This window comes from Neoarius graeffei, chromosome 10, assembly GCF_027579695.1.
Source record: "Neoarius graeffei isolate fNeoGra1 chromosome 10, fNeoGra1.pri, whole genome shotgun sequence".
NCBI classification, from domain to species: domain Eukaryota; kingdom Metazoa; phylum Chordata; class Actinopteri; order Siluriformes; family Ariidae; genus Neoarius; species Neoarius graeffei.
Window position 1 is genome coordinate 90,450,869 of NC_083578.1, and position 60,948 is coordinate 90,511,816.

At 43.8% G+C, this 60,948-nt stretch overlaps 3 protein-coding genes across 4 annotated transcripts in view; all 3 read right to left on the bottom strand.

Annotated features, from left to right (window-relative positions):
- The window catches only part of LOC132893451 (histone-lysine N-methyltransferase PRDM7-like), an 18,300-nt gene extending 18,127 nt beyond the window's left edge, over positions 1–173 (bottom strand). For both annotated transcript variants that reach the window (XM_060932606.1, XM_060932605.1), the window contains exon 1: positions 1–173. This exon is cut by the window's left edge and continues 1 nt beyond it. In XM_060932606.1, coding sequence (XP_060788589.1) covers positions 1–62 — 62 coding nt within the window. In that variant the 5' untranslated portion in view covers positions 63–173.
- The window catches only part of LOC132893453 (zinc finger protein 420-like), a 34,045-nt gene extending 21,783 nt beyond the window's left edge, over positions 1–12,262 (bottom strand). Inside the window, exons 1-6 of the mRNA XM_060932608.1 lie at positions 12,094–12,262; positions 11,338–11,473; positions 10,573–10,844; positions 9,266–9,333; positions 8,994–9,142; positions 5,379–6,625 (exon numbers count right to left, since the gene is read on the bottom strand). Of these exons, the coding sequence (XP_060788591.1) occupies positions 5,379–6,625; positions 8,994–9,142; positions 9,266–9,333; positions 10,573–10,844; positions 11,338–11,473; positions 12,094–12,144 (1,923 nt within the window). The 5' untranslated portion in view covers positions 12,145–12,262. The remainder of the gene's footprint in view (positions 1–5,378; positions 6,626–8,993; positions 9,143–9,265; positions 9,334–10,572; positions 10,845–11,337; positions 11,474–12,093) is intronic.
- Positions 12,263–18,950: 6,688 nt separating this feature from the next.
- On the bottom strand, positions 18,951–47,445 carry LOC132893448 (histone-lysine N-methyltransferase PRDM9-like). The gene is made up of 6 exons (XM_060932596.1): positions 47,279–47,445; positions 43,349–43,484; positions 42,717–42,988; positions 33,378–33,445; positions 33,046–33,194; positions 18,951–29,121 (listed from the first exon to the last, which is right to left on the bottom strand). The coding sequence occupies exons 1-6, from the start codon at positions 47,327–47,329 to the stop codon at positions 27,968–27,970; spliced, it is 1,830 nt and encodes a 609-aa protein (XP_060788579.1). The 5' UTR covers positions 47,330–47,445; the 3' UTR covers positions 18,951–27,967.
- Positions 47,446–60,948: the final 13,503 nt, after the last annotated feature.

Genomic DNA, 60,948 nt, shown 5'->3' on the forward strand with positions numbered 1-60,948 from the left:
TGTGAGTGTCCAGGAGCAGGTGTGCAGGCAGGGCTTCTGGTTCCTCCTGCTTCTGGGTCCATTAGGAAAAGTCCTTACTGAATCGGTCTAAACCAGCGCACAGCTTGCAGAGTGCACACGTGACGCTCAAACTGAAACCCCTGCCGCAAAGCCACAAGCCGCTCCACCCACACAGCCGCTTCTTTTTCTTCTGTAGTGTTTTTCTGCTGCTGGCGAAGCCGCTATTGCGCTCGGCAGCGCCACCACCTGGTCTGGAGTAAGTGGCCAGGTTTCAGAATACCTCATCTCATCTCATCTCATCTCATTATCTGTAGCCGCTTTATCCTGTTCTACAGGGTCGCAGGCGAGCTGGAGCCTATCCCAGCTGACTACGGGTGAAAGGCGGGGTTCACCCTGGACAAGTCGCCAGGTCATCACAGGGCTGACACATAGACACAGACAACCATTCACACTCACATTCACACCTACGCTCAATTTAGAGTCACCAGTTAACCTAACCTGCATGTCTTTGGACTGTGGGGGAAACCGGAGCACCCGGAGGAAACCCACGCGGACACGGGGAGAACATGCAAACTCCACACAGAAAGGCCCTCGCCGGCCACGGGGCTCGAACCCGGACCTTCTTGCTGTGAGGCGACAGTGCTGACCACTACAACTTGACTTTAAAGTATTGCTGCTGGTGTACAAATCTCTAAATGGTACAGGGCCCAATTACCTCTCTGATATGTTGCAGCGGCCTAACCCAATCAGATCTACCAGATCAAAACAGAAAAATTTACTATTAAAACCAGTTGTTAAAACAAAGTGTGGTGAAGCAGCTTTTAGCTACTATGCAGTGCAGCTATGGAACCAACTGCCAGAGGACATTAAAAATGCTCCTGCTGTTGGCAGCTTCAAATCTAGGTTAAAGACCAAGCTGTTTTCAGATGCTTTCTGTTAAATTTTAATATTGTCTTCTTTACATTCTTTATAATCTTTACTTCTCTGCATGTTTTAAATTTACTTTAACTTTATCCTATTTTATTCTTTATTCTATTCTGCTGGGGGTTTTTTTCTTTCTCATCTATTTGAACTACTACTTCATTTTATTATTTTATTTTTACTATTGTTTAATTCTTATTATTTTCTTTTAATTTCTTTTAATTCTTTAATTGTTTTAGAATAAAAATAAAATTATTTTATGTAATTTTATTTCTCTATTGTTTACTGTTTTTGTTTTTACTTCTGTAAAGCACATTGAACTGCCATTGTGTATGAAATGTGCTATATAAATAAACTTGCCTTGCCTTGCCTTACACCACCGTGCTGCCCTTTCAGAATACCTATTTTAACAATTTATAACTGCACTTAACACAATATGTAATCTAAAACATTCAGAACATAATATTAGCAGGGCCGCGTTAACCCTTGCCAAGGCCCTGGGCAGACACACGCCGAAGGCCCTGGGCAGACACCCCGAGGCCCTGGGCAGACACCCCCCCGAGGCCCCATCCCCACCTGTTGTCAACTGCGCTCAGCAAATTCACCCCCTCAGACGTGCCTGTCTAACTAGACACAGAAACTTAAATAATGACAGTGGCACAATTAGAAACACTATTGAACGATAAAACTTTATATCCATCAACACCTATTTAATCGAGAAAAAGCAATGGTGAAATAGGCAATTGCATGGTGAAAAAATCCATCAGACATCACGGTTAACAAGTCTGGTTACCTAAAGTTTAGCCTCAAGAAGCCTTTGAATGAGTGAGTCAATGAACAACATGTCAAGAACATAACCGAGGCCTACAACAGTTTCTTTAGTATTCAGAACAAGAACATTCATTTGGTATATAACCGTTTGTTTTCATTTTGGAATCCAGGCGACTTTTAACTTGTGAAAACAAAGAGCGATAACAAAGAAAGAAAAATATCTTGCTTCTCAGAAATAAATCTCAAAATGTTAGGCTGTGTGAAACATTTCATCCTTTCACACACGTAATGTCCCAAACAGCAGCGGCACACAGCTTAGCGCATTCAGTTTGACAGCCATGGGTCAACTTACAAGGGCACTTTCCTACTTTTCTGGAAAGCGAAGTCATTAATTAAATCATTGAACTCAAGCTGGCGTAGTGTGTGAAGACATGGTGGACAGTGATCATATTGACAATGACGGGTGATTTATGCGTCGGGACAAGGTGAGCTTCCTTACGGGTGACGAAATGCATCAAAAATGTTATCAATATGATCAAAACTTCTGAAAATATCGTTTCATATTTTCCGATCTCGCTACCTCTGAGGCCCCCTAGTGGCCAAGGCCCTGGGCAGCTGCCCATGAAGCCCATTAGGATAACGCGTCCTTGGATATTAGATCTTAACCATTTACTGATTTTTATGCACTACATCTTGACCAGGCCAGATAACCAACAGACATTTGGATTTTGGTAAAGGTTGTTTCAAGTTTTTTAGTTCTTGGGTAGTTAAAGGGGCGACTCTCCCTTCCCAGAATCCACTTCGTTGTTTTAGTTTTGAAAGCATGCAACCACAAGGCAGCACGGTGGTGTAGTGGTCAGCACTGTTGCCTCACAGCAAGAAGGTTCTGGGTTCGAGCCCAGTGGCCGAAGGGGAGCCTTTCTGCGTTGAGTTTGCATGTTCTCCCCATGTCCATGTGGGTTTCCTCCAGGTGAAAAGACATGTGGTTAGGTTAACTGTGAGTATCTGAGCACTAGTAGTATGGCAGCTGCCAGCGGCGCCTTTATATGCCTTCAACTCAGCCATGTTGAGCTGTGTCCTTCACTATTCAGCTGTAAGAAAGGATGAGTCCAGTGCTATTGAACTCACGGAAATAGCTCTATATAAGTCCAGTATTAGTACCTGCTAGCTCTCTGTGCAGAAAAACTCCACAAATTCACTGTTAGTGATCCCTTTGAAACCCATCTCAAATTATCTTCTTGATCTACATGTCAAATGTGGAAGCTTTGAACAAAACACATTTTATCTTTTCTTTCCTTCAGATCCATTACAAAGGAATAACCATACGAAAACAGCACAAATCGTTCAAAAAATTTAAAATATAGATACATTGGCAAAACATCTTCAATGTCATGTCACAATTTAAGACGTATGGCCTAGGATGTTGCAGAATTGTTATTGCGAGCATTGAAAATGGCGACTCGCTACTTGGTGGAGAAGATTCTGGGAAGAGTGAGCCAGCCTCTTTAAGAATACACGCATCACTGCTTCCTGAACTTCATGCAGAATACATCTCTTTCATGGGTGGATTTAATGCTGTGTTGTTAACAAACCTCTTGGATGGGGGACCAGAGTCTGTGTGTTCCAATGATGGGGAAATCACACTCCTAAGCCTCCCAGGAAATGTCTCTGTCAGGGTTCTGCTGAGGAGACTCATCCTGTAGCTGAACCCAGGATTTAAAGGGAACAGTGCAAGTTCCATCCAAGCTATGGAACAGTGAACCAGTTCTTTACTCTTTGAGGGTTTACATTAATCCTGTCTACCTGTTCATACTGTAACACATAGCATGACTATGCTACAGTACTTATTTCTGGTACTTACCTGTAAATAATACTGTATTTTGGACTTCTGGTTAGATGTTAACTGCATTTCATTGGCTTTGTACCTGTACTCTGCATAATGACAATAAAATTGAATCTAATCTACCTTTTTTTTTTTTTTACAAATTTGACAAAAGCCTGTGATTGTGTGTGTCGACATTTATTGTGGGAGGTACTGCAGGAGTAAGGGGTGCCTGGGACACTATTACACGTGATCTAGTCTCTGTATGGAATGCAGTGAGAGTTGTCTCCAAATTTTAAGGTGTGTGTTGGATGCAGTCAAGGGTGTGTCTTGTCTCCACTCTTGTTTATGGTTTTCATGAGCAGAATCTGGGCGGCACGGTGGAGTAGTGGTTAGCGCTGTTGCCTCACAGCAAGAAGGTCCGGGTTCGAGCCCCGTGGCTGGCGAGGGCCTTTCTGTGCGGAGTTTGCATGTTCTCCCCGTGTCCGCGTGGGTTTCCTCCGGGTGCTCCGGTTTCCCCCACAGTCCAAAGACATGCAGGTTAGGTTAACTGGTGACTCTAAATTGACCGTAGGTGTGAATGTGAGTGTGAATGGTTGTCTGTGTCTATGTGTCAGCCCTGTGATGACCTGGCAACTTGTCCAGGGTGTACCCCGCCTTTCGCCCGTAGTCAGCTGGGATAGGCTCCAGCTTGCCTGCGACCCTGTAGAAGGATAAAGCGGCTAGAGATAATGAGATGAGATGAGCAGACTCTATCAAGACATCTGTCTTTGCTTTAAAACATCCCCATTGTTTTTGTCTTCCACACTCTCTGGACAGCTAAAGGCAAATTTATGCAGATAGTTCCAGGCCCTTCAGTTCCAGTGAAGGGAACTCAAAATGGTAAGTGATACAATGGCATAATAGAGAATTATGTGCCTTTGACTTTCAGCATTAGTTTGTTTTAGCCTGATTATCATGATTCAGCAATGATAATGTTGCCCTGCACAAAGTGAGGTCCATGAAGAAACCGTGTGCCATGTTTGGTGTGGCAGAACTTGACTGGCCTGCAAGAACCCAACTGGCCTGCAAGAACCCAACTGGCTGAAACCGTATGAAATAACTGTGGGATGAATTGCAAATTAAAGCCAGGCCTTTTCACCAAGCATCACTGTCTGATCTGCAACTTGCTGAAGTCATGATATGAAATCTAACGGAAACCATTCCCAATAGAGACCATTACAGTAAACAAACTGAGGTTCAAGTTCATATAGATGTGATATTCATGTGCTCATATATTTTTGGCTATCTAGCATATCACATGAATGAAAGTGTACTGCTTTTAATTTCATTTAAGAGAGCCCAATACAATGTGTGAGGTAAAACATTTCAGTCAAGTTTATATGTTTAAAACATCAAAAGATTATGAAAATGTAATAATACAGTATATTCATCGCCACAAAAAATAAGTCTTCAAATACATACATATTTTCTTCTGAGAGAATTAGCTTTATACCCAAGAAAATACAGAAAACAATTAAATAAAAATGTGAAATCAGAAACAATTATTTAATTAACATTTTGGTTCTTAAAGCATCATCATTTTAAATCATTTAAAACCACCAAGATTATAAAGTTTATGCAAAAGTGCAGTGTTTCTTGATTTGATCACGTCACAATGTCTTTGTGTGAGTGCACGTGTGTGTTTTTAATGTTCTAGCATAAGTAAATATCTGTAGACATACTGAGCACTGGTTTTATTCTAACACGGTTTCTCTCCTGTGTTAATGCACTGGTGTGCTTTGAGACTACCTCTCTTATTAACTCTCTTCCCACACTGGGCGCAGTGGGATGACTTCTCGCTGGTGTGAATGAGCTTGTGTACTTGGAGATTACCGGAGTGAGTAAAACGCTTCCCGCACTGTGAGCAGTGATATGGTTTCTCTCCAGTGTGAACGCGCTGGTGTTGCTGGAGAGTACTCGCTTGAGTAAAATTCTTGCCACACTCTGTGCAGTAATATGGTTTCTCTCCAGTGTGAATGCGCTGGTGTTGCTGGAGATGACTCGGTTGAGTAAAACGCTTCCCGCACTGTGGGCACTGATGCGGTTTCTCTCCTGTGTGAACGTGTTGGTGTAACTGGAGAGTATTCGCTTGAGTAAAACTCTTCCCACACTCTGTGCAGTGATGTGGTTTCTCTCCGGAGTGAATGCGCTGGTGCCGTAGGAGAGAACCCTGTTGATTAAAACTCTTTGCACACTCTGAGCAGTGATACGGCTTCTGGCCTGTGTGAATACGTTGGTGCCGTTGGAGAGTACTGTCTCGATTAAAACTCTTTCCACACTGTGAGCACTGATGGGGCTTCTCTCCTGTATGAATGTGCTGGTGAATTTGGAGGACACTGTAGTGAGTAAAACTTTTCTCACACTGTGAGCAGGGATATGGCTTCTCTCCTGTGTGAATCCGTTGGTGTAGTTGGAAAGTACTACTGTGAGTAAAACTCTCCCCGCACTGTGAGCAGTGATACGGCTTCTCTCCCGTGTGAACGTGCTGGTGTGCTTGAAGATGACGCTCTCGAGTAAAGCTCTTTCCACACTGTGAGCACTGACAGGGCTTTCCGCCTGTGTGAATGCGCTGGTGTTGTTGGAGAGAATTGCTGTAAGTAAAACTTTTGCCACAATGTGAGCACTGATACGGCTTATCTCCTGTATGAATCCGCTGGTGGCGTTGGAGAGAACTGCGGTGAGTAAAACTCTTCCCGCACTGTGTGCAGTGATGCGGTTTCTCTCCTGTGTGAGTACGACTGTGTCGTCGCAGAGTGCTGCGTTTAGTAAAATTCTTCCCACACTGTGAGCAGTGATAGGGCTTCTCTCCTGTGCGAATGTGCTGGTGTTCTTTGAGATGACGTAGATGAGTAAAACTCTTTTCACAGTCTGAGCACTGGTGAATGAGAGTGCTACAAGATGATTGCTGACTATCAGGGCTTCTTGTGAGCATTGGATTCTCTGTATATTTTATCTCTCTGGATTTCTGTGGTTGCTCATATTTGCCATACTGGCATCTCCTAATACAAGATTTATACCAAAGTGGACGCAGGGAGCAAGAGATAACTTGCAGCAGAGTGACGTTCATTTCTGAAGCAAAGCAAAACAAAAAATGTTAAATTTTAAATATGTGAAATGCCAACAAGATTATTAAACAACGTTAGGAATAACACAGTGTTGATAAACGTGTACTTATTGTGGTCTCCTTTAAAAAGGACTGGTATGCACTTTGTTGAGTCAGTGGAATGAGGCAGAACGAGAGAACTGATTTGGTTTAGTTCTAGTGGACTAAGTAACAGAATATCTCAAAGAAATCTGTGTTCGATCTCCACAAGCAGTGTGGCCAAGCCACTATTTCATGTTCCCTACCCGTGAAATAAGTTTCTTAACCTGCCAATTCACTTCTGCCCGTGTCTGTGTTCTGCCAGTCACTGTTGTGAGTCGTTCCACTGATGGAGAATGCACACATGAATACAGACCCAGACCCCGACCCCCACCCCACTACAGATCCCCTAATTAAAACCTTCAGGAGCATCTCAGTCTCCTGCGTCCATGGGGATGTCCGAGAGGTCCTCACTGCCGAGGTCCAGGTTGGGAACTGGAGAGGTGAGAGACCTTTATTGATCAGGTTGGTGCCTGAACGTCCTGTTTTACTTCTTATCGGGAAAGTCTGGGCGGGACAAAAAGAGGAGGACAGTGCTGATGCTGGAGCAGAGGGTGAGTCAGACCACAACAAAAACCTGCTTTCCTCTGTCTCACCAGGCAATTAATGAGGGGAATTTGGACAGGAACAGAAGGAGGACCACCAGCTAAAACACAGTTGGCATGAAGACCAGCACAGTGACTAAGCTCTCTCCACCTCGTACTTCCTGATCCAGGGAGGCTTGCTATACTACCACACAGAGCGCAAAGGGCAAGCATGTAACCTCTTAGTAGTTTCCTGCTCCAAGATTACCATCTTAATGCACCTAGCCCAATCCCACCCACTAGGGGGCCATTAAGGGGTCTACTACACCTTAAAGATGCTGAGGGATTGCTTCCACTGGTACAGCAGAGAGGCAGAAGTCTGCAACTTCTTCCAGTGGTGCGCTCAGTGCCAATGCACCTCCCCCAAGAAGCCTGTACAAGCCCCACTCATCCCCCTACCTATTATTGGGGTGCCCTTTGAGCAGGTAGGCATGGAACTCATGGGGCCACTGCTAAAGCCTGCCTGGGGGCACAAATACATACTGGTGATCATGACCTATGCCACCTGGGCGGCACGGTGGTGTAGTGGTTAGCAGTCGCTTCACAGCAAGAAGGTTCGGGGCTCGAGCCCAGCGGCCCATGGTGGCCTTTCTGTGTGGAGTTTGCATGTTCTCCCCGTGTCTGCATGGGTTTCCTCCGGGTGCTCCAGTTTCCCCCACAGTCCAAAGACACACGGTTAGGTTAACATGGGCCAGCCTTGGGCTGAAGTGCCCTTGAGCAAGGCACCTAACCCCCAACTGCTCCCCGGGCGCTGTAGTATAGCTGCCCACTGCTCTGGGTATGTGTGCACTCATTGCTCACTTGTGTGCGCGCGTATGCATGTGTTCACTGCTTCAGATGGGTTAAGTACAGAGGACAAATTTCACTGTGCTTGAGTGTGCATATGACAAAGGCTTCTTCTTCTGATACCCTGAGGTGGTCCAATTCTGGACGGCCACATCCCAAAATATCATCAGTGAACTCACCCTCCAGCTAAGTTGGGATCCCCAAGGACCTCCTGACTGACCAAGGTATGCCCATAACTCAAATTTAATGATTGATCTTTGTCAGTTGTTGCAGCTGAAACAGATCAGTAGACAAGGAGGGAGCCAAACTGGGACCTCCTATCCTATGTCCTGTTCACGGTCTACAAAACACCAGAGCTGTGTTAATTTTGACAAGAATATGAAATTTAGTCTTAGTCGCTGACTGAAACTTGTCAATGCATGGGATGGCAGCCCACAACAACTGCCATCGCATGCACCCCAAATGCCCCTACTACCAACCACTGCACCAGAAGATTCTATCCCATCTCACACCTGCACTCCACTCTCTGCGCTTTCTCCCAAGAGAAATAAAAGCGCCTCTGCCTATATCTGTTCTGCCTGTCTCTGCAGGAAGTCATTACATGCCATAGACAAGCTTCATCCCTTCACAGCTGTCTGCATTTTAAGCACAGCTCTGATTCCATACAAAACTGAAGGTTCTTAAAATGGCACCATCTCAGGCAGCTGCACAGGGAACAATACTATGCCATAGATGCTAAAGACTAGACTTTAGTTGTTCTTGATATTTGTTTGGAAAAAAAACTAAGGTGATAAACACTGACCATACATCATGTTTTTAATCCCCAAATCCCTTCCAAGACCAAATAAGACATATTTAAAAGAACTATGTTTAGTTATACCATCGTCAGCTGAACACTACTTCTTAATGAGGCAGTCAAACATACTGTCAAAATCTTTAGCATGCTCCTCTTCAGACCACACCAAGAGCTCCTGTCCTGGTTTAATGTTTTGACAGCAGCGATATAGAATTCTCCCTTGATACTGGAATGCCACAAGATTTTGCTCTTCATTATTAGAAGCGCAATTCACATACCTGAGAGAAGGAGGGAGAAAGAAAAGGAACTGTAAAAATCAACAATGACTTAAAAAAACCTACCAACGCTAAAAATCTAAACAAATACACAATAATCAGAAGATTTTAGCTTGTGCTCCTCACCTCATCCAGTTAGCATGTGTCTCTTTCTTAGCATCTATGTATTCCTCACTTTGATTATATTTGTATATCTGGGGGAAAATACTAGCATACATTATTCAACTGTATTGCATTTGTATTGTGCTTTTAAAAATAGACTGTTACAGAAATCCAATTGTAGATTTAGATCCCGACTGCGCAAGCCAGAGGCAAGAGTGTCAAAGAAAACCCCCCCGATGAACCCTTGAGAGGAACCAGATTTTAAAGGAGATGCATCATGTTCTAGGATGAGCACAGAAAAGTCTTAATGATTTTCTCTCTATTTGGCATATCACTGCAGTGACATGGCTGTTCTGATGGCCTTTTCTTCCAGCCATCAAAGTATATGGAAGAACTACAGTACTGTTTCCTGTTGCCTTCTACTGGATTATTATAGAGGTTTTCTCCTCTCAACTATTGCCAGTTGCAGTGAGTTAACCTAACTGCATGCCTCTGGATGGTAGGGGAAACCAGAGCACACAGAGGAAATCCATGCAGACATGTAGAGAACATACAAATTCCACACAGAAATGCCCCGTTGGCAGTGCTAACCAATGCATCACCACCGCCTGTCTTAATGTTTACAGGAAAAATTCTTAGAAGTTACAGGATATTGTAGAATTGAAACTGTAAGAAACTGTAAAAGTATTGGCAGAACAACAAAACCTTTTGGAATTTTACTTGTGTATGCAAACTGATAACAGTCAGTTAGATGAGAGCTGTGCCCTTCCCTTCTTGAATTCTATAAGAATAATGCAATGTAAGCTGCATTGCGATCAAGTGATGCATACAAGAAGACCCAAGCCGAATACAGGCCAAAAGTAGGTCATTTACTACTTTAACCAATGCTGTTCCAGTACTGTGATGGGGTTGGAACTCTGACTGAAAAACCCTGACCCCAAAATGCTTTTTGCCCATGACCTGTATTCCTGTTTTAGTGGACAATCTCACCAGGATACTGTAAGGACTTGCATTTCCTGTTAATTTGCTGCTGCGATTATAAAGACATTCTTGCACTTATTCTTAGAGTCCAATACATGCTTTTACCAAACATTCTCTAAGCACATTTTGTACAATTTACTTTTTCTTTATATGGCTGTACTCTGTATATTTAAAAAAAAAAAAACCTATCCGGTTGACACGCACAGTTTCTCTTCTTCTGCATGTCATTTCAATGATTGTTTTACTTGCCACTTTTGCCTCTGGGTTACTTATTAGGGATCTGAATCTAAATCAAATAGAACCAAGCATGCTATATGAATTAAATAATATTTTTTGAGATCCAAACTCACCACCCAAGAGTAGTTACTGTTCATAGCTTCCTCTTTGTCTACCAGATCTCCCTCATAGGGTCCAAAGTGCACACCAACTGGAATAATCTCGCCTTTATTGAAGACACCCAGGCCTGCCTCAGGAATACTAGACTCTCGAACTTCTAGACCTTGTGGAAGGGTTTGTATGGCTCGGTCAGCAACTCCCATAGGAACAGGAGTGTCAGGGACAAAGACAGCTGGACCATGAACATTACATTCATTGGTAAAGAAGGACCTGCAGTGCTCACAGTCTGGAAAGAGAAGATATAAGAAAAGCAAGAAATGGAAAAAATAGGTTTTCTTTGTAAAGTTTCTTCTGCATGTATGTGTCAAGATGTTTCACTTGCAAATTTATATACATGGTGTGATGAAGTGGAGTTACTGTGATCACTCCGAAGTCTTGTATTCCTGTTATACTACAGCAATTTGCCAGCAATAATTATACTCTAAATTCATTAAAGAATGGCATCATACTTTCTGTCGAGAGAATGTGTAATATTCCTGGTGTTTCCTTTCACTGCTGCTCAACTCTGAACAATCAGACCTGAGTTTCTCAAAAGCATTGCAGCGCAAAGCTCATCGTTAAATGGTAGGGCGAGCAGCACAATGAACACTCTCTCTCCTAGTTAAGAAGCTCTTAGCGTTAAGAGGCTTTTGGGAAACCCACCCCCAGTATAGTAAACAGTGAATGAATGAATCAGGGTGTGATTTCAAATGAAGCATATTTTGGGACAACTGTCTTACAAAGGTAGTCTTCATCTTCAGGCTCCTCCTTTGGGAATTCTCTGTTCTCTTGGTCTGTGGGAATGACGTGTCCCACAACACTTGATGAGTTTCCACTTGACATTGTACAAGTCTCTGTCTTCACATCCTCAGAAAGCTAATGACCAAAGAACAATAACAATTATTCAACAAAGAAAGTAAATAAAACTTTTGTACAGCAGGTTCACCTACATACCATCATTACCGTCTCTACTTCTACTCCATCAGTACTGCATCTTCCCCTCTCCTCCATCACTAACACCTCATGCCCTCTCCCCCATCACTACCACACCTTCCTTTCTCCTCCATCACTACCACCTAGTTCCCTCTTTCCTAGAAAACAGTAAAATGTGAGGAACAGGGGGAACTCCAGGACCAGGGTGGGGAACACGTGCTAGAAGAAGAAGTGTGAAATTATCGGCGTGCCTCTTAAACCTCGAAACCTGCCAGTAAACTGAAACACTGGTAGCAAGCTCAACAGGAAGGTTTAATTCCATTGGTTTTGTACTTTCAGCATTAACTTGACCCCTGTGCACTGTGGGTTATTCTGCTTAACAATTTCTGACAAAGAGTTGTGCTGTAGCACAGCCTGTCCATGCACAAATTAACACCTGCTGTGATTGTATTGGATTTTCTCACCTGAAAATGAGCGTTGTGCTTGTTATTCTATCTGTTCAATACTCAGCTGTACATTCTTAAAGACAGGAATAAACATAAGGCTGCATCAGTAACCTTTACCTGGGACTCAGGAGGTCTAGAACACGTGCTGATTTCTGATGGTTCCATCATAAACAGCCTAATAATAATAATCCTGAAAAAAGGTCAAATCACCATAACTGGTTAAGAATTAGCTTTTAAATTAAAGATATGTGAAGAGGATCAAGTACTGCAGAGATTTTCCTCTTCTTCTTCAGTGTAAAACTCAGCACATTACCGCCACCAACAGGAATGGAGTGTTTATGGTGAGTTCAGAGCTGTCTAAAGTGCTCTACTGTGTCTTTTCTCAAACCATAGACATATAAACATAGACGCCGCATTCTGCGTAGAATCATACGTCATCCTCGCCGCCATATTGGATGTGGCAAAGTGGAGATTCTTCAACCGTCTCTGGTATAGCGTCTAGACAGTAGCCGAGAATAAAGATGCCTCATTCATGTGCTGCGTTTAACTGTACCAACAGGTTTACCGTCCAAACGAGATCACATGGGATTACCTTTCACAGGTGAGACTGGAAAAATACTTTTCATTGTATTTGGTCATTATAACATAATTTTACAAACAGATTTTTCTGACTTTGTGGCTAATATGAAGTCTCACGCATAATAGCCGCTCGGTGAAACCTGTCTCCAAACAACGAAGTATTTCCTTTGCAACTACGCTGATTGTTGTTAGTTGCTTAGCTAACTTTTCACATACTATGTAGGTTTCCCAAAAATAAAGAGATGAAAAAGCAGTGGGAGACAGCTGTGCGACGGGAAGGGTTTTCTGCTACTCTGTCATCCATGCTCTGCAGTGAACACTTCAGAACGGAGGATTTGGACAGAACAGGTCAGACAGTCAGGATCAGAGAGGGAGCTGCTCCTTCAGTCTTCAGTTTCCCAGCTCATCTCCACCGGGGGGGTGTAGAGTTATAAGCAGTGAGAATTAGAGAATACAGCGCCACACTATGATGAACGTTTTTGAACGTATGATGAATGTTTTTAACCTTTCTGAATGTGAAGGAATCAGTGATGTAGTTTGTTTTGGTATGACGTTAGAACCTGGCCGAACTCAGTTTGGCGCTCATTCAGCTCACTTTATTCAGCGAGAGCAGGTCTGTGTGGTGACTCAATAAATAAAACAGTACATTTTTATTTTCATTCACTGTTTCCAGTTTTTCCACTATTTCCATCATTTATCATATTCAGTCTTGTAGGTTGGTTATTGTGGCCTCAGGTTTTGGTAGCTTGCTACGGTATGCTGACTGATTAGCTTACCTGAGCTATCTATCGCGGATCTGTCGCTAGTTTGCAGTGTACAGGGTATTTCACACACTATTTATAACCATCACATTAAAAGTTATATATGTTGATTTGATGCCTGTTTGTTTCCCAAATATATACATGTGTCTTAATGGGTGAATAAAAGGCATCGAGTTAAATATTATTGTAGAAAGGGGCTTTATGAAGTTCAGTCCATTTACTTGCATTGGTTTACGGGGAAGATTTGCCACATCCAATATGGCGGACACTCTGACGTATCCCAGCAACGGGCCACCAGCTCAATGCAGCGTCTATGTTTATATGTCTATGTTCTCAAACATACACAACTTCTGGACCTGTACCAGTGTAATCATTTCTTACCCATAACACTTAACAAGTGGTTCATGTTCAGGTTAAAATGCTAAACTTATTTATTAAACAAATTATAAAACACAGCAATTTTTACAAAAATTAAAATGCCAGGTTAAACTCCCTGAAGTCATGAACATGATGCCAGGACGACTGGATTTCATGACGTTCATGGCCATCAGATCAAACATGCTCGCTGTCAGGGTTTTTGTGAAGCAGTTTATGTTTTATTGGAGATATGATGTCCCAAATAGGAGATTTATTTTTAGGCAGTGTTCCACCTTGGAAATGAGCTTACAGGTGCATCTCAAAAAATTTAATTTTTTGATTAAATTTTTGATTGAAATTTTTTTAATTTAATTTAATTTATGAAAGTGAAAATTTAATATAGTCCAGAGTCATTACATATAAACTAAAGTGTTTGAAGCATTTTTCTATTTTAATATTGATAATTATGGACCACAGTGCAAACATTTTTTAAAAATCTCAAAATATTGCAATATTTCACTTCAAGTTTTAGTAAATGACTATTCAAACAGTATAAATACCATGTGTCTCTTGGTCTGGTTCAGAACACTGGAAATTTTCCTGAGTAAAATTTACTCAAACTGAAGAAAACTTTTAGAGAGGGACCAAATGTTATCTGGCGTAGAGTAACATTTCTTCCGTTTGAGTAAATTTTACTCAGGAAAATTTCCTGTGTACACGCAACCACAATCATGGGGAAGACTGCTGACTTGACAGTTGCCCAGAAGATGATCATTGACACGCTCCACAAGGAGGGTAAGCCACAGGAGGTCATTGCTGAAAAGGCTGGTGTCAGAAATGGCAAGCTGAGGTGAAGTGAGGACCCAAGAGCAGACTCAAGGCAGGCAGTGTACAAAAAGAAACTTCTTTAATAAAGTACAGGGCAGAGGTACAATAGGACTCAGGCAAAAATCAGTGGTCAAAGAATGGGCCAAGAGGTCAAAACACAGAAGAGCAGGCAGGCATGGTCAGGGACAAAAACAGGACAGAAAAATCTTCACAAAAAATGAAGAAAACAGGGACAAGAGAAACCCAGGCAGAGGAAGCAAAAAACACAATCCAAAGGAACAGGCAGGTACAACAGGGGCAAAAACTGGACAGAAAACTAGACAAAAAAAAAAAAACATGGAACGATACAGGCAGGGGGAATCGAGAAGTCACAATACCAAAGGGCTGTAGCGAGGCGAGGAAAGTCTGCAAGAGACAGTCTGGCAACTGGGAGTAGCTCCAAACAGCTCTTAAGAATGCCCTGGCTGATGGGAGAGGAGTGGTAGCAGGTGTGAGAGTGCCACGTCTGGGAAAATGGCCTACAGCAGGGCAGGACTGAATTCCTGTCCTGGATCCGGCCTGGAGCTGGCATGGAAGTCCCACAAACTCAGGCATGGATGAACTAGACCGGACTGTGACAGTACCCCCCCCCCCTTCAATGGGTGCCTCCAGGCGCCTTAGGGAGTGCCTCAGGATGTTGTTGGTGGAAGTCCATGATGAGGGTGTGATCCCTGATGAACCTAGCAGGAACCCAGCTCCTCTCCTCAGGACCATACCCCTCCCAATCAACCAGGTACTGGAGTCCTCTGCCTCAGCATCGTACCTTCAGCAACCTCCTGACCATGAAGACCTCACCACCATCTATGAACCTGGGAGGAGGAGGGGGTTTGGAGAGTGGGGATAGGGAACTGGAGACAAGGGGTTTGACTTGGGAGACATGGAAATTTGGGTGAATACGGCACATGGTTACGGGCAGAGATAGTCTTACAGAGCAGGGATTGATTACTTTGGAGACGGGGAAGGGCCCTATTAACCTGGGAGCCAATTTGCGGGAGACCATCTTGAGGGGCAGGCTGTGAGTGGAGAGCATTACCCGCTGCCCCACCCGATAGATGAGAGCTGCTGAGCGGTATTTGTCGGCTTGCTCGTTAAACATCTTGACAGAACGTAGGAGCTTCTTCCTGGTCAATGCCCACGTTCTCCTGCAGTGGTGCACAAACACCTGGGCAGAGGGCATGGTGACTACTTCTTCTTGGATGGGGAAGAGTGGTGGTTGGTAACCCAGAGAGCACTGGAAGGGGGAAAGACCTGTAGCAGAGGTGGGTAAGGAGTTGTGAGCATACTCTATCCAAGGAAGGGTCTTGCTTCAGGAGGTGGCATCCTTGGACACCATGCACCTGAGGGCCACTTCCAGCTCCTGGTTGGCCCATTCCGTCTGTCCATTGGTCTGAGGGTGGAAACCTGAAGAGAGACTGCAAGAAGCACCAATGAGTTTACAGAAAGCTTTCCAGAATTGGGCGGAGAACTGGGGTCCACGGTCAGACACGATGTCTGTGGGGAGTCAGTGTAGGCAAAAAACAATTCGGTGGTCTCTTTGGCAGTGGGAAGCTTGGGCAGGGGGATAAAATGAACAGCTTTAGAAAAACGGTCGACGACAGTGAGGATACAAGTATTGCCACATAAATTAGGGAGTCCTGTGACGAAGTCCAGGGCTATGTGTGACCAGGGTCAGTGGGGAACAGGAAGGGGTCTCAGCAGGCCAGCAGGGGATCTGTTGCCAGTCTTGTTCCTGGCACAGATATCGCAAGCTGCCACAAACCTCTGGACGTCCTCCTTGATGGATGGCCACCAAAAACATTGTCGGATGAGTGCCAGAGTCCGGGCTGCTCCTGGGTGGCATGCCATTCTGGAACTATGACTATCACTGCAACACCTGTGCCCACACAAACAGGAACAAAAAGATGGTTAGGAGGTGCGTTACTAGGCCCTGGGTCATGCTCATGGGCCTTCTGGATCAGGGTTTCCACCTCTAGCAGAGCAGCCCCCACCAGGCACCGTGGAGGAAGGATGGTCTCAGGGGAGGTCAATTCCTCCTGGAAGGGAGAGAACATTCTGGACAAGGCATCGGGCTTACCATTCTTAGAGCCTGGGTGGGAGGAAAGTGTGAACCTGAAGCGAGAAAAGAGAGACTGACCATCAGGCCTGGCGAGAATCGAGGCGCTTGGCAGTCCTGAGGTATTCGAGGTTCTTGTGATCTGTCCATAAGATGAAGGGAAGGTCTGACCCCTCCAACCAATGTCTCCATTCTTCCAAGGCCAGTTTCACAGCCAACAGTTCCTATTGCCAACGTCGTAGTTTCTCTCAGAGGGGGAAAGCCGATGAGAGAAGAAGGAGCAAGGATGAAGCTTGTTGTCACTAGATCTTGGGACAATATGGCTCCGACCCCTGACTCTGAAGCATCAACATCAACCACGAACTGCCGGGACGGATCTGGAATGATGAGTATGGGTGCTGACGTGAACCTTTGTTTGAGCTCGAACACCTTCTCGGCCCCTTCCCCCCCACCTGAAAAGGGACCTTGGTGGAAGTTAGAGCCGTGAGGGGCCCAGCTACCATACTAAAGTTCCTGATGAATCGCCTGTAGAAATTCGCAAACCCAAGCAACTGCTGGAGTTCTCACTGAGAGGATGGGGTGGGCCAGTCAGCAACTGCCTTGAGTTTCAGGGGGTCCATCTGAATCTGTGCGGGGGAGATAATGAAGCCCAGAAAGGAGACAGAGCTTCTATGGAACTCACATTTTTCAGCCTTAACGAAGAGTTTATTTTCCAAGAGTCGTTGAAGGACCTACCTGACGTGGATGCAGTGTTCATCAAGGGAGCAGGAAAAAATCAATATATTGTCCACATAAACAAAAAGGTTAAGGTAGTCCCTCAGGACATCATTAACGAGGGCCTGGAAAACCACAGAAGCATTAGTCAGGCCGAACGGGACCACGAGATATTCGTAGTGGCCTGTGGGGGTGTTGAATGCCGTCTTCCATTTGTCCCCTTCCCTGATCCTCACGAGGTGGTAAGCATTGTGGAGGTCTAGCTTGGTGAAAATCTGGGCTCCCTGGAGTAACTCAAAGGCCATAGTCATGAGAGGTAGGGGTAAGGGTTCTTGATGGTGAGGTAATTTAACCTCCGATAATCAATGCAAGGGCACAAGGATTTGTCCTCCTTCTACACAAAAAAAGAATCCTGCCCCTGCAGGAGAAGAGGAGGGATGAATAATTCCAGCTGCTAAGGACTCGGTGATGTTCTTATCCATGGCTTGCCTTTCAGAGGGAGAGAGAGAGTAAAAGTTGCCCCTTGGGTGGTGCAGTGCTGGGGAGAAGGTCAATTCCACAGTCACAGGGCCTATGGAGAGGAAGGGAAACAGCTTGAGACTTGCTGAACACAGGTTTCAGGGAAAGGGCAGAGCTACACTTTACACTACAGCCAGACGGCAGGGACGCTAGACCTGTGGTTGCTTCACTCTTGAGAGACATTACGCTGTCCATGTCTTTAACAGTCACTGGTCCAGAATTGTTGGTGAATTACACAGTGAAGAATTCCAAGCTCAATATAATCTACAGCATTTCTCAAAAAGTCTGGATTCGTAGACATTTTTCCTTATATGAAATTTAATACATTTCTTTTTATTTCAGATCCAAAATGCCTTCAAAACTAACAAAAGAAAATTGAATTGAACTTGATTTTTTCTTTGGGGCCATCTGAAGCCAGTCATGTATCAGAATCGAGCCAGAACAATCATCTCTACATGTAACAACATTAGTTTTGATAATTAAGAAATATTAGATATTTGTGTATACACAGAATACAAGTGTTGCAAAATCCAACAGCATCAATTTGAGCATTTGTTGTAATATCTGTATTCAAATAAATATTTGCCTATGGCTCATTAATTTGTAGCTTTCAGGGTGTGGTAGCGTTAATTGCTGGTACCATTGATGACGTGTAGCACGACATTGAGTCAACTGGTAATGCATGTATTATTTCAAAATGATCAAACTGTGGCGAGGTGAAACTTGGTAAAGTTATCACCGATAGCACGTCTTGCTAATGTTAGGTGATATTATTCCATTTTTCTTTACATCACTGCATTGTTGTTGCTGTAGCAGAAGTAAATTCACCCTGTGAAGATTAGCTCTGGTAACAAACCTGGAAGGATGAAAAGGTCCCATATATATTGATCCATTCCAGAAAGATAGTGATATATATAGCCAAGGGTATGTGGACATGTGGAACTTGCCGTGTGAGTGCAGACCACACCTTCAAATAAACAACTTAAATTGTTAAAAAGAGCAAAGAACTTGGAGAACCTGGCCTGGAGTTCTGAGTGGCAACCACTTCATGTTAAAGACTGCATTGTAAATTTTTCTGGATGCAAAAATACTACAGCTTCACCAGAAGTAAGATGACAGAAGAATCAGGTGAGAAAAAGTTTATTGTGTAGAAAAAAAGAGAAAAAAAAAACCTGAGTAGACAGCAGTTCACGCAGTATCAAATCCGAGTCGAAACAAAAAGGTGGCTACAGTTAGCTTTTATATGGACACTATGCTGATGTGTTCGTACAGAAAGCACTTTACTAGATAATAAAACCCAAGTCTTTAGACACGAGAAAAACATGAAAAGAAAAACACAAAGACTTAAAACTACAGGACGAAGACATTATAACCTGATAACAGATACGTCTACATTTTAGGAGTGATCAAGGACCAGACACATACCATGTAGATATTATGAGTGAACTCAGCCTCTCAGTGAAATCACATTGAACTGAATTGATCTCAGTGATAAAATCATGTATCACAATCTTGGAAAAACAGGAAATAATTCCCCAACTCTTAGGTAGGAGCGGTTGTATTGTAGAAAGAAGAGAAAGGGTAGTAGAAAGGCAAAAAATACATGGACAGTAAATGGTGGCCTGGGCTGGGCCCTTCAGTCTCAGTGAAGGGGAATCTAAATGATAAACAATACGATAATATAATCCAACCACAAATGGCGATGAAGGGTCCTCACACCTCTGGTGCAATCAACAGATTAACAAATGCTGAATGATATACAGTTGCGTTCAAAATAATAGCAGTCCAACATGACTAACCAGATCAATCACTGTTTTTGGTGGAAATTATATTACTACCTGGCAAATAATTTACCAGTAGGTGTAGTAGAGTCACAGAAAACCAACAGACCCAACATTCATGATATGCATGCTCCTGAGTCTGTGTAATCTAATAATTAAGTGAAAGGAATGTGTTCAAAATAATAGCAGTGTGGAGTTTAATTAGTGAGGTCATTCATTCTGTGAAAAAACAGGTGTCAATCAGGTGGCCCTAATTTAAGGATGAAGCCAGCACATGCATTTCTCTCTGAAAACCTGAGAAACATGGGTCGTTCCAGACATTGTTCAGAAGAACAGCGTGCTTTGATTAAAACGTTGATTGGAGAGGGGAAAACGTATACTGTAAAGAAGTGCAGAAAATGATGGGCTGCTCGGCTAAAATGATCTCCAGTGCTTTAAAATGGACAGCAAAACCAGAGAGACATGGAAGAAAACAGAAGACTACCATTCGAATGGATCGAAGAATAGCCAGAATGGCAAAGACTCAGCCAATGATCAGCTCCAGGGTGATCAAAGACGGTCAACAAGACAACGACCCCAAACACACCAGTAAGCGAGCAGCATCAGGGTTCAAGAGCAACAAAATTAAAGTTATGGAGTGGCCAGCCCAATCCCCGGACGGAAACGTGTTGCAGACATCAAATTCAAAATGAGCAAAATTATATTTTTCAAAAAGCAATAAAATTTCTCAGTTTCAACATTTGATATGTTGTCTTTGTACTATTTTTGATATTGGGTTTCCACGATTTGCAAATTATCGCCTTCTGGTTTTGCAGTTTACACAGCATCCCAACTTTTTTAGAATTGGGGTTGTATGCATCTGTCCCGTTTTTCTTACTTCCATGTAGAATGGTAAAATGCAGGTAACATCCCATTTTCAGACATCGCCTTTACACGTGGAAAAAAGTCAAGAGACTTAAACATTGGAAATATCAGTTTTTGTGGCTCAACTACAAGGATACAGTTCAGGTGTCAATCATGTTGCTCAAATTCAATCACTTCATGAGTGAATGTGGAATGAACCAGCATGCCTCATGTGCCACAACACACTATATTCATTACATCATTTCGCATATCAAACATTCCGATTCTCAGCCATGCTTACATCATGCAGACTAAATTCTGTATGCATGTGATAAATTATCCAGTTTTACATGTACAGTTACTTTAGCTGTGAGTAGTAAAGGTCCTGAGTTTTAACCAGTTTTTGTGGAAGGAAGACGGGGTATAGAGGCAGAACTCAGTTTTGGTTTGTAAAGTCATAAAGCTTAATGTCGAAATATTTAGTGTAATTTAAACTTCATAAGCTGGTTTGTGATGCATTACTATCATACTTGTGAAGAATATCAATGATTTCATATATAAACTGAAACAGGTGCAACTCATACGAGTTGTGCTGTTACCTGAGCAGTGGAGAGTTTAGTGTAAAGCTCGAGACAGATCAGGAACAGTGCGTCAAAGTTAATCCCTGATAATCACAAATTAACACCACAATTAACCAAGGTAACTAAATACAATGTTTGCTTAACACTCTTAGGTCTAAGCTATCTATCAAGCAGTGCATGGAATGTGTCACTTCCTATTTGCCTGGTGAGAGAAATCATGTTGCCATTTGAATGCCTTGCAAGATATCAAAAATCCCCTCACAATTTTACATCAGCAACAGCTCATGTCTACCAAATCTGACTGAAACTGATAAACATTATTTCAAAATGTAATACGTGTGTAAATAAACCTGCTAATATCGTCCAAACTACAGACACGGACTCCTTGAACTACACTTCCCAGAACTCTCAGCGCCCTCTGTCTCCTGACTATTAACCACAGCTGTCACTCATCACTCTAATTAGTCCCTCTGCCTATTTAAACCTCACACTCACACCACTTCATTGTGAAGTATTGTTCTGCTATCCTCAGTTCATACCAAGCCTTGTTTCTTCTGACTGATTCTCATGTTTCTGACCTTTACTCTTTCATGTTTACTCTTTTGTCTTCTCTCATTTGCCCTGTTTGCCGTTCACCCGACCATCACTAGTCCCTCGACTCTGATTCTCGTCTCACGTTTTGGCTTGTTCACTGTTTGTTCTATGCTCCTCTTCTGCGCACACGTCTGTAAGTGCCTGCACCATGACAGGATACTTTGCCAACATGGATGTAGTGGAAGGGGCGAAGCAGACAGCTCTAAACACTCAAGGACGCTTACTAGGAGAACATCAGCAGATGCTAGCCGACCTCAACACAAGGATGTCTCAACTAGCAATTGATGTCGCAACTAGCAACTGATGTCACAGGCCCTCCTACCGTGCTCCGAACCATCTCCAAGCCCAGCACTACAACTTCCTGCTCCGGAGAAGTTCAGATCTGCTCGAGTTAAGGGTTTCCTCCTCCAATGCTCCATGTACTTCGCTGCCATGCCAAACATGTCTGATGAGCACAAGATTGCTAAATTCCTCTCCTTTCTCACAGGTAAAGCCATTCAATGGGCCAGTGCCATCTGGAACAATGGTAGTGGACCCATGAATTCTTATGAGCAGTTTCTCACTCAATTCAAAAGGGTTTTCGACCTCAAACCTGAAGGCATTGAAGTAGGGGAAAGTTTACTCACCATGTCACAAGGTTCCAGAAGCGTAGCAGAGTATGCTCTGTAATTCAGAATACTAGCAGCCACTAGTGGATGGAATGATCCTGCTCTGAAGGCTGTCTTTCGCAAAGGGCTGCGCCTTGAGATACTGAGTGAGCTCGCCTGCCGAGATGAACAGTTGACACTAGATTTTCTCATTGACCTTGCAATTTGTCTGGGCAATTTCCTAACTCATCGACCCTCCCTGCAGGAGGCTGTAAGACTGGCTCCGATCTCAGAGGACAGTTCCGCCATGGAAGTCTCACACACCTGGTTAACTCGCTTCGAATGCATTAGGAGGAGAAGGGAGGGACTCTGCTTTTACTGTGGAAGCTCTGAACATCTGCTCAGCCACTGCCCCATTTGTCCTCCTCATCCATCTTCTGCACAGTGACCTCCACACCATGTAAGTCCCACAAGCAGGTTTAATTCCAAGTCGTTCAAGGTTCCAGTGCTGTTAAAGTTGACTTCTTCCACCAACATCCTCTCTGCTTTCATAGACTCAGGAGCAGAGGGGAACTTTGTCAGCAGCGTTGTCGTCCAGAAGTTCAACTTGCCCACAACTCCTCTTTAAAGTTTGCTCAGCATTCGTACAATCAATGGAGGACCCATAGGGGATGGTCTAGTCACCCTACGCACCACTCCCATCCACATCCAAGTGGGCGCCCTCCATTCTGAGCTCATTTCACTCTGTCACCACCACAGTCCATCATGACCTCGTTCTTGGTTACCCTTGGCTCCAACTTCAGATCCCTTGATTTCTTGGCAGAACAAAGAGATTCTACAATGGTTGCCCACATGCTTTCTAGGCTGCTTCTCTCACCCTAAGATCACACTCGCCTCCACCTCTACGGAGAGTCCTATGCTTGACCTCAAGGAGGATTTTAGTAAGGGTAAGGCATGCAGGTTGCCACCTCACAGGCCATATGACTGAGCTATCGACCTATCGCCGGGCACATCACCACCAAGAGGGCACATCTACCCTCTCTCTCAGAAGGAGCAAGCTGCTATGGAGGAATACATCCAGGAAGCCCTCAAACAGGGTTACATCCATCCTTCAAAGTCTCCAGCCTCAGCAGGCTTCTTCTTTGTGGAGAAACATGGTGGTGGTCTTCGCCCATGTATCGACTACAGAGGATTGAACCAAGTGTCAGTCAAGTACCCGTATCCACTCCCTCTTGTCCCAACAGCCTTAGAACAACTCAGATCGGCCAAGATCTTTTCTAAGCTCGACTTATGCAGCGCGTAAAATCTCATCAGAATCAAAAGGGGTGACAAGTAGAAAACAGCATTCAGCACTACTGCCAGCTACTTTGAGTACCGGGTAATGCTGTATGGCCTTTCTTCAGCACCTAGCATGTTCCAGTATCTCATCAACGACGTGTTATGGGATGTGCTAGGGAGATACGCCATCGCCTATATCGATGACCTCTTAATATATTCTCCTGACGAAAAAAAGTCACATCCAGCAAGTTAGGACGGTCCTCAATTGCCTGCTCCAGAATCACCTCTACGTCCAAACCTTTCACTCTGGAGGTCGAATAATCGGACACGGGAGTAGGAGCTGTGCGATCAAAACATTTCGGGGAAAAACAAACTCCATCCAGTAGCATTCTTTTCTAAGAAACTCTCTTCCGCTGAAAGAAATTATGATGGGGGAACTACTCACCATAAAACTGGCCCTCGAAGAATGGCGACACTGGCTTGAGGGAGCCACTCACCCGTTTGTTATTCTCACTGACCACAAGAACCTTGAATATCTCAGGTAAGTCAAGCGGCTAAATCCTCACTAAGCCAGGTGGGCTCTTTTCTTCACAAGATTTAATTTCACCATCTCATTCCATCCTGGCTCCAAGAATACCAAGGCCGATGCCCTATCACAAATCTTTGCAACCACTCACCAAGATCCCGTTACTCATCCCATACTTCTGTCTCAGTGCTTCCTTCAGTCCATTACTTGGGATTTAGATAAAGAAATCAGAGACTTTCGACCCCAAACACTTCCCGACGATCTTCCACCCAGTCTACTGTGTGTGCCCAAGCATCTTAGTGGCAAACTAATTACGTGGGCCCACGCTTCACCAGCCACTGGACACCCTGGCAGCCAATGCACCCATCAGATGATCAAGAATAAGTACTGGTGGGAGAACATGCTCACACAAATTAGCCAGTTCATCACCTCATGCTCCGTCTGCGCCCAAGCCAAGGTTCCCAAAACACCTCCCGCTGGCAAACTTTGTCCCCTCCCTGTTCCTCAGAGACCCTGGTCCCACAATGCCATGGATTCCATCACCGACCTTCCCCCCTCACTGAGCAACATCATGTTAACAATCTATTGTTTCTCCAAAGCCCTTAGACTCCTTCCGTTACCTGGCATTCCCGCAGCATCCCAAACAGCAGAACTGTTATTCCAGCAGGTATTCCGTTACTATGGTCTCCCTGAGGACATTGTCAGTGACCGGGGCGCACAGTTCATTTCACATTTCTGGAAGAACTTCATGGAGAGATTAGGAATTTCTGTGAGTCTCACATCCGGATACCACCCTCAGTCCAATGGCCAAGTCGAAAGAGCAAATCAAGAAATCAGCTGCTTCTTGACAATCTTCTGTATGCGCAACCAGGGGAACTGGGCACACTTCCTTCCATGGGCCGAGTATGCACAGAACTCCCTCAAGCACTCTGCAACCCACCTAACAGCGTTTCAGTGCATACTCAGCTACCAACCACCCCGTTCCCTTGGGAGGACTCACCCAACCAAGTTCAAGCCGTTGAAGATTGGTTCTCACACAGCCAAACACTTTGGGAGGAGGTACACCAACGTATTGAAACAGTCAATGCCAAGTACAAAGAGTACGCAGACAAACCTACATACAACCCAGGGGACAGAGTATGGACAGCAACAAAGAACCTCTGAGAACCCAATTCATGCAGGAAGCTACAACCATGATACATCGGGCCATTTAAAGTCACCGACCGCATCAATGAAGTTTGGTACCGGCTAGAGCTCCCCCCTCACAGCAGACTATCACCCACATTTCATATATCCTATTTGAAACCTGCTATCCCGGGCCCTCGTGCTGAAAACGCAGCAAGCCAGGAACATCCAGCTCTGGACTTAGAAGGCGAACCCATCTAACAGGTAAACAAGATCAACTCTAGATGAAGAAGAGGGCAGATCGAGTACCTGGCAGATTGGGAGGGTTACGAACCTGAGGAACATGCTGGGTTCCCGCCAAAGACATCCTAGAGCCACTCCTCAAGCAAGAATTTCATGCCACACATCAAGACAAACCTGCACCCAGAGGTAGGGGGCGCCCTAGAAAATCTATAGCTCCCGGTCGGAGCTCCTCGGGGGGGCTCCATCGTCCAGACTACAAACATGGACTCCAAGGACTACACTTCCCAGAACTCACAGCACCCTCTGTCTCCTAACTATTAACCACAGCTGTCACTCATCACTCTAATTAGTTCCTCTGCCTATTTAAACCTCACGCTCACACCACTTCATTGTGAAATATTGTTCTACTATCCTCAGTTCATACCAAGCCTTGTTTCTTCTGACTGATTTTCAGGTTTCTGACCATTACTTCCCTCTTTCATGTTTACTCTTTTGTTCTCTCTCGTTTGCCCTTCGCCTGACCATCGCTAGTCCCTTGACTCTGATTCTCGTCTCACGTTTTGGCTTGTTCACTGTTTGCTCTACACTCCTCTTCTGCGCACACGTCCGTAAGTGCCTGCACCATGACAGTGTCTAAATGCACAAACTCCAAAATAACTCCCTTCCTGTTGGGTGTGGTGAAAGCAATACATGTTATAAATGTGTTTGTCTTAGGGACACCCATGTGTACCAAGTTTGATGTGTGTACATGAAACTATATGCTAGGCACAAGACTCAATTACAAATAGTGGCACTATAGAGTCATTGGGCCAAAGCCCTCTCCTGGAGTAGCTGTCACCAACACTGAAGTGTGTGATAACTTTCATAAGTTTTTGCCCATTGGAACCACCTAAAAAATAGTCAAGTCTTGAAGAACAAAAAAACCTTCTTACGTATCCAATAGGGTTCTTGCACCTACGGTGCTTGGGCCCAAATTAGAGAATTATGTGCCTTTGACTTTCAGCATTAGTTTGTTTCAGCTTGATTATCATGATTCAGCAATGATAATGTTGCCCTGCACAAAGTGAGGTCCATGAAGAAATCGTGCGCCATGTTTGGTGTGGCAGAACTTGACAAGCCTGCAAGAACCCGACTGGCTGAAATCTAATGGAAACCATTCCCAATAGAGACCAATACAGCAAACAAACTGGGGTTCAAGTCCATATGGACGTGATACTCAGGTGTCTACAAACTTTTGGCTATCTAGCATATCACATTAATGAAATTTGACTGCTTTGTATTTCATTGAAGCAGGGCTTTCCCCAGAAAAAATTATCAGATCGGTGCTACTGATGCAGAGCCCGTAAGGGCTGGTCCAACCTGGAAGGCCCTAAAGGTTGCTATGGGGTCCAGGCCTGAAGGCATGCTCCACCAGAAAAGTTTGAAATTAGAGACTTCAAATCTTGCATTCTGGTGGCATCTAGGGCTGATTTAGGCACAATTCAAAACTATTAAACTTTGTTTTTTACCGTGTCAAATATGCAAGGAGCAAAATTGAAAAGACAAAATTAGATTTGAAATGAAAACACGGGGCGGCACGGTGGTGTAGTGGTTAGCGCTGTCGCCTCACAGCAAGAAGGTCCTGGGTTCGAGCCCCGGGGCCGGCGAGGGCCTTTCTGTGCGGAGTTTGCATGTTCTCCCCGTGTCCGCATGGGTTTCCTCCGGGTGCTCCGGTTTCCCCCACAGTCCAAAGACATGCAGGTTAGGTTAACTGGTGACTCTAAATTGACCGTAGGTGTGAATGTGACTGTGAATGGTTGTCTGTGTCTATGTGTCAGCCCTGTGATGACCTGGCGACTTGTCCAGGGTGTACCCCGCCTTTCACCCGTAGTCAGCTGGGATAGGCTCCAGCTTGCCTGCGACCCTGTAGAAGGATAAAGCGGCTAGAGATAATGAGATGAGATGAAAACACTTCATAGCACGCCTCTTCATTTTCCAATTCCAGGGTTCCAGGAACACAATCAAGGTCAAATCATGCAACAGTGCCATCTAGTGACCAGCACCTCAAAAGTGGCTTTATGTACGGTTGTGAATTGTAGTCAGTGCACACAGTGAATCCCTTTATTTTCACTTCTGGGTTGAGTAGCAGGATAGTCTAGATCGATATATTACAATATCTTATTTCTGTAGTCATTACTCATTTTCAGAGGAGAATAGGAGATATTTAAGTGTAGAAAGTACTCTGCATTGTTCAATTTATGGTACTGATTTTTTTTTTTTTTGGTGTGCAAGTGATAGCAGTGGAGTGCTTAAACATTGGGGAAAGCCCTGTTTAAGAGATCCCAATACAATGTATGAGGTAAAACATTTCAATCAAGTTTATATGTTTAAGACATCAAAAGATTAATGAAAATGTCATTATGTAAAATGTAATGAATATTATGTAGATACCTGAAGCGTTTGCCGGTAACTCTGTTTTACCAAAATTAAACCGAAATGACGCATCCACAATTTGTCATATGCCACAGTCCGAGGGTCAATTTAATGTTTTACCAAAAGTAAATATCTGTAGACATCCTAAGCACTGGTTTTATACAAACATGTTTAATCTCTTGTGTGAATGCGCTGGTGTTGTTGGAGAGTACTCAGTTGAGTAAAACGCTTCCTACACTGTGAGCACTGATAAGGCTTCTCCCCTGTGTGAATACGTTGGTGTTCTTTAAGAGTACCTGCTCGACTAAAACTCTTCTCACACTGTGAGCAGTGATAGCGTTTCTCTCCTGTGTGAATGAGCTGGTGTTGTTGAAGCGTATTCCCGTGACGAAAACGCTTCCCACACTGTGAGCAGTGATACGGTTTTTCTCCGGTGTGAATATACTGGTGACGTCGGAGGGTAGTGTATGAAGAAAAACTCGCTCCACACTGGGAGCAGCAATACGGCTTCTCGCCTGTGTGAACACGCTGGTGTATTTGAAGATTACGCACTCGATTAAAACTCTTCCCACACTGTGAGCAGTGATGCAGATTCTGCCCTGTGTGAATGCGCTGGTGAAGCTGGAGACTACTGGAGTGAGTAAAACTTTTCTCACACTGTGAGCAGTGATATGGTTTCTCTCCCAAGTGAATGGACTGGTGGAACTGGAGAGAACCTTGGCGAGTAAAACTCTTCCCACACTCTGAGCAGTGATATGGTTTCTCGCCTGTGTGAATGCGCTGGTGTTGTTGGAGAGTACTCAGTTGAGTAAAACTCTTCCCGCACTGTGAGCAGTGATGGGGCTTCTCTCCTGTGTGAATGCGCTGGTGTATTTGGAGAGTACTCTGTTGAGTAAAACTTGTCCCGCACTGTAAGCAATTATAAGGCTTCTCTCCTGTGTGAATGCGCTGGTGTACTTGAAGATAATGCACTTGATTAAAACTCTTCCCACACTGTGAGCAGTGATGCAGATTCTGCCCTGTGTGAATGCGCTGGTGTTCTCGGAGATGACTTAATTGAAAAAAACTCTCCTCACACTCTGAGCATTGGTGAATTTCCTTCTGCATTCGTCTGTGAAACTTAGTAAGGCTAGCAGATACATGTCGACCATCAGGGCTCCTTGTGGTCGCTGGATTCTCTGCACATTTAATCTCTCTGGATTCTTGTGTTCGCTCATATTGGCGATACCGGCATCTCCTAATACATCCGCGTACATAAAGTTGAGATTTCTCGCAGGGTGGATGCAAAAAGCAAGAGATGACTTGCAAAAGAATGCCGTTCTTTTCTGAAACAAAGCAAAAAAAAAGTTACATTGTATATATGTGAAATGCAACAATGTTTGGAATATTATGAATACTAATAAGACACAGAGGAAGAGAAGAAGAAACAAGAACAAAAGAGCCTGATGACCAGAAGTGGTAAAAACTGTATTCCATACTCCCTGGGAATCTGAACACAGACTAAAACCTTGCATTAAAGACAATGTTGTGGCACAACCAATAACGCAAATACCCTTCGCCAAGAAAATATGTCTTCTAAGCAGGAAGTATGCTAAAATTACCTTACCTGTCACTTTGACAAAGTTGTTAAAATGCTATCATTGTAAATTTTAGCTGTGAACGTTCATGGGAGATTTTGCACACGGCAAAGAGAGCTGTCCAACTTCATGCTGCCCATAGATTTGATAGAGCTAACTGTAACCACATGACTCGCGCAGACCAACAGCTGGAGTAGTCTAAAAACCTGTTGGAAATTCACAGCAAGAACTTTAAGTCCAGATAGACCAACCTCCTCAACACCAACTGGTTGATGGGTTTTGATGTTACACTGGGGGGGAGTGTGAGTAAATCTCTCTGGTACCACACCGCCCCCCAGCCTGTAAGAGCACCACTCCAAATTGGACTCATTGAGGTATGTGCCCTGGAGATCCAAGGGGGCTCTCTTTTTGACTGCCACTGAGCTGGTCTTTGATGTTTTCCTACAGGTTTGCCGATGACACAGCCATCGCTGGGTCTATCAGTGACGACAGAGAGGAGGGGTATAGGAGCCTGGTGAGGGACTTTGCTGTGTGGTGCAACAGGAACCATCTGCAGCTCAACACCTCAAAGACCAAGGAGCTGGTCATTGACTTTGGGAGGTCCAGACCAAGGTCACGACCAGTTCTGATCGAGGGAGTCGAGGTGGAGGCTGTGGATTCCTACAAGTACCTTGGGCTGTGGCTGGACAGCAAGCTGGACTGGATTTGCAACACCAATCACTTGTACAGGAAGGGACAGAGCAGGCTATACTTCCTTAGGAGTCTGCGGTCCTTTAACATCTGCAGGAAACTCCTGTGGATGTTCTATCAGTCTGTGGTCGCCAGTGTCCTGTTTTACACCGTGGTGTGCTGGGGGGGGGGCAGCACATCCAAGAAGGACACATCCAGGCTGGACAAACTGATCAGGCAGGCTGGCTCTGTGGTCGGCATGAAGCTGGACACTCTGGTGATGGTGGCAGAGAATGGACAAACTATTGAACATCATGGATGATGCCAGTCACCCTCTGCACACCGTCATCAGCAACCAGAGGAGCCTGTTCAGTGACAGAATGCTCCTTCCCAAGTGCAGGACGAACAGACTCAAAAACTCCTTTGTCCCTCACGCCATCAGACTGTACAACTCCTCTCTGGGGGGGAGGAGGGGGAACAGGAGGACAGAGGACGGGAAGGAGCAGTAGCCTAGCCTAACAATAAGCAATACGTTTCCTGCTCCCCCACACACACACACACACACACACACGCGCACCCTAACCCCACTTCTCCCCCCCCTTCCCCCATATCTTATTCTTTTATATTTGTATATGTAAATACTTAATTTATTTTAATTTATCTAGAAGTTTTCTCTATTTCTTTTCTCTGTTTATCTGTAATGATGCTGCTGGAATCTTAATTTCCCTGAGGGAACCCTCCCAAAGGGATCAATAAAGTTCTATCTAATCTAATCTACAGCTCCTGCTCAGTGATCTGCAGTGTCCCAGGATTCTTCTCCTCCAGCAGGCCATCGGTGTATTTGAAAGGGTGCCAGAATATGCTACCGTAGCCCTTGCTTTCTCCCTGCAGCTTCTGCATTCCCGGATCCTTTCAGCTCACCTCATGTGCCAGTTTTATTTTGAACTGGTTCCATAGGTTCCTCAAGCTCTCCTTTTCCTGATCCTAGGCTCCTGTACCAGCTGGAGAATTTCTGCCTTTTCTCTCTAACTCTTCTTGGGAATGATCCACCTCTGAGGCATCTCTCCAAATCTCTCTTTGCTTTTCTTGTACATGATGTGAAATATGTTCAGTTTAGAGGTTATATTGCCTCTTAGTGTTCTGGACGGTGTTGTAAAGGCTCTGGTCAAAGCTTCTCCATGATATCAGTCACTGGCATTTGGCCTTTTGATTTTGGATTTCTGGACTGGCTTCTCTGATGTTCTTCTTGTGGGTTCCCTCCTTGGTGCCTCATTGTGATGCTTCTCATTACTGCAGACTGTGCTGGTGTTGCAAATTCTGCTGGGAAGACAGTTCTTCCTTTCTTACAGCAACTGCAATGGTGGGATCAGTAGCACAATCCTACTCAACCTGGCTATGATTCCTCCTTGTCTGACCTGCTGCTGCTGTGCAGCTTACATATGGTTGCTAATCCCACACGTTTGCCTTCCCCTGGTTGGTTCACAGGCCCAGGTAGGCCTCACATTGGACCACCCACAGCTGCAATCTCTCTGGATCCTCTGAAAATTCAAAATTGCCATATCAGTCATTACTGGTTTATCATTCCTGATGGGTCCATTTTCCATCCCACTTCTCGGTGGACCTCAGGGCTGTTTTTTTCTTTGAGTTAATTTACGGTGTCCTTGCCCCTCTACCCCTGGTGCAGCCTTTCCTGCTGCCAGCCAATCTTCTCTGGCAACCCTGCAGTCTTTCCTGGATGCCAACTGCTCTGTTCACAGTAGACACTGACAAGCCATTTTAGAGAATTGGACTGGCCAGCATGAGAGAACTGTTTAGGTTTAGTCCTAGTGGACTAATGCCGCTTTTCCACTACCAACGCGGCTGAGTTGGGCTGAGCCATGCCGTGCTGAGTTTGGCTGAGTCGAGCTGAGTGGGGCTGTTGGAGTTGTATTTCGACTACAACCGCACTGAACCGTGCTGGCTGGAAGTGGGTGGACACATTGGGTGGAGTTAGCGAAAGTGGGTGGACATCACGTGATGTCGTTAGGCGGCGCAAACAGTGACATCAGTGACCTTTTAAGCGGTAGTCTCACGACCTGGATAGTAAACAATAAACATGGAGGACATGGAGTCGTTAGTGTTGCTGGTCTTGGTGCTGTGGCTTGTTGTCACCGACAGCGCCAACAGATACTGGCAAGAGCGTATAGATGAGGCGAGGCGCATAAGGCTTCAGAAATTCTCGTAATTCGTAATTCTTCTTCTTCTGGGTTTACGGTGTTTACAGATCTCAGCGTGCTCGCGGGGCATGTGTGGGCATGTGAGGACACTCCTCCTCACCAATCAATGCACAGGGGAGTGTCTCCTCACGCCCCTAGCCCCGCTCAGCTCGGTTTGGCTCGCTTCAGCCCCACTCCAAAACCGTGCGAGTTTTGGGTGCTGAGTAGGGCTGAAGCGAGCTGAGTCGTGCTGCTCTGAGGTAGTCGAAACGCGAGCCGTGTCGGGCTGAAGTGAGCTGAAGTGAGCTGAAAAAGGGTAGTGGAAAAGGGCCATAAGCAACATGATATCTCAACAGTACATCTGTGTACAATCTCCCTGCATCACTGTTTGTTTAATCTCGATCAGTCTGCAGGTACACAAATAGCTTCCAGTGTGTTTTGCACATTGTGTCAATAAAATAGAAATGGAATTCAACCCAACCACATTTGGCGTCCAAGACAAGTTTTACCCCTTCATAGCCGGCTGCATGTTGAGCTCTGATTCCACATGAAATTGAAGGTTCATTAAAATGGCACCATCTCAGGCAGCTGCCCAGGGAACAATACTATGTCACATGCTAAAGACTCACCCAAAGTAGTTCCTGATTTTGGTTTGGAGGGGAAAAAAAAAAACCTTATGGTGACAAACACTGGCCAGACATTATATGTTTTTAATCCCCAAATCCCTTCCAAGACCAAATAAAAGGACTATGTTTAGTTATACCATCATCAGCTGAACACTACTTCTTAATGAGGCAGTCAAACATACTGTCAAAATCTTTAGCATGCTCCTCTTCAGACCACACCAAGAGCTCCTGTCCTGGTTTAATGTTTTGACAGCAGCGATATAGAATTCTCCCTTGATACTGGAATGCCACAAGATTTTGCTCTTCATTATTACGAGCGCAATTCACATACCTGAGAGAAGGAGGGAGAAAGAAAAGGAACTGTAAAATCAATAACGGCTTAAAAAATTAGATAGATAGATAGATAGATAGATAGATAGATAGATAGATAGATAGATAGATAGATAAAAACTACCAACGCTAAAAATTTCAACAAATACACAATAATCAGAAGATTTTAGCTTGTGCTCCTCACCTCATCCAGTTAGCATGTGTCTCTTTCTTGGCATCTATGTATTCCTCACTTTGATTATATTTGTATATCTGGGGGAAAATACTAGCATAAATTATTCAATTCTATTCCATTTGTATTGTGCTTTTAAAAATAGACTGTTTCAGAAATTCAAATGTAGATTTAGATCCTGACTGCGCAAGCCAGAGGCAAGAGTGTCAAAGAAAACCCCCCTGATGAACCCTTGAGAGGAACCAGATTTTAAAGGAGATGCATCATGTTCTAGGATGAGCACAGAAAAGTCTTAATGATTTTCTCTCTATTTGGCATATTACTGCAGTGACATGGCCGCTCTGACGGCTTTTTCTTCCAGCCATCAAAGCCGAGGTAGTTCTTCCAGTACTGTTTCCTGTTGCCTTCTACTGGATTATTATAGAGGTTTTCTCCTTTCAACCATTCACACACATTCACACCTATGGGCAATTTAGAGTAGCCACTTAACCTAACTGCATGTCTTTAGATGGTGGGGAACCCGGAGCACCCAGAGGATACCCATGCAGACACGAGGAGAACATGCAAACTCCATACAGAAAGGCTCCCCATCAGCCGTGAGGTTTGAACCTGGAACCTTCTTGCTGTGAGGCGACATTGCTAACCACTGCACCACCGTGCCGCTCATCTGAATGTTTACAGGAAGAATTCTGAGAAGTTACAGGATATAGTAGAATTGGAGCTTCTTTATACGCTTACTAAACCATAAAGATAGCAAGTTATTACAAGAGTCCTAGAGGTAACAAAATCATGAACTAGTTTTTCTGCATTATACACATTGCTTTAGTGAGTGTGAATGGTTGTCTGTGTCTATGTGTCAGCCCTGTGATGACCTGGCGACTTGTCCAGGGTGTACCCCGCCTTTCGCCCGTAGTCAGCTGGGATAGGCTCCAGCTTGCCTGCGACCCTGTAGAACAGGATAAAGCGGCTAGAGATAATGAGATGAGAGATAAATTGCTTTATATTTCTTAAATGAAAAAGGGCTGTTCTAGAAACGCAAAATACATGAACCTTAAATCAGAGACTGGCACCATTAACGGCAATCAAGAGGTGTCAGTATTGAATAGGACCAAGTTACTCAGCATCCAGTGGTTAATGTCCTTTCCATATTACTCAACTTTATTAAGCAGGAGTCTGTCATCTGATTTGGCTGAAACATACAGCTGTGTGTCATATACACAGCAGTGAAATTAATACCATGTTTAAAAATAATTGAACCCAAAGATAGTGTGTGTGTGTGTGTGTGTGTATATATATATATATATTAACAGGCTTGGGGAGTAACGGAATACATGTAACGGCGTTAAGTAAAAGGATACAAAAAAAAAGTACCTGTATTCCCCTACAGTTACAAAAAATGAAGGCGTATTCAGATTACAGGTACATTTAGTGAAAATTGGGATTACTTAGCAGGATTACAATTTGAAAACATTTTACGTTATTTATTTCTTTTTATTTCAAACTGGAGATGGAGGGAAAGCGACAAACTATCCTACAGACATGCATGCGCGCGCGCAGTTACACAGTTCACTTCACTTCGCTTCATCGTCCTGGACCGGCAGCATTGGCGTCAAAGTCAGTCTCTGTTGGCATGACGTCTTCAACCAAGAAGAACGCATTTAATTCGTGGAAATTACGACATCACTTTATTTTCAAAGAAGATAAAGGGAACAACACCATCGTGCAATGCAAGCTCTGCATTCCAGCTGTGAAACACTTGTCATCGTCGAAGGATTCTACTTCAAATCTGAAAAAGCATTTACAGGTAAGACTGCTAATATTAACTAGCTAGCTAACGTAATACAGGTCCTGTTCCATCTTCCGAAAAAATGTAGGGATTGTAGGCCTATGTGTCGATGCTGGGGACTGTGTGTCTTTTTGTGTGTGCAAAACCCGCTTTGATATTAACAAGCCCTAAACGCCGTGCTTGAGTCATGTATGAGTATGTGTCAGTGTCATTAATTGTCTTCATTCATTGGTAGGAGCTAGTAGCTGAGTTAGCTATCGACTAGCTAACTACTAGCAATCTAGCTAACGTTTGCAGGCACAAACATTTTGCGCATTTGTAGAACGGGATCATACCATTATATAGTTAACACTGCCATGTTAATTGATCCACGAAGACCCTTTAGACTATTCTGAGCAAAGCCGTCGTTAGATGTAGGCTAGCAAGCTAGTTGGACGAACACCCTGGCCAGCTGTGTGGAAATGCAGCGTGAGTCTGCCCCTAAAGTGAAGACTGGCAGTATCTAGCCTGGTAAACCAGCCTAAATGTGAGATTGGATACGTAATTTATTTATTATTGATCTAAAAATGGCTGCCCTAACAACTGAAACAATAAATCTAACACTCAACTGAAACAAACAAATGAACTATCACCATCACGGTGCTACCAATGATAACTTTTACGATGATGTGTATTGATATTTCATTTTTAATATCTGCTTTGTGATTATTATTTTTTTCAGAGGAAGCATCCAAGACATTTCAACGAAGAAAGGGAAGACACCGTTCCACCTGAGATGAGTGATCATGGACAAGAACAAGAGGTCTCGCATCCTCCTTTCAAACAAGCAAAATTTGGACTTGGAACCAGCACATCTCAGAGTGCTGTTAGTAGACTGATATTTGAATTTGTTATTGATGATGTTCAGCCGTTCTCCTTGGTTGAGCAGCCTTCATTCAAAAAACTCATAGAGGGAATCAGTGGTGGCAAAACAGTCATGTGCAGAAAGACACTTGTGCAGCGTATTGAGAGGGAATTTGTTGCCATGAAAGAAAACTTGACTGCAACACTTAAGAAAGTGGCACATGTGTGTACAACGGCAGACTTGTGGACTGCACACAACAGAAGTTTTTTTGGTATGACATGCCACTGGATTGAGGAGGATACTCTTGAGCGGAGGTCAGCAGCACTGGCCTGTGTGCGAGTGAAGGGACGTCATACTTTTGATGTCCTTGCAGCAAAAATCTGTGAAATACATGCAGACTTCAAAGTGCAACACAAAGTAAGGGCCACAGTAACAGACAATGGGAGTAATTTTGTTAAGGCTTTCCGCGAATTCGAAGCAACTGAAGAGACAGCGCCAGACGACTGTGATGATGGAATCAGGTTTTTGGATATGGATGCGGTTCTGGAAATGGAGGGAGATGAAGAGCTTCAGTTTTTCCTCCCCCCTCATCAACGGTGTGCAGCACACACACTCAACTTGATTGCCACCAATGAGGTGGACAAAGCAGCATCAACAGGGCCATCGCGGAGAGTGTATCGAAGTGCAATGGGAAAGTGTGCTTTTATATGGAACAAAGCACATCGATCATCAGCAGCTGCAGAGGTAGTACAAGATATTGCCAGTATGCGGGTTTCCGTTCCGTGTGCCACAAGGTGGAGCTCTGAGTATATGGCCATTTCCAAACTGATTGGCCTTACAGAAGATCAGCTGGGGGACATCTGCACAAGACTTGGAGGGACCAGGTTGAACCCTCATGAAATGACTTTTCTCAGAGAATATGTAGCTGTGTTACAGCCACTTGCTCAATCCATTGATCTTCTACAGGGTGAGAAAAAATGCTTTCTTGGGTTCCTCATTCCTACAATCTTAAGCCTCAAGTCTAAGCTCTCTGAGAAATTGGCAAACGTGACCCTCACAGCACACATTATTACTGCAGTCATTAATGCAATCGACAGTCGCTTTGGTGCCATGCTGAGCAGCCATGAGGCAAAAATGGCAACGACCACCATGCCAAAATTTCGCTTGTGTTGGCTTCCTGCTGAGAAGAAAGAGAATATGTGCAAAACATTGATTCAGGAGGCAGCCTCTTTGGACACCATAGAACCTCTTGCCGCTGCAGTCAACACAGTGTCTGACTCTGATGGATCAGATGAGGATTTTTTTGTCTTTGGGAAGACAAACAGTAGTGACAAGACCACAGCAGAGGAAGAGGTTCGGCGGTTCCTTGATGATCCTGCGAAGAGCTTGGATTCCCTAAACGCATTTCCTTTGGTTAAGCAACTCTTCATGAAGTACAATACTACACTACCTTCCAGCGCTCCAGTTGAACGTCTTTTCAGTTATGGAGGAAATGTACTTACCTCATCTCGTAGTAGAATGTCTGATGACCACATGGAGCAAGTCCTCCTTCTTCGTTACAACAGAAAGTTTTGCCCAAAGCTAGGTTTTGATTGAATGTAGGCCTACAGTTGCAGCTCTGCAATATTTCCAGTTTTTGAGTTTTACAAATGGAAACCTGGCACACTGAAATTGTACAATGTTTGTGTTTTTTTATTTTTTATTTTATTATTATCATTATTATTATTGTTATTGCATTGCATTTCTTTGTAGTCTTACATTGTACTACAGTACATTCAGTAATAATGCACATTTGAGGTCCTGTACATTTCATTTTCCAGTGTGGACTTAAAAAAAAAAGGCAAATGCACTTGTTTACAAATTGTGTAAGTGCTTCTTCTTTGTTAATAAACTGCACTATGTGGTCAAGACGTGCCTTTTCATTGTAGGAATATATGATGCTGCCCAAATTAGCTTTCCTCAATGTCTTTTTTTAATGCACAATAGTAAATTATTTTTGTTGATGTGTATTTTCTTGTTGTTATAGGATATAAGACGCGCCCCCCTTTTCAGCTAAATTTGTAAAAAGTGACATACCCAAATTTAAAGAAGCACAGCTCCCACATAGTTGTAGATTGTAGATACAGACATGTCCTTGGTACCATTGGAAAGGTAACACTCAGGTTTATTTCAGAAGTGGCTGGGTTTTACTGATGTACTTGAACAGAGATATTGTGCTTATAAGTGTACAATACCCCCCCCCCCCGCGCCTATGGTTTTTGACTAATATTAATGGAGATCTATAATTCCAGGAAGATATTAGTTCACTATAAACAACATGTGACCAGAGACACTAGTCTTACCGTTCTACATTTGGAGACAAAAGAGCAAACCATGAATATTTTACCATTTTTTTCTTGGTATGTTCATGCTTTTTTGGGGGTACCCTTTACAGACTGAAATAAGTGACATTTGAAATGAAACGCTTATAACTTTAGAACCCCATTGTCTAGAAACACAATCTTGGCAAAGTCAGTCAGTAAAGACCGTCTCTGATCTTGGTCTCTACTGAAAGGTAACAGCTTGGAGCTTTGCCCCAGAGATTTGGGTTAAGTGGCGCAGCGTGTATCCATTTCATAATGGCGATGTAATATGTATTAGACACATCCACAGGGTGGCACCTGTAACACACGTCATACAGAGATGATGAAGGTATTGTTGGCGTTGTACATTGTATTGTGCTTCGTGGTTGTGCTCAAATGAAAGCTGACAGTTTAGACTTTCAAACGGTATGCAGTTTCACCATTAAATGTTTTATACAGGCCGCAAAACGTTTATGTTACGTTTCGCTTCAAAATGGCGCCGCACCTTTCCATATACGGCACAGCGAGTCTCAGCAGTAATCCGAAAGTAATCAAGTTACATTACTTTAATATTATGGTAATTGGATTACGTTACTGAATACATATTTTATGGGGTAACTAGTAACTTTACCAGAATACATTTCTAAAGTAACCCTCCCAACCCTGTATATATATATATATATATATATAGAGAGAGAGAGAGAGAGAGAGAGAGAGAGAGAAAAGCTGTAAAAGTATTGGCAGAACAACAAAACCTTTTGGAATTTTACTTGCGTATGCAAACTGATAAGTCAATCAGATGAGATCTGTCGTTCCCTTCTTGAATTCTATAAGAATAATGGAATGTAAGCTGCATTGCGATCAAGCAATACATACAGTGGTGCTTGAAAGTTTGTGAACTCTTTAGAATTTTCTATATTTCTGCATAAATATGACCTAAAACATCATCAGATTTTCACACAAGTCCTAAAAGTAGATAAAGAGAACCCAGTTAAACAAATGAGACAAAAATATGATATTTGGTCGTTTATTTATTGAGGAAAATGATCCAATATTACATATCTATTACATATCTATTTACATTTATATTTTTTCCATAGGTGAGAGTCAGAACATAGATCGACCGGTAAATTGAGAGCTTCGCCTTTTGGCTCAGCTCCTTCTTCACCACGATGGACCGGTAAAGTGACCGCATCACTGTGGAGGCTGCACTGATCCGCCTGTCGATCTGACGCGCCATCCTTCCCTCACTCGTGAACAAGTTCCCGAGATACTTAAACTCTTCCACTTGAGGCAGGACTTCTCCACCAACCTGGAGAGGGCATGCCACCCTTTTCCAGTCAAAAAACATGGCCTCGGACTTGGAGGTGCTGATTCTCATCCCAGCTGCTTCACACTCGACTGCAAACCACCCCAGTGCATGCTGAAGGTCCCGGTTTGAAAAAGCCAACAGGACAACATCATCTGCAAAAAGTAGAGATGAAATCCTGTGGTTCCCAAACAGGACTCCCTCCGGCCCCTGGCTGCGCCTAGAAATTCTGTCCATAAAAATTATGAACAGAACCGATGACAAAGGGCAGCCCTGCCGGAGTCCAACATGCACTGGGAACAGGTCTGACTTACTGCCGGCAATGCGAACCAGACTCCTGCTCCGTTCATACAGGGACTGGACAGCCCTTAGCAAAGAGCCCCGAACCCCATACTCCCGAAGCACCCACCACAGAATACCATGAGGGACACGGTCGAATGCCTTCTTCAGATCCACAAAGCACATGTGGACTGGTTGAGCAAACTCCCATGAACCCTCGATCACCCTATGAAGTGTATAGAGCTGGTCCAGTGTTCCACGACCAGGACGAAAACCGCATTGTTCCTCCTGGATCCGAGGTTCGACTATCGTCTATGGTCATGAGCTTTGGGTAATGACCGAAAGAACAAAAGAACAAGATCGCGGATACAAGCGGCCGAAATGAGTTTCTTTCGTAGGGTGGTTGGGTGCTCCCTTAGAGATAGGGTGAGAAGCACAATCACTCGGGAGGAGCTTGGAGTAAAGCCGCTGCTCCTCCACATCGAGAGGAATCAGCTGAGGTGGCTTGGGCATCTCTTTCGGATGCCTCCTGGACGCCTCCCTGGGGAGGTTCTCCAGGCATGTCCCCCAGGGAAGACCCAGGACATGCTGGAGGGACTATATCTCTCGGCTGGCCTGGGAACGCCTCGGCGTTCTTCCCGAGGAGCTGGCCGAGGTGTCTGGGGAAAGGGAAGTTTAGGCTTACATGCTCAGACTGCTGCCTCTGCGACCCGGCTCCGGATAAGCGGAAGAAGATGAGATTACATATCTGTGAGTGGCAAAAGTATGTGAACCTCTAGGATTAGCAGTTAATTTTTTTTTTTTAAGTTTTTTTTGGGCTTTTTCCACGTTTATTGGATAGGACAGTGTAAAGACAGGAAATGAGCAGGAGAGAGACGGGGAGGGATCGGGAAATGACCTCGGGTCGGAATCGAACCCGAGTCCCCGGATTTATGGCATGGCGTCTTATCCACCTGAGCCACGACGCCCCCAGGATTAGCAGTTAATTTGAAGGTGAAATTAAAGTCAGGTGTTTTCAAACAATGGGATGAAAATCAGGTGTGAGTGGGCACCCTGTTTTATTTAAAGAACAGGGATCTATCAAAGTCTGATCTTCACAACACATGTTTGTGGAAGTGTATCATGGCACGAACAAAGGAGATTTCTGAGGACCTCAGAAAAAGCGTTGTTGATGCTCATCAGGCTGGAAAAGGTTACAAAACCATCTCTAAAGAGTTTGGACTCCACCAATCCACAGTCAGACAGACTGTGTACAAATGGAGGAAATTCAAGACCACTGTCACCCTCCCCAGGAGTGGTCGACCAACAAAGATCACTCCAAGAGCAAGGCGTGTAATAGTCGACGAGGTCACAAAGGACCCCAGGGTAACTTCTAAGCAACTGAAGGCCTCTCTCACATTGGCTAATGTTAATGTTCATGAGTCCACCATCAGGAGAACACTGAACAACAATGGTGTGCATGGCAGGGCTGCAAGGAGAAAGCCACTGCTTTCCAAAAAGAACATTGCTGCTCATCTGAGGTTTGCTAAAGATCACATGGACAAGCCAGAAGGCTATTGGAAAAAATGTTTTGTGGACAGATGAGACCAAAATAGAAATTTTTGGTTTGAATGAGAAGCGTTAAGTTTGGAGAAAGGAAAACACTGCAATCCAGCATAAGAACCTTATCCCATCTGTGAAACATGGTGGTAGTATCATGGTTTGGGCCTGTTTTGCTGCATCTGGGCCAGGACGGCTTGCCATCATCAATGGAACAAGGAATTCTGAATTATACCAGCGAATTCTAAAGGAAAATTTCAGGACATCCGTCCATGAACTGAATCTCAAGAGAAGGTGGGTCATACGGCAAGACAAGCACACAAGTCGTTCTACCAAAGAATGGTTAAAGAAGAATAAAGTGAATGTTTTGGAATGGCCAAGTCAAAGTCCTGACCTTAATCCAATCAAAATGTTGTGGAAGGACCTGAAGCGAGCAGTTCATGTGAGGAAACCCACCAACATCCCAGAGTTGAAGTTGTTCTGTACGGAGGAACGGGCTAAAATTCCTCCAAGCCGGTGTGCAGGACTGATCAACAGTTACCGCAAACGTTTAGTTGCAGTTATTGCTGCTCAAGGGGGTCACACCAGATACTGAAAGCAAAGGTTCACATACTTTTGCCCCTCACAGATATGTAATATTGGATCATTTTCCTCAATAAATAAATGAGCAAGTATAATATTTTTGTCTCATTTGTTTAACTGGGTTCTCTTTATCTACTTTTAGGACTTCTGTGAAAATCTGATGATGTTTTAGGTCATATTTATGCAGAAATATAGAAAATTCTAAAGGGTTCACAAACTTTCAAGCACCACTGGACAAGACGACCCAAGCCAAATTACAGGCCAATAGTAGGTCATTTACTATGTTAACCAATGCTGTTCCAGTACTATGATGGGGCTAGAACTCTGACTGAAAAACCCTGACCCAAAAATGTTTTTTGCCCATGACCTGTATTCCTGTTTTAATGGATAATCTCACCAGGATACTGTAAGGACTTGCATTTCCTGTTAATTTGCTGCTGCAAATTATAAAGACTTTCTTTCTTTATATGGCTGTACTCTGTAAAAAAAAAAATCCCACTATCCAGGTAACACACACAGTTTCGCTCCAAAATTCTTCTGCATGTCATTTCAGTGATTGTTTTACTTGCCACTTTTGCCTCTGGGTTACTTATTCGGGATCTGAATCTAAATCAAATAGAACCAAGCATGCTATATGAATTAAATAATATTTTTTGCAATCCAAACTCACCACCCAAGAGTAGTTACTGTTCATAGCTTCCTCTTTGTCTACCAGATCTCCCTCATAGGGTCCAAAGTGCACACCAACTGGAATAATCTCGCCTTTATTGAAGACACCCAGGCCTGCCTCAGGAATACTAGACTCTCGAACTTCTAGACCTTGTGGAAGGGTTTGTATGGCTCGGTCAGCGACTCCCATAGGAACAGGAGTGTCAGGGACAAAGACAGCTGGACCATGAACATTACACTCATTGGTAAAGAAGGACCTGCAGTGCTCACAGTCTGGAAAGAGAAGATATAAGAAAAGCAAGAAATGGAAAAAATAGGTTTTCTTCGTAAAGTTTCTTCTGCATGTATGTGTCAAGATGTTTCACTTGCAAATTTATATACATGGTGTGACGAAGTGGAGTTACTGTGATCACTCTGAAGTCTTGTATTCCTGTTATACTACAGCAATGCCAGCAATAATTATACTCTAAATTCATTAAAGAATGGCATCATACTTTCTGTCGAGAGAATGTGTAATATTCCTGGTGTTTCCTTTCACTGCTGCTCAACTCTGAACAATCAGAACAGTAAATAGTGAAGGAATGAATCAGGGTGTGATTTCAAATGCAGCATATTTTGGGACAGCTGTCTTACAAAGGTAGTCTTCATCTTCAGGCTCCTCTTTTGGGAATTCTCTGTTCTCTTGGTCTGTGGGAATGACGTGTCCCACGACACTTGACGAGCTTCCACTTGACATTGAGCAAGTCTCTGTCTTCACATCCTCAGAAAGCTAATGACCAAAAGAAAAATAACAATTATTAAAGAGAAAGTAAATAAAACTTGTGTATAAACTTCAAATCTCCTCAAACACTACCACACGTTCCTCTCCTCCACCAGTACAGCAGGTTCACCTACATACCATCATTACCGTCTCTACTTCTACTCCATCAGTACTGCATCTTCCCCTCTCCTCCATCACTAACACCTCATGCCCTCTCCCCCATCACTACCACACCTTCCTTTCTCCTCCATCACTACCACCTAGTTCCCTCTTTCCTAGAAAACAGTAAAATGTGAGGAACAGGGGGAACTCCAGGACCAGGGTGGGGAACACGTGCTAGAAGAAGTGTGAAATTATCGGCGTGCCACTTAAACCTCGAAACCTTCCAGTAACATGGTTTTCCCCAAAGCATTTTAGCGTATCGGGCCCGATAGGCTTGCTCTGTCTGCTGGTACGCTTTGTCGCTTTAGTTAAAATCCGAAAAGCTTAGATTTATACCGATACGTTAAATTTCCTACCCACAAGTAACTAGATACATAAGAGAGCAAATAACAGATCCATTTACATATTGATTGATGGGTGTGTTAAACAAGCGGTCTTTTTTTCCAATGTTTGTGCTGATTCTGTCCAATTAATATGTCCGTATGGTATGATATAAACAAACTGTAATCTGTTGGCTATGTCAAGATCACGTGTTCAAACCGTCCAATAAAAATATAGAAAGAAAACATCAGACATCCCGGAATTTTCTGATTCATTATAAGCGATCTCATTGGCTGCCGATGTTGTTCCCCACCAGACGGACAAAGCCGACTGATTTTAATAAGCTAGGAGAAGACTCGCTGGACAATTTGATCCACATCAGCATGGATGGCAGCGAGATGGACTATGAGAGGGCTGCCCAACATTGGGCCAAAAGCCAAGGAGAATTAATCTGCTTTAAAGGAGTAGAAAACTTAATTCATTAGTTTGGGTTTGCAGAAAGATTATGTACTTATAAACACGCTCACGAAGTGAAGTTGTCCAAATGTGTCAAATACAGCATAATTTCAAATAATAATCATAAGCATTTTTGGCAGTGTGATGTCACTGGGATCCATTTAACAAAAGGCGGCTCCGGATTATTCTTCTGTTAAAGGCTCACAGTGACATCACACTGCCAAATACGCTTATCGTTATTATTTGCAATTATGCTACATTTTACACTTATAAACACATTCATGAAGAGAATTTGTTAATAAGTACATAATTTTTCCGCAAACTTAAATGTATGAATTAAGTTTTCTTTTCCTTTAAATACATTTTAATCTTAATCTAGTCCATTTAATGAAGTGCCAAAATTTAAACTTTATAATAAGAAGTTGCCTTAATTTTCTTTTCAGTGTATCTTAGTTATACATATATTACGGTAATTGCATCAGAAACATTCTAAATCATTACAGTTATAGTAATACAGCGACTTATTTTAAGGTAGCAGTTCTTAGGTTCAGATACCTTTGTGATCAACAGGTCAAGATGATCGATTCGCTTCATTGGATTGCATAAGATGGAGCAAACCACTGTTCATATTTTCATGCACATTTTTCTTACAACACTACTTGATCATAGATACAGTGGTGCTTGAAAGTTTGTGAACCCTTTAGAATTTTCTATATTTCTGCATAAATATGACCTAAAACATCATCAGATTTTCAAACAAGTCCTAAAAGTAGATAAAGAGAACCCAGTTAAACAAATGAGACAAAAATATTATACTTGCTCATTTATTTATTGAGGAAAATGATCCAATATTACATATCTGTGAGTGGCAAAAGTATATGAACCTTGAGGATTAGCAGTTAATTTGAAGGTGAAATTAGAGTCAGAAGTTTTCAATCAATGGGATGACAATCAGGTGTGAGTGGGCACTCTGTTTTATTTAAAGAACAGGGATCTATCAAAGTCTGATCTTCACAACACATGTTTGTGGAAGTGTATCATGGCACGAACAAAGGAGATTTCTGAGGATCTCAGAAAAGCGTTGTTGATGCTCATCAGGCTGGAAAAGGTTAAAAAACCATCTCTAAAGAGTTTGGACTCCACCCATCCACAGTCAGACAGACTGTGTACAAATGGAGGAAATTCAAGACCACTGTCACCCTCCCCAGGAGTGGTCGACCAACAAAGATCACTCCAAGAGCAAGGATATAATAGTATAATAGTCGGCAAGGTCACAAAGGACCCCAGGGTAACTTCTAAGCAACTGAAGGCCTCTCTCACATTGGCTAATGTTAATGTTCATGAGTCCACCATCAGGAGAACACTGAACAACATTGGTGTGCATGGCAGGGTTGCAAGGAGAAAGCCACTGCTCTCCAAAAACAACATTGCTGCTCATCTGCAGTTTGCTAAAGATCACATGGACAAGCCAGAAGGCTATTGGAAAAATGTTTTGAGGATGGATGAGACCAAAATAGAACTTTTTGGTTTAAATGAGAAGCATTAAGTTTGGAGAAAGGGAAACACTGCATTCCAGCATAAGAACCTTATCCCATCTGTGAAACATGGTGGTGGTAGTATCATGGTTTGGGCCTGTTTTGATGCATCTGGGCCAGGATGGCTTGCCATCATTGATGGAACAATGAATTCTGAATTATACCAGCGAATTCTAAAGGAAAATATCAGGACATCTGTCCATGAACTGAATCTCAAGAGAAGGTGGGTCATGCAGCAAGACAACGACCCTAAGCACACAAGTCGTTCTACCAAAGAATGGTTAAAGAAGAATAAAGTTAATGTTTTGGAATGGCCAAGTCAAAGTCCTGACCTTAATCCAATGGAAATGTTGTGGAAGGACCTGAAGCGAGCAGTTCATGTGAGGAAACCCACCAACATCCCAGAGTTGAAGCTGTTCTGTACGGAGGAACGGGCTAAAATTCCTCCAAGCCGGTGTGCAGGACTGATCAACAGTTACCGCAAACGTTTAGTTGCAGTTATTGCTGCACAAGGGGGTCACACCAGATACTGAAAGCAAAGGTTCACATACTGTTGCCACTCACAGATATGTAATATTGGATCATTTTCCTCAATAAATAAATGACTAAGTATAATATTTTTGTCTCATTTGTTTAACTGGGTTCTCTTTACCTACTTTTAAGACTTGTGTGAAAATCTGATGTTTTAGGTCATATTTATGCAGAAATATAGAAAATTCTAAAGGGTTCACAAACTTTCAAGCACCACTGTAATTAAGGGATCCCCGTAGATTTTCAGTCTATCATATACCTCAGTAATTTATAACAAAACAGTTTGAACTTTAAGGTGAAATTTCAAATGTGTATACATTAATGCTATTTAGGTCAGAAATCATTGAAACACTGGTAAAATCTGTCCTATAATCATCAGAGACCCTGAAAATGCACCTGAGAGCATCGATTTTCAAAACATAGTTTCACTTCACGCCTTTGGTGCTCAATTGTCTGTGTATTATCAGGCCATAATTTAGGGCTTTAATTTTTTTCTGAGGAAAACACTGAGTAAACTGAAACACTGGTAGCAAGCTCAACAGGAAGGTTTAATTCCATTGGTTTGTACTTTCAGCATTAACTTGACCCCTGTGCACTGTGGGTTATTCTGCTTAACAATTTCTGACAAAGAGTTGTGCTGTAGCACAGCCTGTCCATGCACAAATTAACACCTGCTGTGATTGTATTGGATTTTCTCACCTGAAAATGAGCGTTGTGCTTGTTATTCTATCTGTTCAATACTCAGCTGTACATTCTTAAAGACAGGAATAAACATAAGGCTGCATCAGTAACCTTTACCTGGCACTCAGGAGGTCTAGAACACGTGCTGATTTCTGATGGCTCCATCATAAACAGCCTAATAATAATAATAATCCTGAAAAAAGGTCAAATCACCATAACTGGTTAAGAATTAGCTTTTAAATTAAAGAGATGTGAAGAGGATCAAGTACTGCAGAGATTTCCCTCTTCTTCTTCAGTGTAAAACTCAGCACATTACCGCCACCAACAGGCCTGGAGTGTTTATGGCAAGTTCAGAGCTGTCTAAAGTGCTCTACTGTGTCTTTTCTCAAACATACACAACTTCTGGACCTGTACCAGTGTAATCATTTCTTACCCATAACACTTAACAAGTATTAAACAAATTATAAACACAGCAATTTTTACAAAAATTAAAATGCCAGGTTAAACTCCCTGAAGTCATGAACATGATGCCAGGACGACTGGATTTCATGACGTTCATGGCCATCAGATCAAACATGCTCGCTGTCAGGGTTTTTGTGAAGCAGTTTGTTTTATTGGAGATATGATGTCCCAAATAGGAGATTTATTTTTAGGCAGTGTTCCACCTTGGAAATGAGCTTACAGGTGCATCTCAAAAAATTTAATATAGTCCAGAGTCATTACACATAAACTAAAATGTTTGAAGCATTTTTCTATTTTAATATTGATAATTATGGACCACAGTGCAAACATTTTTTAAAAATCTAAAAATATTGCAATATTTCACTTCAAGTTTTAGTAAATGACTATTCAAACAGTATAAATACCATGTGTCTCTTGGTCTGGTTCAGAACACCGGAAATTTTCCTGAGTAAAATTTACTCAAACTGAAGAAAACTTTTAGAGAGGGACCAAATGTTATCTGGCGTAGAGTAACATTTCTTCCGTTTGAGTAAATTTTACTCAGGAAAATTTCCTGTGTACACGCAACCACAATCATGGGGAAGACTGCTGACTTGACAGTTGCCCAGAAGATGATCATTGACACGCTCCACAAGGAGGGTAAGCCACAGGAGGTCATTGCTGAAAAGGCTGGTGTCAGAAATGGCAAGCTGAGGTGAAGTGAGGACCCAAGAGCAGACTCAAGGCAGGCAGTGTACAAAAAGAAACTTCTTTAATGAAGTACAGGGCAGAGGTACAATAGGACTCAGGCAAAAATCAGTGGTCAAAGAATGGGCCAAGAGGTCAAAACACAGAAGAGCAGGCAGGCACGGTCAGGGACAAAAGCAGGACAGAAAAATCTTCACAAAAACTGAAGAAAACAGGAGCAAGGGAAACCCAGGCAGAGGAAGCAAAAAAAAAAAACAATCCAAAGGAACAGGCAGGTACAACAGGAGCAAAAACTGGACAGAAAACTAGACAAAAAAACATGGAACGATACAGGCAGGGGGAATCGAGAAGTCACAATACCAAAGGGCTGTAGCGAGGCGAGGAAAGTCTGCAAGAGACAGTCTGGCAACTGGGAGTAGCTCCAAACAGCTCTTAAGAATGCCCTGGCTGATGGGAGAGGAGTGGTAGCAGGTGTGAGAGTGCCGCATCTGGGAAAATGGCCTACAGCAGGGCAGGACTGAATTCCTGTCCTGGATCCGGCCTGGAGCTGGCATGGAAGTCCCACAAACTCAGGCGTGGATGGACTGGACCGGACTGTGACAGTACCCGCCCCCCCACGGGCACCTCCAGGTGCCTTAGGGAGTGCCTCAGGGTGTTGTTGGTGGAAGTCCATGATGAGGGTGGGCTCCATGATGAACCTGGCAGGAACCCAGCTCCTCTCCTCAGGACCATACCCCTCCCAATCAACCAGGTACTGAAGTCCTCTGCCTCGGCGTTGTACCTTCAGCAACCTCCTGACCGTGAAGACCTTACCACCATCTATGAACCTGGGAGGAGGAGGGGGTTTGCAGGGTGGGGATAGGGAACTGGAGACAAGGGTTTTGACTTGGGAGACATGGAAATTTGGGTGAATATGGCGCATGGTTACGGGCAGAGATAGTCTTACAGAGCAGGGATTGATTACTTTGGAGACGAGGAAGGGCCCTATGAACCTGGGAGCCAATTTGCGGGAGACCATCTTGAGGGGCAGGTGGCGAGTGGAGAGCACTACCTGCTGCCCCACCCGATAGATTCAAGTCAAGTCAAGTTTATTTGTATCGCGCTTTTAACAATGAACATTGTTGCAAAGCAGCTTTACAGAATTTGAACGACTTAAAACATGAGCTAATTTTGTCCCTAATCTATCCCCAATGAGCACGCCTGTGGTGACGGTGGCAAGGAAAAACTCCCTCAGACGACATGAGGAAGAAACCTCGAGAGGAACCAGACTCAAAAGGGAACCCATCCTCATTTGGGCAACAACAGACAGCATGACTATAACATTAACAGTTTTAACATGAAGTCAGTTTCGTTGATGTTATAAACTCTTCATTGATGGAAACTTGAGTGCAAAACTGTTCATGACAACTGCAGTCCTAAAGTTAGCAAGTCAACTGTAGTCCTCAGCCATAAAAGCATTACTGTAAGAATCCAGAGCATCCTCCAGGTATAACCCTCAACTGTCCTCATGGGGCCGTCTTCCACAGGAGCGATGCGATAAAACTCCAACCAGACACAGGGCACCAGGATGGATCAAGCAAGTCCGAGGGGCAGAAGAGGCCAGCATCTCAATCCCAGGACCAACATGTTTATTTATTTATTTGTTTATTTATTTATTTTGAGGATAACCCCTTGAGATGTGGCATCTCATTTTCAAGGGGATCCTCAGAGGGACAGATGGGGGGGGAGAGAAAGAGAGAGAAAGAAAACACAGGTTGTTAGGTATGCCCTAAAAATGACACAAGTATTAAATCTGTGTGGTAGGCTCGCAGAGACGAGTCTCTTGACATCAGGCATAACACACAACAATGGCATGTTAATATGGTAAAAAATATATCATGACCTGCTCTGGCTGGATGCTTGATTGGGTGATGGGAGCACACTCCTCAGCAATGATGAGATGCAGATGGGACCCTTAGGGCTGGCCAAGACAATTCAGTTACGTTTCACCAGGTCTGGGACATGCGACAGAATGTCTGATGGCCAATTCCCTGCAGGCTACGAGAGCCAGTCGAGGTCTCCACCCTCTCCACCAAAAGATTTTCTGTTGACTCCATGTAACTCAGAGGGACAGATTTGGGGGGGAAGAAAAAGCAGGTGGTTAGGTATGCCCAATGTCACCTGAATAAGTAGGAACAGTATACATATTGCACTGAGTACAAGCAGGGACTCCGGCAACTAACTAACTAGAGAAATCCTAAATCTATATTCATTGGTGCAGTTGGCATAAAAGAGGTCATAGATATTGTAAGGAGAAGTGAAAGTAAAACCTCCACTGACTGGAATGATATTGATATGAGTTTAATAAAAAAAGTTATTGAAGACATTGCAGAACCATTTACTCACATATGTAATATGTCTTTTCAATCTGGTAAATTTCCAAACAACATGAAAATAGCTAAAGTTATACCTTTATATAAATGTGGAGATAGACATCATTACACAAATTACAGGCCAGTTTCTTTACTCTCTCAGTTCTCCAAGATCCTCGAAAAACTGTTCACAGCAAAACTAGACAACTTCATTGAAAAATATAAACTTTTAGCTGACAGTCAATACGGATTCCGGAAAGACAGATCAACAACCCTGGCATTAATGGAACTTATTGAGAAAATCACAAATGGTATAGACAATAAAAAACATGTTATGGGAATTTTCATAGATCTAAAGAAAGCATTTGACACAATAAATCACGACATTCTATTCAAAAAATTAGAGAGGTATGGTATCAGAGGGGTTGGTTTGGACTGGGTGAGGAGCTACTTAAGTAACAGGCAACGATTTGTAAAAATTGGAGATCACACATCTGATTATTTGCCCATAACATGTGGAGTACCGCAAGGGTCTGTCTTAGGTCCTAAGCTGTTTATATTGTACATTAATGATTTATGTAATGTATCATGTATAATGAAATGCATTTTATTTGCTGATGATACAAACATCTTTTGCGCCGGGGACAATGCACAGCAGCTTATGGAAACAATCACAACTGAAATGAATAAATTAAAAAGGTGGTTTAATGTAAACAAATTGTCATTGAATTTGAGTAAAACAAAGATTATGTTATTCGGAAAATATAAGTCGAACCCTCAAGTTGAATTGAAAATTGACAACATAACCATAGAAAGAGTTTATGAAATAAAATTTCTGTGTGATTGTTGATCATAAAGTCTGCTGGAAACCGCATATTAATCATGTTAAAGCAAAAATAGCAAAGATTACTGCAATTTTGGGGAAATCAAGACACATTCTGGACTATAAATCACTACATACTCTGTATAATGCACTCATACTTCCATATCTGAGCTACTGTGTGGAGATATGGGGTAACACCTACAAATCTAACCTGCAGCCGTTATGCACATTACAAAAAAGAGCAATAAGAATTGTCAATAATACGGGATATCTTGAGCATACAAACGCATTATTCGTAAAAGCACACACTCTGAAATTCACTGATCTGGTTAAACACAAGACTGCACAAATTATGTATAAAGCAAGACATAACCTTCTTCCGGGTGAGGTACAAAATACGTTTATGGAAAGGCAGGGTGGGTATAACCTGAGAGGGGAAATGAATTTTAAGAGAGTAAATGTTAGAACAACTCTGAAAAGTATGTGCATAACAGTCTGTGGGGTGAAATTGTGGAATGGTCTGGAAAATGAACTCAAAAATAGCACCAACATAAAACTGTTTAAAAAATTATATAAAAACATGTTAATAAAAATATATGAGAATGAGGACAGGCAGACTATATAGGTGATGATGAAATTGAGAGTAAGTCTGTGACTGGTCTTCTTGTATTTAGTGTATAGTTATAGGTATGTGTATATGTATGTACTGTATATATGTATTGTATGTGTGTATATATGCATAACATAAGTATCTGTATATATGATTTGATTTGGTCGATATTATACCATGTCGGTATGTTTTGGTATGTTGGTATGTTTTCTTTTTTGTTTATTGCTTTTGTTTTCTTTTGTATATATAGTTTATTATGGTGGAAAGTGACATTTGATTAGCGGTGGTATAGAGGGTTAGGATTGGATAAGTTATTACTTCTTCCTAATCCTTTCTGAACATTGTTATGTTATTGCCTTGTGGCTACGCTATTCTGTTTGTTTATGATGATGTTTTGATTATTGTATTTTTTATTTAAATTTTTATTTTTATATCTTTCTTCTTTATTGTTCAGAATAAAGTAATCAATCAATCAATCAATCAATCAATCAATCAATCAATGACAGCATAACTAAAAGGGGAGAGCCAGAATGTAACACAGGCATGAGGGAGCCCCGGGACATAAAGCAGCCAGCCACTACACTGTCAACAAACTCGAGTGAGCAAGCGAGTGGGGACTGACAGCATCCATACCGTACATCCCAGTTTACCAAAACACTCTATGTCTGAGGACCCTCTAGATCTACTCCTTTACCTCATAAACACCATTAACAAAAGGCTTGACTAAACAAATATGTTTTCAGCCTAGACTTAAATGCTGAGACTGTGTCTGATTCCCGAACATTACTTGGAAGGCTGTTCCATAACTGTGGAGCTTTGTAAGAAAAGGCTCCGCCCCCTGATGTAGCCTTCACTATACGAGGTACCAGCAGATAGCCTGCACCTTTTGATCTAAGTAGGCGTGGCGGGTCATAGAGGAGCAGAAGTTCACTCAGGTACTGTGGTGCGAGACCATTTAGTGCTTTAAAGGTCAATAGTAGTATTTTATAATCAATACGAAATTTGATTAGGAGCCAATGCAGTGTGGATAAGACAGGCATGATGTGGTCATATTTTCTAGTTCTAGTAAGGACTCTTGCTGCTGCATTTTGAACTAACTGGAGCTTGTTTATGCACTTATTGGAACATCCAGACAGTAAGGCATTACAATAATCCAACCTGGAGGTAACGAAAGCATGGACTAGTTTTTCCACATCATGCAATGACATTCAATTTCTTATCTTTGCAACATTTCTGAGATGAAAGAAAGCTATCCGGGTAATGTTATCAATGTGAGTTTCGAATGAAAGACTGGGGTCAATAATCACTCCGAGGTCTTTTACTGCTGCACGTGAAAAAACAGAAAGGCCATCCAGAGTCACTGTGTAATCAGAAAACTTACTTCTAGCTGCATGTGGTCCTAGTACAAGTACTTCAGTCTTGTCAGAGTTAAGCAGAAGGAAATTAATAAGCATCCAGTGTCTAATGTCCTTAACACATTCCTCAATTCTATTAAGCTGATGTCTCTCATCAGGTTTTGCAGAGACATACAACTGTGTGTCATCAGCATAACAGTGGAAACTCATACAATGTTTACGAATAATATCACCCAGAGGTAACATATATAGAGAAAAAAGCAGTGGACCCAAGACAGAACCTTGTGGAACACCAAACTTTACTTCAGTATGTCTAGAAATATCACCATTTATATCAACATACTGATAACGATCAGTTAGATAAGGCCTGAGCCAGGAGAGGGCCGTTCCCTTAACTCCCACAACATTTTCTAGTCTATCCAGAAGAATGGAATGATCAATGGTATCAAATGCTGCACTAAGGTCAAGCAACACAAGTAGCGAGACACAGCCCTGATCAGACGCCAACAGCAGGTCGTTTACTACTTTAACCAGTGCTGTCTCTGTGCTATGATGAGGTCTAAATCCTGACTGATACATTTCATGGATGTTATTCCTATGTAAATAACTGCTGTGCCACAGCTTTTTCAAGGATCTTGGAGATAAAGGGGAGGTTTGATATTGGCTGATAATTGGACAGCTGGCAGGGATCAAGGTCAGGTTTTTTAATCAGGGGTTTGATAACTGCTAGTTTAAAGGATTTGGGTACATAGCCAATCGTAAGAGAAGAATTTATTATTTTTAGAAGCGGTTCAATTACTCCAGGCATTATCTGTTTGAATAGATGTGTCGGTAAGGGATCTAGTACGCAAGCTGAGGCTTTTGATGCAGAGATTAATGAAAGTAATTCAGTTTCTTTAAGGGGAGTAAAACATTCTAACTGATGATCTGATACAGTTATATAGATTAACTACAAGGTCACTTTCATTGTCTAACCTTAAATTAGTAGTTTGAATTTTTTGTCGGATATTCTCAATTTTGTCATTAAAAAAATTCATGAAGTCGTTGCTACTACATACTGCAGGTGTGCATGTGTCTATAGTGGACTTATTCCTCATTAATTTTGCTACAGTATTAAATAGGAATCTAGGAATTATTTTTGTTATCTTCTATTAGGGAGGAGAAATATGTTGATCTCGCAGCACTAAGAGCTTTTCTATACTTCAGGAAGCTCTCCTTCCACGCTAATTTGAACACTACCAATTTTGTTTGACGCCATTTACGTTCCAATTTTCGAGTGGTCTGTTTTAAAGTGCAAGTGTCATCATTATACCAGGGTGCTAATTTTTTGTCTCTGACCATTTTCTTTTTTAGAGGAGCTATTTTATCTAAGGTATGGCGGAATGTTGACTCTAAGCATTCAGTTGCCTGATCAAGTTCTGCAGGGGCTGACAGTGACCCAATCAAAGTTGATAACTCTGGGAGATCATTTATAAAGCTCTGTGCAGTAGTTGACATGAAAGTACGTTTAATACAGTAGCGTGGTGAGGTGCATATATTATTACTCAGACATAGTTTGAATGAGATGAGACAATGATCTGAGATAACTTCAGACTGTGGAAGTGTGACTATATTGTCTATGTTTAATCTGAATGTTAGTATTAGATCAAGGGTGTGACCACCATTATGGGTCGGTCCTATGACATTCTGATTAATCCCTACTGAATCTAAGATGGACACAAACACTGTTTTTAAAGGGTCTTCTGGGTTATCGAAGTGAATATTAAAATCTCCAACAACTAATGCTTTGTCTAAGGAAATAACCAGATCTGAGATAAAATCTGCAAATTCAGAAAGAAACTCAGAATATGGCCCCGGGGGCCTGTAAATAATAAGCAATGGAATTAACTGGGTAGACTTATTTTTCGAGGCTACATACATTATATGAGTATGAAGAACTTCAAATGTATTAAATTTATAACCAGGTTTTTGTGTTACACCTAGATAATCGTTATAAATAACCGCAATGCCTCCTCCTCTGCCAGTTAGACAAGGCTGGTGTATATAACTGTATCCAGGAGGACTCGCTTCATTTAATGCTATATATTCATTTGGCTTAATCCATGTTTCAGTTAAACACAGTACATTAAACTCCTGATCAGTAATGAGTTCATTAACCATTAGCGCTTTAAATGTAAGAGATCTAATGTTTAATAGCCCCACCTTTAGATCAAAGGTGCTGGCAGCAGCTGTACAGTCAGTATGATCTAATTTTATATTGATTAGGTTACTGGAACAAACTCTTTGAAAAATTCTACTTTTTTGTTGAGCTCGGGGAACAGACACAGTCTCAATGTAGTGGACCCTGAGTGATGACTCTGTGCAGCTAGCAGACAGTCGGTTTAGCCTGTTCGTCTGCTCCCTGGCCTTGGCTCTGGATTGTCAGAAATTAACTAGGCCTGTTCTGAGACTATGACCTATGCTGCAGGAAATGAGAGCAGCACCTTCCCGAGTGGGATGGATACTGTCCCGCCCTAACAGGCCAGCGGAGCTGCTGAGCGGTATTTGTCGGCTTGCTCTTTAAACATCTTGACAGAACGTAGGAGCTTCTTCCTGGTCAATGACCGCGTTCTCCTGCAGCGGCGCACAAACACTTGGGCAGAGGGCATGGCGATGACTTCTTGTTGGATGGGGAAGAGTGGTGGTTGGTAACCCAGAGAGCACTGGAAGGGGAAAAGACCTGTAGCAGAGGTGGGTAAGGAGTTGTGAGCATACTCTATCCAAGGAAGGGTCTTGCTCCAGGAGGCGGCATCCTTGGACACCATGCACCTGAGGGCCACTTCCAGCTCCTGGTTGGCCCGTTCCGTCTGTCCATTGGTCTGAGGGTGGAAACTTGAAGACAGACTGCAAGAAGCACCAATGAGTTTACAGAAAGCTTTCCAGAATTGGGCAGAGAACTGGGGTCCACGGTCAGACACGATGTCTGCGGGGAGTCTGTGTAGGTGAGAAACATGGAGTATCAGCAATTCGGCGGTCTCTTTGGTGGTGGGAAGCTTGGGCAGGGGGATAAAATGAACAGCTTTAGAAAAACGGTCGACAGCAGTGAGGATACAAGTATTGCCACCTGAATTAGGGAGTCCTGTGACAAAGTCCAGGGCCATGTGTGACCAGGGCCGGTGGGGAACAGGAAGGGGTCTCAGCAGGCCAGCAGGGCGTCTGTTGCCAGTCTTTGTCCTGGCGCAGATGTCGCAAGCTGCCACAAACCTCTGGACATCCTCCTTGATGGATGGCCACCAAAAACATTGTTGGATGAGTGCCAGAGTCCGGGCTGCTCCTGGGTGGCACGCCATTCTGGAACCATGACCCCACTGCAACACCTGTGCCCGCACAGAAACAGGAACAAAAAGATGGTTAGGAGGTGCATGACTGGGCCCTGGGTCCTGCTCATGGGCCTTCTGGACCAGGGTTTCCACCTCTAACAGAGCAGCCCCCACCAGGTACCCTGGAGGAAGGATGGTCTCAAGGGAGGTCGATTCCTCCTGGAGGGGAGAGAACATTCTGGACAAGGCATCAGGCTTACCATTCTTAGAGCCTGAGTGGAAGGAAAGTGTGAACTTGAAGCAAGAAAAGAAGAGAGACCATCGGGCCTGGCGAGAATCGAGGCGCTTGGCAGTCCTGAGGTATTCGAGGTTCTTGTGATCTGTCCATATGATGAAGGGAAGGTCTGACCCCTCCAACCAATGTCTCCATTCTTCCAAGGCCAATTTCACGGCCAACAGTTCCCTATTGCTAACGTCGTAGTTTCTCTCAGAGCGGGAAAGCCGACAAGAGAAGAAGGAGCAAGGATGAAGCTTGTTGTCACTAGCCGATCTTTGGGACAATATGGCTCCGACCCCTGACTCCGAAGTATCGACCTTCAACCACGAACTGCCGGGACGGATCTGGAATTGTGAGTATGGGTGCTGACATGAACCTTTGTTTGAGCTCAGAGAACGCCTTCTTGGCCCCTTCCCCCCACCTGAAAGGGACCTTGGTGGAAGTTAGAGCCATGAGGGGCCCAGCTACCATACTAAAGTTCCTGATGAATCGCCTGTAGAAATTCACAAACCCAAGAAACCGCTGGAGTTCTCGCCGAGAGGATGGGGTGGGCCAGTCAGCAACTGCCTTGAGTTTCAGGGGGTCCATGTGAATCTGTGCAGGGGAGGTAATGAAACCCAGAAAGGAGATAGAGCTTCTATGGAACTCACATTTTTGGGCCTTAAGGAAGAGTTTATTTTCCAAGAGTCATTGAAGGACCTGCCTGACGTGGATGCGGTGTTCATCAAGGGAGTGGGAAAAAATCAATATATCATCCAGATAAACAAAAAAGTTAAGGTAGTCCCTCAGAACATCATTAACGAGGGCCTGGAAAACCGCAGGAGCATTAGTCAGGCCGAAAGGGACCACGAGATATTCGTAGTGGCCCGTGGGGGTGTTGAACTCCGTCTTCCATTCGTCCCCTTCCCTGATCCTCACAAGGTGGTAAGCATTGTGGAGGTCTAGCTTGGTGAAAATCTGGGCTCCCTGGAGTAACTCAAAGGCCGTAGTCATGAGAGGTAGGGGGTAACGGTTCTTGATGGTGAGGTCATTTAACCCCCGATAATCAATGCAAGGGTGCAAGGATTTGTCCTCCTTCTACACAAAAATAATCCTGCCCCTGCAGAAGATGGCAGCCCGTACACACGCAGCGGCTCCTCTCCGTCCCGACAGAACGGTGTTTTCGTGTTTTTTGTGTTTTAAAACAGCGTGTACCTGTTCGTCTTTGTCGCGTCCATCAGTCTTAAGGCGCACATACTCCCGTAAGTTTCTGCTCGACATCCGCAGAACTATATTCACGGATATAAATCCAGCGGACACGGAAGTGCTATGCGACTATGGTTTGCTCCAGAGGCCTGCTCAACCACCGATCCCCACTCCTGCATCCAGCCCACAGTGGAAGCGTCACAGGCGGAACATGTGGAAGCAGAAGGGGGCAAGCGCAGAGGTATCCGGGTTAGGCTAGTGGCTAGCCCTCACTGGCCGGCTATCCCTACCATCACTCTGGCCAACATACGCTCACTGGACAACAAGCTGGATTATGTCCGCCTACTTCGCTCATCTTCTAAGTCTGTGAGTGAGTGTTGTGTCCTTGTGTTTGTGGAAACATGGCTTAATGACAGCGTCCCGGACTGTGCTATTCAGCTAGCCCGGCTAACATGCTACCGGTCAGACAGAGCGCTAGTCGAGGGGGGGAAGACTCGCGGCGAAGGACTCTGTGTTTACATCAGTGATGCCTGGTGCCGCGATGCTGTCATGGTCTGCAAACACTGCTCACCACTGGTGGAGTTTATAATTATTAAGTGCCAGCCATTCTACCTGCCGAGGGAATTTATAGCCATATTGCTGGTAGCAATATACATCCCTCCTGGCTCCAATAACAACAGGAGTGAAGCACTGAATGAACTCTATCAGCACATCAGTGAGCAGGAGACAGCCCACCCAGATGCTTTCCTCATCCTGGCTGGGGATTTCAACCATGCAAACCCCAAGAGCGTCTTTCCAAGACTCTATGGTCATATCAACTTTCCCACACATGGAAACAATACTCTGGACAATGTTAACACCATGCATAAAGGCGCCTACAAAGCCCTACCCCTCCCCCACATTGGGGCCTCAGATCACTCCACTGTTATGCTAATGCCAGCATACAGGCCGCTGGTTAAAGTCACCAAACCAGCTACAAAGCAGGTACGTGTGTGGCCAGAGGGGTCCTCAGAGGCACTCCAGGACTGTTTTTCCACCACTGACTGGAGCATGTTCAGACAGGCAGCCACCTACAACAACACTACAGATCTCCAGGAGTACACGGAGATTGTGACTGCCTACATGAGGAAGTGCATGGACGACGTTACAGTCATCAGAACCATCTCCATTCGGGCAAATCAGAAGCCATGGCTGACAGGGGAAGTCCACAAGCTCCTGAGGGCTCGGAACACTGCCTTCAGAGCTGGGGACGAGGTGGGCCTGAGGACAGCTAGGGCCAACCTGTCACGAGGCATCAGGGTGGCCAAGAGACAGTATTCCAGGAACATTGCTGACTACTTCAATGACAGCAGAGACACCAGGAACCTGTGGCGGGGGATTCAGACGATCACAGACTACAAGCCCTCGCCACAGACTTGTAATAACTCCACCTCTCTGCTGAATCAGTTGAACGACTTCTTCGCTCGCTTTGAGGCAGACAACAGCACCATGGCACAGAAGACCCCACCACCTCCCAGCGACCAGGTGTTGACGCTGTCCCCAGACAGCGTGAGGAGAGCTCTCAGGACGACAAATGCACGGAAAGCCCCGGGTCCTGATAACATTCCTGGTCGTGTCCTGAGAGACTGTGCCGAGGAGCTCACAGATGTCTGTACAGACATCTTCAACATCTCATTGAGCCAGGCTGTTGTCCCCACATGCCTCAAAGCCACCACCATCATCCCGGTCCCGAAGAAGCCGTCTCCCTCCTGCTTCAATGACTACTGCCCGGTCGCACTCACTCCTATCTTCATGAAGTGCTTCGAGCGGCTAGTCATGAGGCATATCAAGTCTGCCCTCACCCCCGCCCTGGACCCTTTCCAGTTTGCATATCAGTCCAACCGTTCGACCTATGACGCCATCTCCACTGCCCTCCACTCAGCCCTCACCCACCTGGAGACAAAAGACTCATATGTCAGAATGCTGTTCATAGACTTTAGCTCAGCATTCAATACAATCATTCCTCAGCAGCTCATTCATAAACTGGACCAGTTGGGACTCAACACCTCCCTGTGCAACTGGCTGCTGGACTTCCTGATGGGGAGACCACAGGCTGTACGGGTTGGCAGCAACTCCTCCAGCACCATCACACTGGACACGGGGGCCCCCCGAGGATGTGTGCTGAGCCCCCTCCTCTTCACTCTGCTGACCCACGACTGCACACCAACATCCAGCTCCAACCTCTTCATTAAGTTTGTGGATGACATGACTGTGGTGGGTCTCATCAACAATGGCGATGAGACAATCTACAGGAGTGAGGTGAGCCGCTTGGCCATGTGGTGCAAGGACAACAATCTCTGCCTGAATGTGGAGAAGATGAAGGAGATTGTTGTGGACTTCAGGAGAGTGCACACCCAGCATGCTCCACTAACTATCGACGGTGCTGCAGTAGAGAGGGTGAGCAGCACCAAGTTTCTGGGTGTGCACATCTCTGAAGACCTGCCCTGGAGCAACAACACTGCATCACTGGCCAAAAAAGCCCAACAGCATCTGTACTTCCTCCGCAAACTGAGGAGAGCAAGAGCCCCAGCCCCCATCATGCACACATTCTACAGAGGCACCATCGAGAACATCCTGACCAGCTGCATCACCGTGTGGTACGGCGCCTGCACCGTGTCCTGCTGCAAGACTCTGCAGTGCATCGTGAGAGCAGCTGAGAGGATCGTTGGTGTTTCTCTCCCTTCTCTTATGAATATCTA

What these genes read in the sequence shown, in the direction of transcription:
- LOC132893448 (XM_060932596.1), bottom strand. Translation starts at nt 47,329, where the DNA reads ATGATGGAGCCATCAGAAATCAGCACGTGTTCTAGACCTCCTGAGTGC. An exon ending in ACAGTAACTACTCTTGGGTG is followed by an intron (nt 33,446 to 42,716) that starts GTGAGTTTGGAT and finishes ATTTTCCCCCAG; the next exon opens with ATATACAAATATAATCAAAG. An exon ending in GCATGCTAAAGATTTTGACA is followed by an intron (nt 29,122 to 33,045) that starts GTATGTTTGACT and finishes GCTTTGTTTCAG; the next exon opens with AAAAGAACGGCATTCTTTTG.